Raw genomic sequence first — 72,089 nt, forward strand, 5'->3', positions numbered from 1 at the left:
TCATATACCAACAATATTCATGCTTGGATTGTTGAGCGCGAGCACCATTGTATCTTGCCTTACCCCAGCCATACATCCTTGAAGCGGAATGCTAGGAATGTATGGAAAATTCCGCGAGACAATGGTGTGTTACCCACTGCTTTGGGTGGCGCAAGGAATATGGTAGTCGAACAGCAACAACAACATCAGCAACAACAACAGCAACAACAACATCAGCAACAACAACAGCAACAACAACATCAGCAACAACAACAACAACAACAGCATCATCATAAACAACAACAACATCAAGGCATGAGTAGCCTTCAATTACCCCTATTGGCCGCCTGTAGGCGTCGTTTGAAGTGCGCCTACGTTAAAGCATGTGTGAATATGCTTGGCACTCTTAGGAACTAGGAATTGACATATACGATTAGGGACAAGGAAAGTAGGGAGCCGCCAACAAGTTTTTAAGGAACTTGTAAACCGTTCACGGATCATTTAAGGCAACCACGAATAAGGGACAACGAAGGCAACAACGATTTACCCGTGAAGGTTACACCCCATTCATAATCCATGAGATTACTAACTCCATATGGTTCGGAACCACGAAAGGAGGATCGGGGATGATGGTACGAAGTGAGTCATGGAGTCACATTCGCCCGTATTAGCCTCTACTCGATTCTTATAGTGAAAAGTGATTCCTACGATCTCAAAGGCATACAAACAACATATTCAATTTTCTCCAAACTAATATTATTCTAAATTGGTTTAATATTAATGCAACACATAATTCTAAAATATCGTGATCACTTAAACTAACAACAAGATTAAAAAGGAACCTAAGTCGGTTGTCCAAATTATCTTATTAGGCGTGATTTTCAATTACGTATTCCCTTTAACATGAAATATGGTGATCAAAAATAAATAATAGAATTTTGAAGCAATTTAACAATAATTCCAACAATATAAAATCGTTAGAAAAATAATAGAAATAAAAGGAACATAACTCTTACTTTGATTCTGTTTGCTTGCAACTTTCACGCCTTGGCTTAAGGACAGAACCACGAGTAAAGTATGGACTCCTTGGAGTACTTGAAGAAGGAATTTTGAAAGAAGAAGGGTAGGTAGTGTTTAGGCTAAAGCATAGAAGAGAGAAAAAACTAGAGAATTAATTGATGCCCCGTACATCAGAAATGAGGGGGTATTTATAGAAAAAATGTGCTGATGGAACACACGGAACCCTAAAATGATGAAAACCCTAAAAAAGTATCCCGCGACATGGAAAATTGTACCGTGACACGGGAAATCCCACCGTCAGACGGGAAACATTCCCGTGGCACGATGCACATTTTGTGTGACGCGGGAAATATTTAGTGAACGGGGGAGAAAACGCGTTAAGGGTTTACGCGGAAAGGACACGGAAATTCCCGTGTTACAGCAGGTTTCCCGTGTCACGGGGAATCCCACCGTTAGACGGGAAGGTTTCCCGTGACACGGTGGACTGTTGCCGTGACGCGGGAATTTTCAGTCCGCTTTTCCGTCTAAATTCATTTTTAACCTTAATTTCGTTCAGCATTTTAAGTGTCGATTGATAATTTCGGGCCTTATTCTAACTTATTGTTATTTGGGCTAAAATACGAAAATAAGTAAATAAAATAAATAAAAGGTTTGGGCCAAAAATAAATAATAAAACAATAAAATAAAAAAAAAGGTTTGGGCTAAAATTAAATAATAGGTTTGGGCTGAAATTAAAACTATGCTTTTACCAAACATCAAGACTAATCCATGGACTATTCAAAAATACGATTTTTTAAGCACTCTCGGGATTAAATACTAAACCCGACCAATAGTGGCGGTGAAAGGTTGTTCATCATCGGGTTTGGTTTTTGGGAGACATTTTTAGGTATCTACACCGCCCCAACAAGGCCCGGTCCCTCAGTGGCAGGGATCGCAACCTACTTGGCCCTATTGGCAAGGCCCTCCTCCCAAGGCATTTCCCGGGTAGACTACCCGACAGAAACCGGGTACGATTATCGTGCCCCGGGGGGGAGTGATTTTAAGGGTGACCCCAACTATCCATATGTCAACCCTACCCACCCTTCCCCTCTTCATCTTCCCGCCCCTTTCGACCCGTTACCTCAATGGCAACAAGACCTCTTTCGAGGTCACTATAGTTGGCCCCCGGGTTTCACCGGTGGTTGGGACCCACACGGCATCCCTCCGGAGGGGTTCTCTTATGACCCCGAGGATGATGGGGAAGATGAAAAAGCCGGCCCTAGTGGCCACTAGCCCCCCTTGTTCTTTATTTCTCCTCTTTGCCCCCTCCCAATGTTTTAATTTGGCGCACCGCGGACAGTGCATTGTTTTAGTGTGGGGGGTGTAAGAAGAAAAGGGATGTTTTTTTTGGTAGTGTGGGGGAAGGCTTAGCATCATGCTAGTGTGGGGGGACTTCTTTGTAGGTGGTAGAGCTTGCATGGTTCGGTTGGCTTTATCATGTTTTGATGTTGATTGATCTTCTTGATTGTGATGATGATGTCTCTAGGTGATTTTGATGAGCTTTTGCTAATGAATTTTCAAGTGTTTGTGTAGGTGATGGCGCTCATAAGAAGGAAAATCCAAACTCCCGATAATCCAAATTTCCCTTAATCCAAATTTTTTTTAGATAGTTTTATGTTATTTCTATTTCTTCCTTTTGTTTAAAGTTTTAGTTTCCTTATTTGATTTTTAACTTTTTTATTTATTTTTGTTTTATCTTAGTCATTTCTTTTGTTTTGGCTCGCTTTTCAAGCTTGGAAATGGAGATGAAGGAAGTTAAGGGGCAACTCGAGCTCCCTCGGTGAGATTGTATAATTTATCTTGTCTTCATTTCAAGCGGCATTTGGTGAGACCTTTCCTCTCTTTTATTTTATTTTTCTTTGGGTGTTTAGCTTAGGTTTAGCTTAGGAAGAGGTTGAATGGTTCGAGGATGTTTGCTTTTAGTTCTATGGAACCTGGGATCGTTGATGTTGTTATCGAACGATCACTTATATGACAATTGGGATTTAATTGGATTATATGCCTCGTGTGTGAACCTTTTTTATTTCTTCCTCTTTCTTTTGTTTTGTTTTCCCCTTTTTGTGTTACAAGCATAACTATGACAATTTGAAATGATTTTTGATTTGTAATTTGCTCACTCTTTTGGATTGGTTTGCCTCTCTTGACGATGTGTCTTTAAATGCTTATGTTCCTAGTTGATGAGGGTTTAAACGGTTTGAGAATACTTAGGGTTGAATTAGGCACATTGTAAGCTAAGGTAGCCCGGTTTAGAAATTTTGAGGACGTTTGAACCCCTAGTTCACGAGAAAGTGGTAAGATGGTGTTTCTCTCTATGGTGAATAGGATTCCCTTGGTTGGTATTTGCTTATTTCTTATCCCGTGTGAGCGTCATTTGTTCTAGCCTTCATCATTCTTGTGAGTGGCATTTAGGATCCTTAACTATGCATATCTTAATCTTTGTGTTGGCGTCTAGCTCCCAAGATCGTGACTATATAACTCTAGAGGAGGAAGAGGGCATTTCTTCTCATTTTTCTTTGTTTTCTTTGTGTTTTGTTACAAATTTGGTTTTCATTTTTGCATTCACCCACTTGCTAACCAATTTGAGCCTTATTTCCCCTTTCTTGGCTTAGCCATATTACAAACCTATCGGCCTATGTTCTACCAACCCTTGTAGTTAGTGAAGCATTGGCTTGTGAGGTTCGAGTCTGATAATGTTGAAATTGAGCAAGAAAGTTGTGTAATTTGGTTCAAGTAAGGTTTTGAAAGATTATTCATGAAAAGAGTATGCAAAAAGGTTTGGCAAGAAATTTGAAACTCATGAAAACCAAGCAAAAAAAAAGTGATGGAAATGAAAAGGAATGAAGTAATGTTGTGTGGTTTGTTTTGAAAGGTTGTAATTTTGAGACTAGGTTCAATTCTTAGGATGTTCTTGAGAGATGACCACTCTTATGCTTCACTTAGGAATTGCCACCAAAATTTTCAAATTGTTTCCCAACCTTAACCCCTAGCCATGACATTATTACAACCCTAGTTAAGACCCTTGGATTTTAAAGGGGCGTGGTCAAAGAACGGTGGAGGGAGATAGATTTCAACCCTATTGAGAGAGTATGCATAGTTGAGATGTCGGGATGACCTTATGATTCCACATAAAAATTTCTTTTTTCGGTTCCCTCGAGAAATCATGAGGAGCTAGCTAAAGGATGAATTGAAGCTAGTGGAGAGAACGCGGACCGTCTTGGTTGGGGCTAGGGCGGAGAATGAAATCATTAGTTCTCTATGCTTAGCTTAGGTTTGTCTTTTTCAACCTTGAGCATCTTGGAACGTGTTTTCCCTCTTTGAATTGAGAAAGATAAGTATTCTTTGGTGCATTTATTTGCGTGTGAGTCCAAATGGAGCATTTCATTACCTTGAGGCTTGATTGGTTTTGCTAAAACCTTGTCATGTTATGTTTGTTGCGTTTGTCTCTTTGTTCCAGTTTTACTTGCTTGAGGTCAAGCAAGAGACAAGTGTGGGGGATTATGATGAGTGGCATTTATGCCACTCTTTTATTCTTTTTCTCTAAGGATTCTCCTCTAATTTGCACTTGTTTGGCCCTTTTCTAAGCATTTTTACTTAGTTTTGTTTCCTAATTTCCTTTCTCCTTTATCTTCCTTTTTCTTAGTCTTCTTGCCTTCTCTTTATTTTGATTTCCATGCTTGTGTTTTGTAGGTATCATGTGCCGAAAGAAAGAGTATTTCAAGGAGCCAAGCAAACAGTTTTGCGCGGGCTACTATGCGGCTATTGCGCGGGCGTGCATGCTTGGCTGTGCGGGCGCGCAGCCCTGTTAGAACCCGCGCAGCCAAGCTGATGAAACAGAGCCAAACCAGAGAGTTTGTGCGATCTATTGTGCGGCCTCTAAGCGGGCGCGCAGGTTTACTGTGCGGGCGCGCTTTATATCCCCGTACCCTCAAAGTTGCGGCCGCGCAATATGCTGAGAGGGTGCACACTACTACTGCGCGGGCGCGCATATTTCGTATGCGGGCGTGCACCGCTGGGTTTTTAATTTCTTTGCGCCTTGTTGCCAAGTTTCTTTCTTTTGGGGGAGCCACATATATATAGACGGGACTCTTTGTAATGAAAAACACTTAGTTCTAATTCCATAGAATATTAGCCTAATCTAGAGAGAGAAAGTAGATTGTTATTCAAGCATCCCTTATTGTAATCAACTTTGCTCAAGTTTAATCTTCAATCAATCAAGCAAGAATCCAAGCTTTCATCTAAAATTCATCCTTTCTTTAGTAATCTCTTATCCTTTCCTTTAGTTTTATTTATTTGTTTTATTGTTGCTTATTCTTGTTAATCTTATTAGTTCATCTAGTTGTTATTGATTTCATTGATTTTAATCATGTTTTGCTTTGAGTTTCTTGAGTTAATTTCTAGTTTTGATATTATGTTTAATCTCCCTTCTCTAGGCTAAACTTTTAACTAGGGGAAGGGGGTGGAAAATATGAGCTGAAATTGGATGAATGATGATGGTTAGATTGAACTTATGCCATAAATTGATGAAAGACATAATTTTAATAGCTTGAGATTATTGTTGCACTCTATTTGATGTTTTCTAGTTTAAATGCATGAAAGTGATTTGAACTAGATTAAGATCATCTCTATTTTAATGATTGCATGAGAATAAGTTATTAAAGTGGAGTTTTTATGGATTGTGTTTCTTTATTCTCTTGATTTGATTGTAACTAATAGGATGCATGAGAATGATCTTTATTAGTGTAGACCTCTTTCATTGATTTACCTAGACTGTTGCATGAGAATGAATTGTTTGGGTAAAATCTTGTGTTCTTTGGCATGTGATTCATGATAATCATTATTATTCCCCTCTTTCTAATCATATTTGACACCCCCGTATCCCTAGCGTCATTTTCCCTTGATTTTAATCATCTTTTTTCCTTGCTTATTTGTAATTTTAGTGTTCTTACTCAACAAAACCAATAAAAACAATCCCCTTTTTACTCTTGCATCAGTGATTATTGATGTTAAATTAGTGTGCTTCCCTAGTGGTTCGACCTTTTACTTGCCACTAACTAGTTTGGTGTAAGTTTAGGTATTATAAATGATTAATTAGATTAGGGTAGTAGCTTAACGACCTATTAAACCCTCGATCAGGGTAATAACTAAAATTTCTAATATCAACTATGTTTATTATGATGCTTCCTATTTTCCTAATATCGTGTTAGTGTCATGTTAGGGCTAAAGATTTGATCTTTAATGTTTAGTGACATGCTAGGGTTTGTTATTAATCTTGTTAGTATCATGCCTATGATCTTGCTATTAATATTATTATGCTTTAACATTATTATTTTTATGATTGTTATAATTGTTATTATGATGATGATTATTATGTTGCTTGATGATTATTATTGTTATTGCTTGATCACGCCTTTTATGCATGTTTAAAGGGGAATTTGTTCTTGTAATCATGCTTAATAAGATAATTAATAATCTTGTTTAGGGATAATATGATTATAATTCAAGTGATCGCCAATAATAGATTTGTTTGTGCATTAATATTCAACCAACATAGATGAAACAGGTTTAGGGTAAATCTATTGATTGCATGTTAGTAAGAAAGCGCACATGAATACGAGAAGAATAAAGTAGAGGCCTATTATTAGGACAAGTTCAATCTCTTTTAGGTTGGATTTGTACCTTCAACCCCGAATTTCCAGTCATGGTTCCAGACCTATTGGAGTTAACGATCTCCTGGATCGTTAAGGGGTGTAACCTTCACCCTGTGAACGGTTTACATGTTCCTAAAACTTGTTGGCGACTCTTTTACTCTAGCTTCCTTCTCTTTGGACGCCACCATGCTTAAGTGTATGATCACAGTGGGGCTCAAGTGTGGGATTGCTTGAAATATTCCCTACAATTGGAAAAATTCAAAATCACACTAAGGAATAAGGATCACAAATCTGAGTCGCTAAGAACCTTAATCAGAGAAGAATTAAACAACAAAAAAAAATCGATTAACAACAATCAACAAATCGATTTACAACTAGTAAACAATTAAATACACAATTTAACCTAGCCAATCGAAAAAAAAAAAAGAAAAAAAAACTTGAATCACAGAGATCGTAGACAAATTATAGCATATTTAATGACAAGATCGAATCGCATGAAATATCTAATCTACTAAAATCAAGTAACATCACACAAATGCAAATCAAAAATAATCCTATGAAAATAAAATTCAAATAAACCCCAAAAAAAATCAAATCCAAAAATCAGTTCGATATTTCAAAAGAAAAGTATAAATACCAAATTAAACTAAAATTATAAATGAAAACTCACATGTTAGGCTCACCTTTGAAACTATTGATGGATTTGATGGAGATCAAAGTAATTTCCTCAATAGTTTGTTGATTTTATTTTGGGGGGGGGAGAGAAAGGGTGAGATGGAAATTGTGAGATGGAGGAGAGAGAAAAATAGTATACAGTAAAAAGTGGAGTGAATGGATTTTCATAAATCAAGTAACAAATCCATGGTCAATAATAAATATCACGCGGTTAGATGGGCTACATTGAAAGGTTTTCCCCATGTCTTTTTGCTCTCGGATTCTGCTAATTTGGTTCAAAGCCTTGATAATCCACAGTCAGCGGATGTTAGCATTTGGTGGACTATTCGGGACATCCAGCTGCTGGCTTCTACGTTAAGAACATGTGTTGTTTGGAAAGTAGGAAGAGACCAAGTCGGAATGGCCCATGATCTAGCTAATACTTGTCGAATTAGTTTTTATAGTTTTGCTATTTAGGTGTTTTGTGTTTTGCTGTTGTAAAAAAAAAAAAAAAAAAAAAAAAAATTAAAAAATAAAATAAAAATATCACGCGGATATAATCTCATCCTTCAGATTAGAATTTAATGGTCTACAGTTTTTAGTTTTCAGCCTTAGCTTACATCTTAATACTTTTGACAAGGAGGAAGAACAAAAGATTTATGTCAAGCCTCCACAAAGTCCTAAGGATGCGTATGAGAAAGACCCCAAGGATGCATATATGTAAAATTTCTTGTATGTTGGACTTTTGCACTAGAACCTTTGTCTCATAATGGATGGGTGTTCCAAATTTAACTACTCCTGTCATGTTTTGCTCCTTGGTTAAAATTGCAAATCCCAAAATGGAGCTACTAATTACATATTTAGAGTACAAGAATGAGAAGCAAAATTATCTTTGACCTTCTTGCACACATCCATCTGCCCTTCACTCTAAGAATGTCTTCTACGAATCCTGTAATCTGTCTTTTGCCCTTTTCCATCACTGTAATGACTTCTGCAGGTCACAAAAACTTGATGATACATGTATCCCCACAGCTTGGTGTAGCACTAGCCTGTGTGCTCGACTACTCGTACAGTCCACTACCATATGTTGGCGATACCAAATTGATTCCACATGCTTTGTCTTTGTATGAATTTAGGGTAGTATGATAATAATGTAGGAATTAGATCAGCAAACTCTTCTAATAGTCCAAAATTATACTAAAGACCTATCTCTATTAGATTATAAATTGATTTTACATGCTTGATGTTTGTATGAATTTGGGGCAGTATGCCAGTATATCAATCATATAGGAATCATATGTTACAATAAGCTCAATCGAGCTACCATATATGATTTAGAAATAGAATAGAGTGAGCGAAAAAATGAAAATGAGTTATTATTCCAAAATCTGCTTTACGGTGTGTTTGGATTGAAGGAAATGGAGGGAAAGGAAGGGAAGAGAAATGGAGAGATGGAGTATCTTTCATTTGGATAGCAAATGAGGAAGGGAGGGAATTGAAGGGGAGAGAAATGGAATGATTAAATTGTAGGAAATTGATCCCTCCAACAATGGAGAGATTTGGAAGGAAAACTCACCATTCTTCCCTCCCCTTCCTTTCCCTCCCCTCCTCTTCTCCTCCCTCCCCTTCTTTTCCATCCCCTTTCTTTATCCAAACAAACTGTTAGACTTCTTACAAGACTGTGATAATAGGCTTACAGAAATACCTAACTCATTCTTAACATAATTCAGTTACAGATAACATAACAGAATCAAGATTTCATTACATCATAGCAGTAAGCTCTTCTGGCAGTAGGCAGTACATACTTGACAAGAAAAAATCATACAAAAAATCTTTCTCTATTAGATATCGAATTGATTCCACATGCTTGGTCTTTGTGTGAATTTGAGATATTCTATCAATTATATAATTATTTATTTTTTTCCCAAATAAAATAAATAAAGCACAAAATCCATTGACAATTTTGTTAACCATGTATATCTTTGTGTTGCTATTGATTCTGCTTAATATAGTGTCTAATCTAACTCTACACTTGGTACCTCTAGGTAAATAGAATATCATTACTGAATGACTTGCGGATTTCAATAAAAGTATGAACTTCACCTTCGTCGTTCCTTATTTGTGCTGAGCTTTACCTGTCGATTTAAAACCCAATTAAACTTTTTATTTACTATTGCACACAATAACGAGATAGATTAAACTTGGAAAATAATACTCTTTACAAACTTTTTTACAAGTTTAAATTCAATCATCGCCTGATCTCTTCTAAATTCTAAGCTGTTGTGAATCTAGAGTACAGATAGATTTATAAACTTTTTTGTAAATAAATTTGTTAATTCATATTTTTCTTTATTTAAAAAAAAAAAAAAAAAAAAAAAAAAAAAAAAAAAAAAAAAAAACCCTCCTTGTTCATATTGTGATTTATAAAAGAAAAGATAGATTTGAGCAAGAACTGCGAACAAAATAATGAAGTTTATTTAGTGAGTATACAAGTATAACCTCATAGACCAGCAATTTAACCTTTTATTTTTTTGGACTCATATGACTATATGAGTTGATTTTATGAAAAGCATGTGATTTGCAGTTGTATTATCCTGCTAGAAGTTATCACATCAACAAATGGGAAAAACTTGAATATAGTTATACTTAAGCCCACAATCTTTGGGCAACATTATGTATACATGACTAGCGCACAAGCCCAGAAGCTTTTGATTCTCTCTTGAATCGAATGGTCAGGGGAAAAGGAATCAGTTAATACCACCATCAAAAACTTGAGTCGATCTCCAAAAGCACAATGTATTCAATATGTCAACTTGAGTTCAAGCCTTGATGTGATTGGTAGAAAAGCCAAATCTATAACCTGTATTAACGGAATGTCTACTCGCCCACTGAAGAAGATAAGAAGCGAGTATAGTTTGTACCTGTTCTGCAACAATACCAGTTACAACACTGCTTTAAAAATTGGAAGTAATTTGATAGCATGCACAAAAATTGCCTTTCCAATTTTCCATGATGTTGCACATCAGAAGGGTTGTACTTCATGAAGTTGCCATTCATATGCAATGTGAAATTTATGAGGGGTGCATAAACTTTTTGGTTGGACATAAGAAGTAACAACTTATAGAGGGGGCAAGGAGAATTTTTTTGCATGCAAAAATGACAACTTATTTAGTTTATGAGAGGTAGAACTTTGTCAAGAAGAAAACCAATACCTTCATTGTCAACCAAACAGCTAAACTTTCAGTACTCCTTTAGAAATATAACATCCTGCACATATATTATCAAGAAACAACCAGTTAGATGGTGTTTGTTGATTAAGATTCACCATGAGAGTATGGGGCTTGCTTATAGATCTCACCTTGTCAAAGATCTATAGGGATTCTTAGACCATCATGAGCTAGTTGAACCTGAATTCCCTCGCTGAATAAGAGTGATGAAATCAAATTAATATAGTCCTAAGAATTTGTCAAAAACAAATTCAACAATATGTACCAGTAAACAAAAACAGATTCCAAAACAGAATGCATATTAATTTAGGAAAAAGGAATATAAGACATCCACAATAGATCTCAGTGCAAAAAAATATGAATGGTTTTGCTCATACAATGGCCTTATAAAAGAATGAAATTCCTAAAAATGGAAGTTGCAACCATTTTATCTAAATAGTATCCCAGTTGAGAACTTGAACAGTAGAGAATAGCAGTCCACTACCTTTCTGACCATTCAGCAAGATAGGCATTATCAGTATGGTGATCAAATTAATGGGTCATTCCAATCAACAGAGCACGCTTTGGACAGATTCTCTTCACTGCATCAAGAGTCTAAAATCAAGGCAACTTTAGTCAAATCACATAGCACAAAACCAAGATCACATAACATAGTGTTGGATTCCACTGGTAGATTACCTGAGGGAAGAAAAAGTGAGTATTATGAGACCCCTTCTGCAAATCAAAGTTGGAAAACAGTTGAGTCAGATACATGTATACACTTCTAAAGTTTACCTTTATGATACAGTGATAAAGGTGTATATAATGACTTCCTCTATTTGTTTTTAGCTAACATATTTGTTTAATCATGCTTGCCAATACACAAATTCAACAATTATAATTTAATTATTGTTCATCAAATATCATAGAAACTTGACATTTTGAAATTATAAATCGAGGAGAATCTAACAAGACCCCACATAACTATATTTCTTATCATATACTCCCTCCATTCCCAAATGATCTACCCTTTTCTCATATTTCACAGGAATTAAGAAAGGGAAAGAGGAAGTAATAGAAGTACATGGGAAAGCTAAATCCACACAGGAAAGCAAAAAAGTAGAGAGAGGAAAAAAAGTTAAATTCACATGGGAAAGCTAACTTTTGCACAAATAATTTTGCAAAATAAAGGGTAATTTAGAAAGATCACCTAATGAAGACGAAAAAAATGAGGGTAAAAGAGTAATTTCATGATACCCATAAATGGTAAAAAAAGAAATGGGTTCATCAATTAGAATAAGGGTAGATCATTTGGGGACAAAGGGAGTATAAAACATAAAAGGTCAAAGGAGAATGTGAGAATAGTGCCAAAGTCACAACGTGTCAGACTGTCAGCTAAAATAAACAGAAGAATTTTATTATCATAATCAGTGGTCTGGCATGAGACTTCAGAACATGTTTCCCACAATCTTGTATCATGCTGTAAAACCATGAGAAAACTACAGATTATGTGTTTACCAGCAGAGTCCTAGACCATCTGGAGAGTACTTTTGTCATCTCAGTTTCCACTTACATATTTTGAACTATTTATTCATCTTTAAACTAGGTAAGGCCCTCTAAGCTGACCAAACCCAGGCTTGAGTTAGTACATGACTGGATTGGAGCTCATGTGATCTGGAAGAATCATGGTAGGACCTGTGTCTTCTCTTGATACACATCAAACAAGCACCAGCACCAGAAAGTTCCAGCCATGAAAAACCTTGTTTCTCTCATTTACTTGCACTTGGGTATCAATTATGTTATAATATGATTCAAAACTAGAGCCTGATAATGATCAGATTTGCTATTTGGACCATATAAACACTGTAAACATTTCAACCCCCCACCCCCCTCTTCCCCGGGTCAGTGTTCTCCGGTTCATATTATATGCAACTTTGGAATTATTTATACCCGCAAATAATACACCAAAAGTTGCATATAATACGAACCGGAGGTAAAAAACAAAAAGAAGATGCTAGATCACAGCTAATTTAATTCCTTCGACTAGTGGTACGTTGGCAGGTGGTATAAACTGGTTGTAATGATAGTTTGTATATGTAAATTTAATAGAAAAGCAATGTCAATGACCATGGTAAAGGTTGTCCACCCCAAATATCACTCTCATAAATTTCCATTGTGACTTTAGAGGTGGTACAGATTGACAATGAATATTTACAAAGAAAAACAAACATTTGCGTTTAAACTACTTTAAAGACAAAGTTCCATTATTATTGGACACAAAAAAGTTATTTACAAAATTACGTTCAAATTCATTGTGTTATATACTACCTTAGCACCTACCAAACGGGTCATATAATGCCTTATGAAGGGGAGAAAAGACTGGCATTGAGAACAAAAGTCCTGTCAAACTCAGGTCCCACTCTGCACAAGTAATACACTTATTCGTGACACTATTTCCCCATTTCTTCAGGTTCATAACACTAACCAGCATGTTCTGAGGAAAAAAAAAAACAAAAATTTCTGTAACACCCCCCCCCCAACACACATACACACACACACACACACACAAAAAAAAAAAAAAAAAAAAAAAAAAAAGGGGGCTGCTTTCTTTGCTCATCTTCAGATTTCAAAGTTGACACTATTTGAAAAAAGAAAAAAAAAATAATCTACAAATGATTATGTTATTTTCAGAAAATAATTGTATGGAATTGTAATTTCATAATTTTTACAATAACATAAGTTTTTGGTCATGGCATGACCTAAAAGGCTGAAAGACTGCAAAAAGTACAATAAGAATAGAATCATCAAAAAATTTCAATGCTGTCCAGATCAATTGATTGATCAGATATAAGAGCGTGAATAGAGTAAAGAAAAAAGGTTAAAATCATAGAGAAATGCCATTTCATTCACAAATAGTGGCTTGAAATAGCTTAGGTCGAGTTATGCTCTTCTAATTATTCTTACAGTTGATAATAAAGCAGAAATAATGGATAGGACAGCAAAGCAAAAGCAAGAAGTGATCTTATGCTCAAGAAAATCAGAGATCACTATACATGTTCAAAATATATCATGAACTACTAAGACGCAAAAAGCTCCACCAAACTATTCCTTTGTCAAAACATATAAAAGGAGAAACTTATATCTTTTTCATCACACCAAAAAATGTACAAACTGCAACAGAATGCTAAGAGGTAGAAAGGTCTCCAGAATCGAGATACATGATAAAAGAGTAGCAAACTCATGAAAGATCTCAATGGTGCCCTTACCTTGCATCTCCTTCCACTTTCACACCTAACTAGCCATTAATATACTTGTCCAGATTACTTCAGATTTTCTATACTTCATAAACAAAGTAGCTTTGTTCCCTTTGCGTTAATTTTATCTTTTAACTACTATCTTCATATAGGAAAGTTTTCATCCATAGCCTTACCCTTATTTTAGATTTTTCAAGAATTTCAACTTGAATCCAGTTCTGCTTAGATTTCAATCTAGCCATGTTTTGGTAGTCTAATTATACTAAAATTTCAGGCTGACATGTGTTGCACTGTTTGTGACGTTGTTAGTGGGTGGTCCTTGAATATATGAGGCTTCTTTGTCGGGTTTCAGTAGTGCTCCAAAATTTTATCCAGCCCTTTCCTGCGGCCATTTTGCAGTCCCACCTAATTTCCATTCCACACACTTATGAATACATTTGAATTGCCCAAAACCATTTTGCTATTTCAATAAATAGTTTCAAGTTGTTCCAAGTCGTTTGCTATTTTTTGCCCAGTTGGGTCACCTCTGTGGTGGTCCCGGGGGCACGGGGGGGGGGGGGGGGGGGGGGGGGGGGGGGGGGGGGGTGGGTTTGAGTTACTCATTTATCTTACCTCTTTAGTAAGTAAATGATAATTTACAAGAAGTAACTTGTTTCAAATTTCACACTTGAGTATGGCAAGAAAGAAAAAGTCTGGGAACGCAATGAGAAATTTTTCATTTTTAAAGGAAAAAGAGTAACTCTTTTTTGGGACATCCATTTAAGGAATCTTGGCAAGTGCGATATATAATTAGGGAGGGATGAAGTAACACAATTCATATACATGCATTTCAGTATTGCATGATCCGCTATTGCTCAATAAAAATATGGCAATATTCAAAAAGAAAATCATTTAATATATGCTCGTTCAACTTTGGTAATCAGACTCTTGCCCACAGCTATCTATAAAGCATCTCCATCACAGCTAGTAATGAAATTCCAAACAAATTTGATTCATGCTAACCTTGTAAAGGGTATCCAAGATAAGAAGGTCCAACTGACCACCACCACTTTTTGAAATAACTGCCAAATGAACAAGTTTCAATTTTAAAATCCAAACAATCCATACTGGTCAAGCAAATCCACACAAATTGTGATGCATGACAAAAACAGGTATTCAAAGAGAACCATAGAAACCTCATGCTTGGGAATAAAGTACACCTTTCATTTCTGATTAATTGCAAAACCCATTTTCATTTGTTTTTTTCATTAATAACAACACTTCCTTCTTTAGTACGGAGTACCACATAAGGAGCCACTAATATGTTGTTATTACTTCCTCCCTCTAGCCCTTCTTACAGATTAGTTTCTCTCATTAACCCCACTTGAATTAACTGTTTATAGTTTCAATATCCCACTAGAAATTATATAACCCCACTAACTATACATTATACTTCATATTATAACGTCCCTTCTTTGGTTCCTGTTCACACAGTACAATTTTATTTAAATTATGAGTCTAGACTACAGTTGCGATGTATCTGAAATTAAGTCGTTAATTTCAATGCGTGCACATAGTGCTACAGAGAATATCAAGAAGAGCCAATTTATTGGTACATATATTTTGTCCTCTTACTACTAATCATAAAGACACGTACACAATCAATATGCCATACAGTATTGATTAAGACATTTCTTTAGGGAATAACACAAGTGACTCCAGAGTACAAGATGCAGAAATTAACAAGGAATAGAGAGGTTTTACATATAAATGGACCAAAGTAACTAAGGATTACCTCTTGTTTTCAGAATCAAACCTCTTGTTTTCAGAATTAAATAAATTTAGTAATACATATACTGTGCCTCAGAAATCATGTCATGCTCTACGCTTTTAAAATAAAAGTTAACCATAGTTTAATCACAATTTCCATTAAATCAACTTACAGATTAATGCAAGTAGTGGCTTTAGCAAAACCAAACAGACACTAAATTATTCATGGTCCAATTCAGCACAATCCATCCTTTACAAGTTGGCATTCAGGTTTGTCAAAACTCAAAAGTAAGTGGGCTGTTTCAGCTTTCAAACACTCTTCATATTAGCTTATTCAAAAACCAATGTATAAATTCACTTTCATAGGGTCTGCAGTGTTATCTCACGACAGCTGTTAAAAGTGGGCAAGAAAGAGATGACAAAAGTTCAATGAATCTAAGTGTTAACTGTCATTACAAACATATTTCCTCAGTTCAGATAAAGAAATGAAAGATTATATATGTCGTTGTGAAGTGTTATTTAAGGACTAATTCAACAAATAGCTTACGCTAATGGTTGAAGCCCAGGATTGGTTTACATACTCTATCACGCCCCCTCACATGAGAGCCCATTGGGATTGAAGTGTGGATGCAACATTGGCCCCTTTATACCCAACGCTTAACATTCCACTTTGAAAAGAGGGGGTGGATGAGATTTGAACTCGTGACCTTTGTGTTACATTGGCTTAGATACCATGTTAAACGACCAATACAAGTATACAACCAAAAACTTAAGCTAATGGTTGAAACAAGGATTGGTTTATATACTCTATCAGGTGTATTGATGCATTTATATCAAAGGGCAAAAGAGTACTCACGAGCCTCTGTGCTTGGGATGAAACGTGAGACATCCGATATGTAAGCTACTTCGCACTTCTGACCAAAACGAAATCCTAATGAAACATAATCTTCACCATGCATCACCTATATCAATTGAAATAATCAGTAGAAAGTAGTAGTACTAGTAGTTAAATGCATAAAGGAGAAGAGATTGATTGAAGCAAGTTACAGGTAAAGGGGCAAATTGCAGGCCCGATGCAAAAAAAGGTTTCTCATGATCGCTCTCAATTATATTCCAGTCAAGCTGAGAAACTCGTCTTATCTCCTGGCCTTCTTTGAGTTTTTTCTGAACCAGGTAAGGGAATTTTACAGCCACACTGTCACAGGAAACAACCAAAAAGGTGATTATCAGCTGAGCAGCAAGGTATTAGAATTTGATTCAATCTGACTAAGCATTGCATCTGTCAAATGTCAAGATAACAAGAAAAAATCTCAGTTTGGTATGATGAGTATACAAGACAGTACAATTACAGTATAATAATAAAATAAATAATAAAATAAACAATAAAAAATCTAAAGGATCTAACTTTACATACATAAGTTAAGCAATCACCATTATAACTTGATACCCCAAGTAGTAACAACATTGACATAGTGGATGGCATTAAAAACAGGATTGAACACATCCAAAATTAACTGAACAATAAAAAAATTATAATGAGGGTTAAGGTTCAGATTTAGAAGAATTCTTGGCATGAGAAAGAAGTGCTGCTTTCCATATTCATGTGTACTTGTCAAGTTGTCTTCGTCCCTTAATAATTTGTGTGACTCTAATTATGAAAAAAGAAAGGAGTACATAGTTACAGGAAGTCACCCAAAGGTCAACCAAAGCAAGCAGAGAAAAAAAAAAAAACTCCAATCTAGCTTCCCAGACCTAACCTTCTTTCACATGCAAGACAATTGAGTTTGCATATATACTTCCAAGGCACCCTTAAAGTGTATTGAGTATCCAGTGCAACTTTATATCAGTAACTCGATTAACAAAAACCAGAAAGTCGAAGCTGATAGGTAGCAGTTCCGTTCTAATGAAGAGAATGATGGCATTCTTAAAAAAAAAAGAAAGGGAATAATGATGGCAAAATAACATCCCGCCTCATGTATTATAGAAAAATTCCACAATCAAAAATCAGAAATGTAGAGCAGAAGCACCTTTTGAGAGTAGTCTTACTATCTAGGCCACAAATCTAGATAGAAAGCCCTAATGCAACCAAGAGATTAAATTGGAGTAGGGGAGAATACCAAAATAGAAAAGGCATAGACAGCTACAGCTTTGGAAGTGAATAGATTCATTAGAATATTCATCGTGGCACTTAAGAAAGCTCCATACCTATTCATAGAATCCTGGGTGAGGTAAATTGGAGTCGGGCTAATATCATTTGTGGGACTAAATGGCTGCACAGCTCGTATGTCATCCAGACCAAGAATTGCATCGGCATGCTCATGCGTCAGAATTATCTGCAGTTGATCCAATACTGACTTCTTAGATTTCAGCAAATTGGATAATGACATTAAATTATAATTCCTGGCAGTTATAAGGTTGAATGTAACTCCAAATATTTCTAGAGTAATTTGTTAGTGAATAGTGCTGGAAACAAACTACTGAATCAGTGTATAAGCTCAAATTTTTATAGCTCTATTTGATGCAATTTATTAAACATGCAATCAACCTTTGCAGGTTTCCATCAGATGTAATTTCTGTTCCTCTTTTTTTCTACAGCATAAAAAAATCCATCAAAATCTTAGCCACGTCTTAACCAGAAAGCTCCCATTCATTCCCAAAAAACCAAACAAATTAAATAACAATGGAAGAATAAAACAAAAAAAGACAAGATATAGAGACACCCAAGGTAACAAGAAAAAGACTTCTTTTGAAAGTTTAAGAATTCTGAACAAGGTTCATATATTTAATAGTAAGCATATCAATGATTTCAAGATTCAAGAGTAAAAACTCACAGAATCAACCCGTGGAATTTTGTGGAAGGTGAACCACCGAAGAACTGCCTCTCGGAATGTTTTGCCAATATCAATCAGGATATAACTATGCTCACCATCGTTCTGACAATAGTCAATAAGGAGAGATGTATTGCCCCTGGAAATTGGATATAAGTAAAATTAAATATCATGCCTTAAATATACCTTAGCGATTACTTAAATATTCAAAAATGAATCCAAGGGTGTAATACCAAGAAGATAACGTTATACTCGTGATAATTTATTGCCAATTTCTTACAATAACGAGAAGTCCAGCCATGCAGCAAAGATAAAGAATAAGCTTTCATTTCTTACACTTACAGTTTATGGAGAGAAAAAGACATGACAAAATGTTAATGGCAACTTCAGTGATATGGATAAAAATCAGAAAAGGAATGATAAATGAGGTCCAGAAGAGCAAGGAGGTGAAGAATGCCACTTATCTTTAATTCTTATAGCTAGTAGCAGTGGAGAAATCATTAAGTCTGAAGGATTTAAATCTTTGCAGCTGTTTAAAGTAAACGAACAAGGCATGAGCTAGTACACTTCCCTCTACCCTATTCCTACGTATAAGTCTTTTATTTTACATATCTTTGTCAAAGGAAAGAACAAGAACATTGCGAATCCAGCAAATTCCATCGAATTAAAATGCACATCAGAAATCATGCATTTCCATACTCATAATCTTATGACAATTTCCACAGCTAAAACATCTATTTTAATCGATTGAGTTAACAAAGATAGACAACAGACTAATGCCTGCTGATCCCATTACTTTCCTCTACTTTTTAACCTGCAGGAAAAGAACACCCGTAACTAATTCTTTACTCACCTAACTACAAAAACTTCCAAAGTCACTCTATCCATCTCTCTTCCAAGTTCCAACTGACAAATAATTACCATCAATGAGAGATAAAAATAGTAAGTAGTCCCTAAGACATCACATTATAACGACAAGTGATCCACTAATGCTACGCTTCCCTAGCACTAAGTTTCTATTACCATGGTCTCAACCCACCACCATGAATTATAATAAGCTCTAAATCCTCTAATTGCCCAATTATATAACTTCTTGAGAAAATATATCCTCAACAACCACATGATTATTGAAAAAGAAAAAGCTATAGCTCTTAGTTCCAAAGAAGACTAAACTGATACTCTTGCACTAGGGGCCATCATTGTCATGTATCTAGTCAATCACTCAATCCATCTTACCAGTAAACTATCACCTGTTAATATGTCATTAGTTGCCACATTATTACATATAATAGGAAGGTATAAATTTCTCTAGATTCAGAAGTTGATGGAAACATACAACACAAATATCACTTAAACCTAAGTTATAAATTCAACTCAGCTTGTACTAAAGCAATAATTTCAATGTAAATGTTGGCTATTAGTAAAACAAGATATATTATGACCTTCACTATTCCTAGGCTCCTAGCATCAATGCCCCGAGAAAATTATGTTATCATTACAAAAAAACTTATATTCTGAAATGCCTGGATAATCCGTTTGGTAAGTGATCATATATCTTAGTTACGGTAATGTTATGGTTAGGAAACTCCATCCCCAAATAAAGGTTTTTCTAATATTTCTATTACCACCACCTTTAAAACAATAATCAATTGTAATGAAAATTTAGGAAAGAGTTATTTCAGGAAGAACTCCTTCACAAAAACATATACAAGTACTTTGTAAATAAAATCACTACCACCATTTATTAACTCCTATCAATGGACCGTAAAAGTTTTGAACAAGTAATATAGTACAAAATATGTGATTAAATCTCTATCCAAGACGATTCCACATTCAACTGTTGAATATCAAATTATCAACGTCCCTAACTAATCATGCACATTATGTAAATACTATAACACTCCATAATTCCATATCACAGTGAGATCAAACTCCAGTATACATAAATTAACAGTGATCTAACAATGGCGTAAAATCCCAACTTCAATTAAATCACTACCACAATTAAAATAGTATAATTCAAACAAAATACAACAAACTAACGCAGATCTATCAACTAAAAAACGCAAAAGGAAAGACTAAGAATCAAGCAAAATTGAAAGAGCAATACAAAATTGAGCAAGAAAAACGAGAAATGTACCGATAATTAGGGTTTTGATCGGGAGGAATGAGCAAAGACTGAGAACAAACGGTGCAAGGAGGATCAGAAGGTTGGATCAAGCACATTGCATTTGGTACAGCACTTGAACAACCTGTTCCCATGAATATCACCGCTGAAGAAGACGATGATTGATCGGCGGTTACTACGCCATTCTCCATTGTTGTAGGAAGAGAGAGAAAATGCGTGAGAAAACAGAGTTGTTGTTGTTGTTGTTGGTTTGCTGATGTAATGGAAGACTGGAAAAAATAGGAGAGGAGGGGTGGTGGATGTTTCTGGTGTATGCGTAAGCGTAACCAACGGTTTTCGACTTTGGTACTCCCTATATGCTTACCGCACTTTGATGCTACGGCCTACTGCATGATGTTACTTCCTTCGTTTTTTAATTATTGCTCTATTTTTCATGCGCGAAATTTTAGCAAAAATTGGATAAAATAATAAAATATAAAATAGTGAGGTATGTAGAAGAATAAAAAATTGAAAAATGTAAAGGTAATTGAAAGAATAATATTAATCAAATATCATTTACTCTTTCCGTGTTTTTTAAGTGTTACAGTTTGACCGGCACATAATTTAAAATAATGTAATTGATTTAAATAAAATAAGAGGTAATTGGGGTAGTTGGAGTATTAAAAAATTGTAAAAGAAAGATAGTGGGGTTAATTGTTTATTAAAAAGTAATAAATGTAAGAGGAAAGATATAATAAAAAAAAGTAATATGGGTTTGGGTGGGGACCATGAGAGGAAAGAAATATAATATTTTAGGAAAATTTGTCCAGAACTATCCGGATGATAGGGTGTTTTTTGAACAACTACCCATTTTTTTATTGTTACAACTACCCGCAAGATGGAAAACGTTTTGGTGCACTACCCAATAACGTTTTCCGTCCAATTTACACGTTATTGGGGCCCACCAATTAACGTTTCCCACCCAAATTAATTCCCCCCAACTACCTTTTCTCTCTCCTCTTAAATCTCCCTCATTATCACTCACTCTCTTCTTTTACTCTCTTCAATTGAAGTTCAACCATTCTGACCTAAGCAGCGAATAATCTCCTATCATCTTTGCCCCTTTTTCTGAAATTCTCAGCCCTACCATCTTTGTCATTGCCTTCTCTCTCTCTCTCTTCCAACTCATCTTTTTACTTTTTTGGGTATGCTGAAGTAACTGGGTGAATCTACAGAAATGGACAAAGGGGAAAGCTCAGTAAATACTCAATTGACTGCAGCAAAGGGAAGATCTTCAAGGTACATTGGTGGTTTTACCATAAATTTCTGTCCTTTTTAATTAAAAAAGGAAAAAATGTGAAAACCCTAAATATTTTAATACTCGAATTTGGAACCCTAATTTTTTAATTGACAAAATTGGTTGTACAATTAAACAAATGTAACGCTTTATCACATTTAATTAATTAACAACAAACTAATTGTTGTAATTTAGGATGTTGTTGAGCTCTGATAAATGTGCATTTGTGGGTTGGTTGCTTTGCCCTTTTTTTTCTGTGCATGTTGGTTTGGTTTGGTTTGGTTTGGTTTGACTGAATATGTGTTGAGCTTAGATAATTGTGCATGTTGCTATTGATATTGAAAAATTGCTATTTTCACTATTGTAGGGAGCTTCCACCCTATGTTGATATGAATATCTAGGTTGGGGGAAATTTCAATACAGCAAGGGTAAGACTGAGTATGTAGGGGGAGGGATGTTTATGAGGTTGAGTTGTTGGTTGAAGGAACTGAATGTTGGGAATTTGAGGAAGTGGGTGATATATGCATATGATATAGTGTGTAGTAGGGTACCCCAACATTTTAGTGTGTGGTACAAATTACATGGGAGAAACTTGACAAATGAAAGGAGGGAGGTGGAGACATTTGATGACATTATTAACTTGGTCAACAGTAGGGATCTGAATGATAGAGTTATAGTTTGGGCCTTAATTAAGAAATCAAACCCTGTCCAGCCTTTACAACATGGCCTAGGTCCAAGGACAAAGAACCCAAGCTTTGTACCTTCTATAACACCTAAACCAGAACACAAAATTGAACCCAGTCCACCCTCAACTTCTACTTTGTTACCATGTAATAACAAAAAGGAAAAACTGAAGCCCATTAAAAAAGAGGTTCACCCTGTTAGGTGGAGCATGAGGTTATCTCCTAACAAAGAGAAATTAGATCATGAAAATGATGATGATGATGGGTTAGCAGTTCTGATTACCCAAGCTAAGTTTGATAGGCATGTTTCCCAGATACAAAAAGGCCCAGTGTTATCCTCACAAAGCTCATACCCTTGTTTGCCTCAATCTCCACAAAAAACAATCCCAGAACCAAATCCTTTCCCTACTTCTTCTTCTGTACCTTATCATAACCCTAGCAGCTCTTCACCTCTGCCAAAACCCACCCCAAGAAAGAAAACACTTGCAAATAAGGGGAAGTCAGAGAAGAGTGTAGCTTCAAAGGTTAACAAAAGTAGGAAAGAGGGTACTGGTAAGATTGATAGAAAGAGAAGTTCAAAGAAAGTGATTGAACTTGGAGTTGATGGTGAAGATTGGAGTGGGGAGGGTGAGTGGTCTGATGAATCTGAGTTCTCAAATTTGGAAGTTGATTTTGGGGTTGGAGGAGAGGATAAGTTAGAAGAGGAATCTAATCAGAACAGTGTTGAACCAGTGATAAGGGAGGAAGCTGTGAATGAAGGTGATGTAGAGGAGGTACAGTATGACTCTGAAGAGTTAAGGAGTCTCCAAGGGTCTGATGAAGAGGTGGATCCTAATCCAACCTTTAACCCAGAGGTTGATTTCAGAAGAAGCATTAACTTTGTGAAAGGGTTGAAGTTCCCAAATGTTAAAGTAGTTAGAAAAGCTATTAGGACTCATAGCATTGAAAACCATTATGACTATTATTTTTCGCATAATGGGAAGTCTAAAGTGAGTGTGTACTGTAAGAACAAGTGTAAGTGTCCATGGGAGAAGAAGCATGGGAAGATAGTGTGCACTTGTCAGTCTGAGAACAAGTGTCACTTCAAAATTTTATTGAGGCAGATAAGAATGGAGGATACATTGCAGGTGAGGAACTTAAAATTACACCACACATGTGGGTTTCATCATGAGAGTTCTAAGGTCACTTCAGAGTATTTAGCAGATAGGTATTTAGATGAGTGGAAAGTTGATCCCACTTGGAAGCTTAAGGTGTTCATAGATAGAGTGTACAGGGATTTGGGGGTGCATATTGGTTACTATAAGGCTTGGTTAGCCAGGGAAAGGGCCAAGTTAATTATGTATGGAGATTCTGCTGAGGAGTATGCAAGAGTGTTTGATTATGGATTTGTTGTGCTGAAATGCAACCCAGGATCTTCAGCAGTTGTTGTCATTGAAGGGGTTGAAAGGCCTCCACCTATATTTCAAAAGATGTATATCTGTTTTGAAGCTTGTAAAGTAGGATTCAAAAGGGGGTGCAGGCCCATTATTGTAGTAGATGGGTGTCATTTGAAGGGTTCTTTCCCTGGCATGATACTTGTTGCTGTGAGTAAAGATGGCAACAACAATATCTACCCTATTGCTTGGGCTGTGGTGGAGGTAAAGAACAGAGATACATGGATTTGATTTTTAGAGTTGCTAATTAAGGATATTGAGAAGCCAAAGGGGAAAGGGTTGACCTTGATGTCAGACAGGAAAAAGGTACAAATGTCTTCCTCATTCTTTCATTTGTCTTCTGTAAAAAAAGTATCACTTTTTTACTAAATTATATTTGTAATGCAGGGACTTTTGGATGTCTTTGCTGTTGTGACTCCAAATGCTGAAATCAGGTTTTGTGTAAGGCACATTTGGGCTAATTTCAAGCTCAAATTTGGTGGTGAGGCTTTCAAAGAGCATTTTTGGAAGTCAGCAAGGTCACCAACAAGGGTATGTGTGTTTCTGAACTTTTAAAGAGCATTTTCAGTATTTATGACTTTTGTATTCTCATCTAAAGTACAACATTATTTGCATTCATGTTTAGGCTGATTTTGAGCTGAACATGGAAAAGATAAATGAATTGTCTCCAGATGCATTCAAATACTTGGATGCAATTCCTCCTAATCATTGAGTGAAATATGCATTCTCTACATATAGTAAGTCAGACATGCTGTTGAACAACATATGTGAGAGCTTTAATGCTGTGTTGAGAGATGCAAGGGACAAGCCAATAATAACATGCCTTGAATGGATTAGGAGGTATGTTATGAAGAGAAAAACTGAGAAATGGGAAGCCGTGCAAAGTGTTGAAGGCAGATTTATGCCTTATGTTGCCAAGGTCTTCAAATTTGTCTCACAATTGGCTAGTAACTGTGAAGTGATTCCTTCAAGGCTGGACATTTGGGAGGTGGACTACTACAGTGATAGATATGTAGTCAATTTGGGACAGAGAACATGTACTTGCTTCAGTTGGGAGCTCACTAGGATACCATGTGCTCATGCTTGGACTTGTATCATTAAGAAGAGACTTAGGCCAGAAGACTTTGTTGATTCTGTCTATAGCAAGGACAAATACTTAGAGGCATACACACCAACTACTAATCCAATGCCTGGCATGAAACAATGGGAAAAGAGGCCTGACATGATGCAGCCAAAATCACCTGTCATGAGAAAAATGCCTGGTAGACCTTCCCACAAGAAAAGAAAGCAAGAACTTGGTGAAAGGGAAGAGGCTTTAGAACAGCAAAAACAAAAGAAAAAGCCAAAGTGCTCAAACTGTGGAGTGACAGGGCATTACAAGAACAAGTGTAAGAACCCAGCACCACCATCAATGAACCCTTGGAATGTTCTACAAAGGCAGAAGAACTGGGATAGAGCTGTCAAGAAGGTATGTGGACATTGGATTTTATTTTTGAATCTATAGGTCATATTTTGTCTATTGTGTACTAACTTTTAAAACTCTACATGTTATTGTTTTTTTATTGACAGGGGAAGATTGACCGAGCAACTGGGACACCCACATCACAGTCTGCTCCTTCTCGGCATAGCTCACAAGCTGTAGGACCACCACAACCAAGTTAATCAACCCAGCCTTCACAGCCCCAGCCTTCACAGCCCAGCCTCAATCAAGTGTCAAGCTGCCTAGGTCCAAGGCATCACCATTAAAGCTACCAATCAAGTCTAAATTGAAGAATCAAGAAACTCAGCCTGAATGGAAGCCCTAAGTTATTAGTTTATGATCTGTATTTTGTGCTAAGAACAATCATTTCCTGTTTTGTTATTGAACTTGCAATTGTAGTTTTTCTAATGACATTGATTTTCTAATGCAATTGTAATCAGTGTTCATGAACATATCCACTTTAGCCTTGTAATTATTTTGGTACATGAAATGCAAGGTTCTTTAAAAAATAGTTTGTTGTGCTAAAATTTTAAGCCTTACATCTATAGTATAAAAAGAAGTACTTAAATTACTTAAATTTTATACCATTCAATATCTTTGTCATCAAAATAAAACAACCTAGAATAAGAAAGGTGATCATTTGCACTTTGTTTACAAATCAAAATTTGTGGCTAATGCCACTAATAAAGTGCAAATGTAACCCCAATCAAGTTTACTAGCCTAATACACCAATTTGGTCCCTAAATACACTAACATCAGTCCAATAAGAACAACTATCAGCACTTGCATCAGCCTAGAAATGCCATCACAGTCACCTCCCTTTGCTTTCTTCATTGCAGCAGAAAGTGTCTTGCATTTCTTGTTAAGTATTTCCTTTTCAATCTCCACCCTAGCCTTTTGGTCTTCAAGCAAGCAAACCTATTGTTTCAGAACGCCTATCTCATTCTGCATCAGTTTTTTGTCCAACAGAAGCTGATTAGTAACAACCCTCTGCCATTCTAGTATTTCTTCATCAAACCATTTGAAAAACTTGCATCCTCTTCTAACAGAAGCAGCATCATAGAATTTGCAAGCCACAAATCTTCTCCCAGGGTTTTTTGTAGTCCACGAAGTCTCCAGCTTCGGTGGGATGCCATAATTGCACTTGTTTGGATGAAATTGCATAGTTGAATGGTATGAAGAATTGGAATTGGACATCCTACAAATATAATTGTCAATTTAATTATTACAATGCTTCAAAATTCTTTCTCCAAGCCAACATTACTGATTCCCATAACTTAATATACCCCCAAACCCTAGAAAATAAAAAAACGCCCAAATAATTTGGTACACATAAACCCTAAACTGAAACAGGATTTTAAACCATAATTCTTGCAATTCCAATCAATTAAAACTTGTAAACATATGCGACAATCAATGAATTAGAAGGATAGTATGAGAGATTACCTGAAATTGTCTTCAATTGCTTGATTTCTTCAATCGGATTTTTTCACTGTTAATGGAGGGAAAAGATGAGGGAGATTTAAGAGGAGAGAGAAAAGGTAGTTGGGGGGAAGTAATTTGGGTGGGAAACGGTAATTGGTGGGCCCCAATAACGTGTAAATTGGACAGAAAACGTTATTGGGTAGTGCAACCAAAACGTTTTCCATCTTGCGGGTAGTTGTAAACAATAAAAAAAATGGGTAGTTGTTCACAAAAACCCTATCTTCCGGGTAGTTCTGGACAAATTTTCCAATATTTTATTGTAGCTTTTTGCCAAAAGTGAAAGTGTAACACTTATTAAAACACGACCGGATTTGGTAAGTGTAACACTTATTAAAACACGGAGGGAGTATGTTGGTCCACTAGCTGAATCCACTAGTTGAGAGAAAATAATTAAAATTGATCTTGGCTGCACTGTACTAGATGGCTGCAACAAGGCCCAAAAGCCCAACACGAACGCGGACCAGAACAAAACGGCCCACCCGACACACCCTTACATCAATCTTTCGGTAAAAAAAATAAATTAAATAAACTGTCATTTGTTTGTTGTAAACCGCATTAATTCAAACTTCTCCTCCCAAAATTCATTTACTTCCCAACATCAATTTATTTTCTCTCTCCATTCTCTAGTTTTCTCTCTCCTTTCTCCAGTTTTCTCTCTCTAAAAATTTGCAAACTCCATGGAAAGCAAGGTTCAACCCAAATCTCCGAAAAAAGGGTAAGTTGTTATGAAGATTAGCATAATTTATGTTGAATTTCATAATAGTCTGAAATTTTTTATGTTGAATTGTTTAGCGATTTATATCAATTGTCCAAAATTTTTTAAATATTTACTTAATTTTGATTTTAATTTATGAAAAATTTAATTCATCTAAGTTAAATATCAGTGAAATTCTGTGAATATTGTACGTTTACAATTTTTAGAATTTACATTTTTAAGTTAATTTTGGTTATTTTTGGCGAAAATTGAAAAGAATTAGTTGGTTTTTTTTTATTCTGTAGAAAACCAAAAGAAGATACTAGTAGTTCAGATGATGAAGATCATGCGTAAGAATTGAAAATCATTGTTATAAATGAATAATTCATTGTAATATTGTTGATTATATGAACTTCAAATTTTCACTAAAAACCCTAAATTAATTGAACAACACTCTTTCTCAATTGTTCGGAAAGAAAAACAAGAAAGGTGTTAAAAGTCCGATGGTAGATGAAAAGATCTTGAAGGATTTGGAAAAAGAAGTTGAAACTGAGGATCAAAGAAGTACAAATGACAAGTATGTTCGTTTTGTTACAGAAAAAATATTCATATTTATTGTACTTATGTTCATTTTTATTATTCTTATATTCACTTTATACAATAGAAATATGATTATTGTACATTATAATTTATGATAGAGACAATGATCAACGTTCAAATCCTTTTGAATAAACAAAAGAAATTTCTGAACAACAAAGTTTCGGAACTTGTAACACGAACACTATAGAACTTTCGGACCCCTTCAGTGACGAAGGGTATGCCAATTTCCACAATTTTGTTAAAATTCATTTTGGTTCACTTCATGTTCGTTTTTACATAGTTTTTTTTTTTTTTTTTAATATATATAATTTTTAGTAATTTTGTATTCCAATTTATATATAGAGAATTTTCTAAAAAAAAGAACAAGGTGTTGGTCAGCCTACTGAAGAAGATAATGTTGAACAACCTTTTGTAGAAGATAGCAAACAAGTGTAAGCATTTTATTGATATTCATTTTTTAATAGATGTTGTTCAGTCTTCAACAAAGAATGTTCAATTTGCACTTCCTATTCAGTTATGTATTTCCTTACTTAAACTTTGTGCAATTTTAAAAATTATAAATTTATTTGTGTTTCTTTTGTTGTGCATATTTTAATATTTAATGTGCGCTATTTTGGACTTGCAAAGCAATAGTATATATACTGACTAGTTTTTAATTGGACACGGGAATGAAAATATACAATCTGAATGTGATACAAAAATATTTGAACATGTCTCTAAACCATCTGAACATAGAGCAAAAGCATCAGAACTGAAGCGTACTATTTCTGAACAAGATGATAATCAAGGTTTTGAAGAACTAGAATATTCTTCTGCAAAACCTATAGAAAAACAAACAAAGTAAATACAATATTATTAGACAATGTTTATATTAATATAAACTTTATTCATTTTATTTGTTTTGATATTTATTCTTACATCCGCAAAATTATGCCTCAAAATCGACTTGTAGAACTTGCTATTGCTTCTGGACATGAATCTCTTTCGATTGTTGCTGCTAAGTAAGAAAATCTTCAATTCTGGTCTATATTACACTAGTACAAAATTAACCTAAAGGAACACTTGTTGGTAACACTTTTTACTTTGTTAATTTGCTTAATATATAGGTAACACTCATGTAACACTTTTATTTTATGTAACACTTAATGTTGAAAAAAGGTAGCATTTTAAAGTATCACTTTTAAAATATGTATCATTTGTATCTTTATAAGGTAACATTTGTGAAGTGTTATTTCCCCGGTTATATCTATTACTTTTTTTTTTCTTGTAGAAATTAAATATTTATTTTTTTTATTTATTAATTTACTCATAGAGTAATAACCATTTTGCATAAAAAAAATAGTCAAAAGACTCGTAACCATTCCAAAACATTTAGAAGGGCTTTCTAGAAAAACAAGAAAAAAAAGGAAACATTTAGAAGGGCAAAAAAATAAATAAATTGGAAAACACATTCTCGTCATAACCCAATTTTGTGAAATTGAAATTACTCTCACTACATTACTACCCTCTCGCCGTGACAGAGCCTAAAACTTGAAAAAACCAAAATGGGAAGAAGCAAACTTTTAAAAAACTTAAACCCTCCAACACCGACGAAACCAACACGACGAAAGCGGTGGGCCTAAGTCTGTGGGTTCGGCAGTTACGGTAGCGGAGGGCGTTATGGTGGGCTCGTCGGCCATTGTTGTGTGGGAGTTTGTGAGATACCTAGAGAAAGGTTTCTCCAAACCGCCTTGCCAAATGCCAATCATCTTTTAACGCTGCTAAGTTACTTTAGGCGCTCTATTAGTTAATTTCTATCAGCCATCCTCTTCGTTACCAAATCCATGTTGTTTGTGAGTCTTCAACCAGGTTTGATTAGAATTAATTTGTTTGATTTAATTGAACCAGTACAAATTATAGTTCTTGCTTTGAATTTACAATTTTGATTGATTATTCTGATTCGATATTTTTTTTTTTTTTTTTTTTTTTTTATGGTTTAAGGTATTCCTGTACTTCTAAATTTCATTGATTTTTGGTGAGTTATACCCAAATTAAGTTTGTTGTCTTGTTAAATTAGGCATTGACTGTTCTGTAATTTTTCTTTTTTATTTATTGATTTTATTATCATATCTATTGAGTGTAGTTCATTTTTAAAGGTTTTGTTTAGTACTCCGTATTAATCTGGGTTTGTTAGGTAAAAATCTATGTTTTATTTCTAAAGTGAATGATATAATTTGAAGTATTGGGATTGTAAATTTTTAATTTTAATAAGTATAATTTATAACTAGCTGTCGATTCAATTAGCCTTTGTATTTTGCAGAGAGTATTATAGTTTTGGATTAGCTTATTTTGCTTCTGTGATTGATCTCTCAATTTAATGGAATAATTTATTTCATTGAATTGGGTATTGTTCTAATTAAGTTCATTAATTTATAGGTAATTAAGTTCATTGATTTATAGATTATATTATATAATTGTGGATCTTATATTATGCTTTCAGACTATTATATATTGATGTCTTCTAACTGGTATTTGTTCTTGTAGTTGATTTGCTACCATGGTTCTCTTTATTGTCTGTAGGACTAGAGTAAGATGTCAACCTTGTGAGTACAAAATTAGTAAGTGTACTTTGACAAAAGCTTGATATTTCCTCTAAGGGATTACTGATCACTAGAAGTTTTGCTTTTTCTTTTACTTTTACTTCAGTTCTTTTGTTGTTTTTGGTGAATAGCTAATATTTCGCCAGTATATGTTTCTACTTGAACATGGAATTCATACCTTAGATAATGAGATTATCATCATCTTTTGGATTGTGAGATTGTGCACATCAAGTGGGTTCATTGCAATTGGCTTTAAACTTGTTTTAATTCATCTGATATGCCACTGTCTGGGAATGTATAAAGTAAATTTTTTGCAGTGTAACTTGCATTGTTATGAGCAGTTAAAATCTAAAACCATATTCCATGATGATGACCATGAACTATAAATTAATCAAATATTTTGCTCCTATACTCTGCAGATTCAGTAGAAAATCAGGGTGAAGAAAATGCTAGCTGCAAACACAGAAGAAACTATTGGTGTTGAGTCTAGTTCAGCTGTTCAATCCCAGTTCGTGGACACGAAAATGATCTCTGATTTCAGTATAGCTGTTGCAACTCACAAAATAGATTTTCCATTGTGACAAGTGCCACACCTGCAACTATGGCTGCAGTTAGCACAAAAACTGCCACTTCTTTGTCAATCCCTACAACAAATGTGCCCAATTCTAAGCGTTTGAAGCAAGAGAAAGTGAAGGTAACACAGAACAATTCTCTGTTAGGTGGTGGGATTGTTGGGTTGTTGATATGGGTGTATTTAAACAGGGGCATTAGTGGAGCTAACAGAATAGTTGATTTACTCCTTTTTTAAAAAAAAATAAAATAAAAATAAAAATAACTCACCCCATGACTTTTCTAATGTTACATCTATGTGTATAAATCACTCGTTATAGTCATTTGATATCATATAATAGTAACCCCTATCTCATTAACTCAAGGCCTGACTACCGAGAGACGCTATATATTTTCAAATTGGTCTCATATTTTCTTTTTTAGCTTTTGTTCCACCTTCATTTGATAGCAGGTGTACGTCTTAGGAGGGTGACGCATAATGCATCAATGTGCTCTTAGTAATTGATTTTCTCTTTTTAACATTAGTTTGAGTCACCTTATATAACTAAGAGTTACCAATCCTATCATATACTAGTATCATGTGCATTGTGAAGACATGCAGTCACTGCATTTTACGAATTGAGTTACAAAATTTCAAGATTGATTTTATTTAATAATAAAGAAAATTGGGCCTTTATAGTGTAGGTTCTACGTAGTTTCTTTGGTGCTACACAGATGGGTTAATATATGATAGTACTTGATAGAGTGCTTAGTGCTATGATGTGTTATCTAGTGTAGTTATTTGCTTGTTGCTGCAGAATACTATAGATAAAATACGTTCAGCCCTTTTTTGTTTTCTTTCTGTTTGGGCGTTCACTAGGAATTGAAGCAGTTGGAGAGGTGGTAGTTGTAGGTCATGGACTAACTGGCAAAAAGGTGGGTCATCTTTTTTGCTTATGTTGATAGTCTAATGGGTTTATATGCAGAGGATCAGGAAGGCCCTGCAGACAGAGTTTTCCCTGTTCCGCCCTTCTGTTGATCTTATCACTGCAACATCAATCATGATCAAGGGATTGACAACTTAATATTTAGTCCGTAGCAGTTTCAAGGTACACTGCATTCTTCTCTATGTGGTTATTGACTATAGGCCAGTTAAATTGTAAATTTATCCTCTCTGAATGAACATCAGACTAGGACTTGGTTATCATACTTTTCCCTTATTTCTGGTGTATAATTATTAATGAAGTTATGCTCCCCTATGACAAAGACTTAGTTGTATATGTCTAAGCATGTTATTCAAGATTTAATTTGATGACAATCATTAGCACATCACCCATGTCAATTTTTTATTGTCAAATTCAATAATGCTATAAATTCTCTTTTTACTTGTTTTATAAGTCACAAGTGTATCTTGCATATGAAAACATATACATCAAGAATCACTCATGAAGTCCACACCTCTAGTGAACATGTGTAGCAAGTATCATCTCAGTGTGTTTCTATCGAAGGCATAAAAAGTATCACAAGTATATACATAAGAAGTGATTTATTTTTTATTTTTTATGTTATTTTATTTTATTTTTTTAATTTTTTGCATTATTCAGATCCAAATTTTAGAATGATAAGGGTTGTTATAAATTGTAATATTGTCTATTCTTCCAACTTATACTTCAATATTAAGATGTTTCCTTAATACAAGGTAAGTAAATTGTTGCCCACTTCTTCATAACAAGTATATATCCTTAGGTTTTGATGCTTGCTGCTGCTGTTGCTGTTACCTGTTGCTGTTGTTCTGATTCCGAGCTACTGCTGTTCTGCTTTCGAGCTGCTGCTGCTCTGCTTCTAATCTGCTGCTGCTCTATTTCCGAGCTGCTATTGTTTTGCACATTGTGAATTTTATATGTTGAAATTGTAATGTTACAAGCATTTATATATTAATAAAATTATCCATTTTTATATATATAGTGCTTTGTTCATCAATATTGCTTTATTTTTGGCATAAAGGGCACCACTTCAAGGGAAAACCCGGTGCCCTCTATTGACGTTAAGGGCACCAGTTTGGCCCTTAAACGGTTAAACCAGTACCCATAGCTTCTATCATGGGAAAACCCCAAAAAAGGCATCGATTCAAAATCGAAGTGTGAATAACAAAATTTTACTAGTATTAATTAACAAGGTGTTACATGAGTTTGCAAAAAATGATACATAATATCGAATATAGTGATACCAAATGTCAGAAGATGCTTGTAAAATGTTACCTAATAATCAATAAGGTGTTACATTAGTTTGCAAAAGTGATACATAATATTGGATAAAGTGTTACTGTATGATTGAAAAGTGTTACTACAGTAAAGTAGGTACTACATAAGAAATAAAAAGTAACACTTTTAAAATGATACTAATTATATCAAAAAGTGTTACATAAAAGAGTTTAGAGTTTATAGTAACACTTTTACAAGTGTTACTGTACGTTACCCAAAGTGTTATATAAGACCTTAGGTAACATGGGCGGATGTATCACCTACTAAAGTGTTACCTATTGTCTATAATAAAACTTTTACCACTTTATGTAACATTTTTTGGGTGTTACTTAAGGTTAGTTATGTACTAGTGTTAATTAATTGGTTATTTATGTTCAATATGTTTAATGATATTATTCATTATTTTTTGTAGAACTCAAAAGAGAAGGAAACATGTTACTTTCAAAAAGAAATCAAGAGAAAGTGAAAACAAGGAAAAGGAAGGAAGAATTGCAGATGAAGGTGTTTAGAAATCTCGTAATAATAAAAAGAAAGAAAAGGGGTTGAAAGAGAAGGAGTTAAAAAAGAAGAGTTGAAGGGAGGAAAAGATGAAGGACAAAGTTCAAAAAAATCAAAGCAAATCCAAAGAAACAGGAGTTGAAGGAGAAGGAATTAAAAAAGAAAGAGTTAAAGGAATTGAAACAGGAGTTGAAGATCTTAAAGGAGGAAAAAGTTAGAGGAAAATAAACAAATTGAAAAAAAAAAGAAAAAAGAAAAAGAAAAAGAAAGAGAGAACCAGAAACAGATGATGATGAACTTGAAGTAGTGAATTTAGATGATGATGATGAGAATGTAATGGATGATGAAAATGACAGATTAAGTGTTAGGGTTGGTGTAGACACCTAAAAATGTCTCCCCAAAACCAAACCCGATGATGAACAACCTTTCACCGCCACTATTGGTCGGGTTCAGTATTTAATCCCGAGAGTGCTTAAAAAATCGTATTTTATTAAATTCATATTTTTGAACAATCCATGGATTAGTCTTGATGTTTGGTAAAAGCATAGTTTTAATTTCAGCCCAAATCTTTTTTATTTTATTGTTTTATTATTTATTTTTGGCCCAAACCTTTTATTTATTTTTATTTAATTATTTTCTTATTTTAGCCCGAATAATAAAAGTCAGAAAAGACCCGAAATTATCAATCGACACTTAAAAAAGCCGAAGGAAATTAGGGTTAAAAATGTATTTAGACGGAAAATGGACTGGAAATTCCCGCGCCACGGCAGACTGCCACCGTGTCACGGGAATCCTTCCCGTCTGACGGTGGGATTTCCCGTGTCACGAGAGGTTTTCCGTGACACGGGACATTCCGTGTCTTTTCCGCGTAAACCCTTGACGCGTTTTCTATCCCGTTTTCTGAAAATTTCCCGCGTCACGCCAAAAGTGTACCGTGTCACGGCAATGTGTACCGTCTGACGGTGGGGCTTCCCGTGTCATGGTACAGTTTGACCGTGTCACGGGATACTTGTTTAGGGTTTTTATCATTTTAGGGTTCCGTGTGCTCCCTCAGCACATTTTCCCTATAAATACCCCCTCATTTCTGATGAACGGGGGCACGGGGTAATTCTCTTATTTTATTTTCTCTCTTCTATGCTTTAGCCTAAACACTAGCCTACCCTTTTCACTTCAAAATTCCTTCTTCAAGCACTCAAAGGAGTCCATATTTTACTCGAGGTTCTGTCCTTAAACCAAGGCGTGAAAGGTAGAACTGTTTGAGGGTTTAGCCCCAAAATCAATTTTATTTTATTTAATTTAATTTAGTTATTGTTTATTTATTTCCTTGAAGTTACTAACTCGTTTATTATTTTGTAGTTGCAAACAAACAGAATCAAAGTAAGGATCATGCTCCTTTTGTTTTTATTATTTTTCTAACGATTTTATGTTGTTGGAATTGTGATTAAATTGGTTCTAATATTAATATTGTTCTATTATATTATTATTGATCACAATATTGCATGTTTAAAGGGAATATGTAATTGAAAATCACGCCTAATAAGATAATTTGGACAACCGGTTTAGGTTCCTTTTAATCTTGTTGTTTAATTCAAGTGATCACCAATATTTTAGGATTATATGTTGCATTAATATTCAACCAATTTAGTTAAATAATAGTTTGGAGCGAATTATTGTTTGTATGCCTTTGAGATCAAAGGAGTGCTTTTCAATATAAGAATCGAGTAGAGGCCAATACGGGCGAATGTGACTCCATGACTCACTTCGTACCATCATCCCCGATCCTTCTTTCGTGGTTCTGAACCATATGGAGTTAGTAATCTCATGGATTATGAATGGGGCGTAACCTCACGGGTCAATCGTTGTTGCCTATCGTTGTCCCTTAATCGTGGTTGCCTTTTATGATCCGTGAACGGTTTACAAGTTCCTTAAAAACTTGTTGGCGGCTCCCTACTTTATTTGTCCCTAATCGTATTATGTCAATTCCCACTTCCTATGAGTGCCAAACATATTCACACATGCTTTTTACGTAGGCGCACTTCGAACGACGCTTACAATTTGGCGACTTCACTGGGGAGGATTCTTAATTATTTATCGATTTGAGTGATCGGTATTTAATTAAGATGAGTGGATGAGACTTGAAAGATTCTTGAAAAAATATTCCTGTGATTAATTTGGCATTTTTGCATCTGCATAGACGTTTTAACGTCGCGTTCAGGTCTGTCCCGTAGGAAAAATTGGATAACTTGGTTGCGCGCGAAGGAGAACAGGGCACCAGTCAGATTTTCTGACTGCCGTGCCACGGCAGAATCTGCCGTGTCACGGTACAGTGCACCGTCTGACGGTGCACAATACCGTGACACGGGAATTTTTGCTGTGTCACGGCAGTCCTAAAATCTGTCCGGTGGCTTATTTTCTTTCCTCATAGTCGACTTCCTTTTATTTTTCTGAATAAACGTATGTGTTCTACATGCGTCTTAGCCCCGGGGGATTTAAGCTCTATCGACCTAAAAACGCTCATGGCAATAAGGGTTCATCCGAGTTATTAAATCCACCCAAACCAAGGAGTCGAGTTCGATTTCATCACGAACTCGCGGAGCCGCCCGTTGGCATACACCCTCAAGGGCGGCTGCCTTGCTAACGCGTCCAAACTCTTAACCATGGTACCCTTTTGACACCCAAAGCTTGACCAATAGTTGAACATAGATCTTGACTATAGGTTGCGAACTTTTTTTACATCATCGTGCCTAAATGCTATGTGGCTGCTTGGTGCTAACCTTCATGTGTTTGCTCTTTTGTTTAACCCATGACCGAGTGTTTTAATTCTCACATAGTAATTAGTACGGACCTAAAATCGGTTAAAATCTGGAAAAATCACAAAACTGACCTGGAACTGCGCACCGTGTCACGGCATGTTCTGCCGCGCCACGGTGAACAGTGCCGTGACACGGGACTATCTACCGTCTGACGGTAGACTGCATCGTGTCACGACAGTCTGCACCGTGACACGGTGCCCAGGAAAGTGTTCTGTCAGTCTTTTTTTTCGATTTTTGTGCGAATGCTGTGTCCAGTTTTGTGTCGTGTCTAGCTATACGGTCAAAACACGCGTCTATAACCTCACTTTGTTCACACCCTTTTTTCTTTAAGTCGTGCACCTCTTTTTGACCGTATTTTAGGGAAGTCTCGTTTTTGGGTCGTTTTTTTTTTCGGAGTAAGTCGGATGGTATCCTCCCATATGTTTTTTTTTCATAAAAAAATTAAATTTCAAAACCATAGATTTTTTTTATAAAAAAAAAATTCTTTTTTTTCTTTTTTTTATCCGGATGGGTTAAGGTTAAGTTTGGTCATTAAAGGTGTGTTTGTTTCGGTGTCGCATCACTTGGTAAAGAAGCAGGGGTAGATTGTTACGGTTCGAGTCCATACCTCAACAACCTCTTATACCAAAGAGGCGTACAAGGAAACCACCTCAATCATCTCCACAAAATCCATCTCCAGTCTACTTTCAACCAATGGCCACTAAGGAAGACATCGAGAACCTCAATAGGACAATTGAAAGATTGTCTGACACGATGCAGACACTCACCACTAGAGTCAGTACTGTAGAACAGGACAATCAAAACAATGTCACTGCTGCTGCAATGGACAAGATTAAGGAACAAATGAGCAAGATCTCTGAAGAGTTCACTTATGTGGAACAGCCTGTCACCTCTTCGTCCATAAGAGAGAAGCTTCCTGAGAAGTTTTCCACTGCTGACATTCCCAAATTCAAGCCTACTGATAATCCGCTTTTCCATTTGAAGACTTTTTCTGCAACTATGGCTCTTAAGGGAGTAGATGTGACACTCTTCCCTACGGTGTTCCCTCTTTCCTTAGATCATGCCTGTCAACAGTGGTTCTATTCTTTGGAATCCAAACATGTCACGACTTGGGAGGATGTTGCTGAAAGCTTCATGAATCGTTACACGTGTAACATCCAGGCCAAGACTTCTGAACGTGAACTCTCCATTCTCAAACAGAAAGAGAATGAAGGCTTCACCACTTACTTAAGCAGGTGGAGGGAAACAACTGCGCTCCTGGTGGATCCCCCCAAGGAGAAAGAAATGGTTCGCTTGTTCATTGCCAATTTGACTCATAAGTACAAGCAACACTTGAAGTTTCTGCCTCTGAGTACCTTTGACGCTGTATACGATATTGGAATCAATATTGAAGATGAACTGATGAAGTCTGTTGGTAGCAACAATAACAACAACACTTGGAAAAACAAGAAGAACGACACTCCTTCTTCTTCGTCTTCTAAGCCCAATAATGCTACCAACAATATCAATATCAATGATGTTCTGGCCCTTAATGCTCATCCTCAAAGATTCCAAAGGAAAAGGAGGGTTTACACGCCTTTGGGAATGACTTATGATGCTGCTTATGACCGTTTGCATGGTCAAGGACTGATTATGCCAATCGGACCATTTCCAGAACCTCGGCCAGAGAATAGGACCGCTAGCTATGACCCCAATGCTTATTGCAAGTTTCATCAAGGCAAGGGTCATAATACTGAGAAGTGTTGGAGGCTGAAAGATGCAATCCAAGATCTGATCGATGCTAATCAACTTTCTGTCCCTCCAGGGGGCAAGAAGCCTAACATTCAAATAGGTCCTCTTTCTTATGCTTTGGCTATCATGGGAGATGAAGTCTCCTTTGATCCGTCGATACTCATTCAACCTGTGAATGAACCTCTACCGGATGTTGTATTTATCTCAAGTACTGAAGAAGTGAATGGAATTTGGGATAGTGATGATGAAGACGTCTATCTCAAGGATATAGCCTGTTCATCTATTGGAACCAGTGAAGATGTTTGGGGGGACTTTGAGGTCAAGGTTCTCACCAGAAGTGGACGGTTGCAACAACCTAATCCACCTCCACCCCCACCACAATCACATCCGATAGTTGATCCCATCGACCCTGTGAACAGCGATGTGGTCAAACAACTGCAAAAGACCAAGGTGGAGATGAATGTATGGAAGCTTTTGGCCACTTCCCACGAGCATCGAAAGGCTGTGATGAATGCTCTGGTGAAAATAGGAGTCGATGATGACATGACTCCTCAAGGATTGGTCAACTTTCTTACTACTGAGCTGCCAAGTACTAGCAATCTGATTTCCTTTTCTGATAAGGATCTACCCCCGGAAGGGGACCAACATAATAAGGCCTTACACCTCACTGTAGTGTGTTGGCAGATGAATGTTCCCATGAGCCTGGTTGATAATGGCTCTGCAATCAATGTGTGCCCACTCCGTACTGCAAATAAGTTGGGTATAAAGAATGAAGAATTGACTCCCTCCACTCAAGGGATTCGAGCTTATGATAATACTCGCCGTCAAGCCGTGGGTACTATCATACTGAATATAACTACTGGGGCCATTGAACGTCGCACCAAATTTCAGGTGGTGGACATTAAGGCCTCTTTCTATCTGTTGTTAGGACGCCCTTGGCTTCATGAGCTAAAGGCGATTCCGTCATCGCTTCACCAAAAAGTGAAAGCCATAGTTGGAGGGGTTCCGATTACTATCGATGCTTCTCCTATGCGCATTCAAGTTATTGATACTCCTATCGTCCATGTTGAACATGACGAAGAAGATGAAGATCTTTGGGGGTTTTCACTAGATGATGTTCTCGTGATCGAAGAGGAGGAAAAGTGCTATCTCAACTTCGATCCCTATTCAAACACCAGTATCAATGCCATTCTGGAAGAAGCAAGGTCTTTCCTTGGAATAACCCTTGGACTCAAAAAGAAAATGGCTGAATCTTGGGGCCATCCTGGTGCGCTCAAGAAGGATACTTTTGGCTTGGGATTCAAGCCAACAAAAGAAGATCTGAAACGAGTTGCATTGAAGATGAAGGCTCGCAGTAACGCTCGAATCACGAAGACGGAAATGGCCATGGATCCGTATCCGTTCACCCTCAATGGCAAGTACATCAAAGAAGGGGAAGACTTCCCATGCTATGAATTCCCTGAGCCATTCGTCCATGATGGGATCCGTGAACCAGTATTCGAGGTGTTCCTCGATTGTGACTTCGTTGACGAAGACAAAGAGCTCTTCACAACCGAGAAGCCAGCTAGCCTGAACTCTGATGATCTAGGAATCAACCTTCTTTTTGGAATGGAGAAAAATGAGCCCAAGACGGTCCGCAATGATAACTCCGAGCTCGTTCAAGTTGTCATAGCGAACAAGGATTTTGACCCCTCCGAGTTAATCGTCCAAGGTGACAACATTTCAAGAGGATGGCGCAAGACATTGAGGATCACTACGCCGAGTGGAGAGAAGTTGGAAATAACCGCTGGCGAGGGTCCTATGTTTGATGAGTCTTAGTCGTCTGGGTCCGAGTCCGAGTCTGAGTCTAAGTCTGTAGACGAGTCCTTAGAGTCTAAGGCCGACCCTCTTTTTGCTATAGAGTTCAACCCTAAGTCTCTTGTTGAGTCCTCTCTTTCTAGTCCTAATAATTCTGGTGAGGTCGCAACCGACCTTGCCGCTCTTGATGTATTAGCCAGTGAATTCAATAAAATGAGTACCTTTGCTTACGATGCGTGCCATTCCCCTAGCCCTGATCAATATTGCTTTGCTAATGATAAAAATGACAAAGAAATAATAAAACCAATGGAAGAACACGAAAATAAAACAGCAGTTATTGAAGATACAGAAACAGTTAACATTTCCAATGATACGACTGTTAAAGAAGTAAAAATTGGATTAACACTAAGTCAAGATGAACGCAAAGAGCTAATTAACTTGCTTAGTGAATTTGTTGATGTATTTGCTTGGTCATACCAAGATATGCCAGGAATTGACAGGGATATAGCTCAGCATACAATACCACTCATTCCAGGTATGAAGCCTGTCAAACAAAAGCTGCGCCGAATGAAACCAGATGTGGCTCTCAAAGTCAAGGAAGAAATCAGGAAGCAATTGGCCGCAGGTTTCATCAGAGTATCCAAGTATCCGGAATGGATAGCAAACGTGGTTCCAGTTCCAAAGAAGGATGGAAGGGTCAGAATGTGTGTTGATTACAGGGATCTCAATAAAGCAAGCCCAAAAGATGGGTTCCCTCTACCTCACATTGACATTCTGGTCTATAATACATCAAACCATGCACTCCTGTCATTCATGGATGGTTACGCCGGATATAATCAGGTATTGATGGCCGAAGAAGACATGGAGAAAACCACATTCATCACGCAATGGGGTACATATTGCTATACGGTAATGCCATTCGGGTTGAAAAACGCGGGTACCACCTACCAAAGAGCAGCTACAACATTGTTACATGACATGATGCACAAAGAGGTGGAGGTCTATGTCGATGATATGATCGTTAAGTCTAAAGATCGCCCAGGCCATATTATTGCCCTTCGCAAGTTCTTTGAAAGACTCCGCAAGTACAACATGAGATTAAATCCAGCAAAATGTGCATTCGGAGTCACGTCGGGCAAATTACTTGGATACGTGATCAGTTCTCGAGGGATTGAAATAGATCCTTCGAAAGTAAAAGCGATCATGGCCATGCCACCACCCAAAAATAAGAAGGAGATTCGAGGCTTCATTGGAAGGTTGCAGTATATAAGTAGGTTCATATCAAAGCTCACAGCGATATGTGAACCTATATTCAAGAAGCTTAAGAAGAATGTCCTAGTCACATGGGATGATGATTGCCAAAAGGCTTTCGACAAAATCAAAGAGTATTTGGAAAACTCACCCGTGCTAGCGCCAACAATACCTGACTTTCCTCTTCGACTCTACCTTACGGTCACAAGAGAAACGATGGGGGCAATGCTAGCACAAGAAATCGAAAGCAAAGAGAATGCAATCTATTACTTGAGCAAGAAACTTCAAGGATATGAGACGCGATACACACCACTTGAGAAGTTGTGTCTCGCACTTGTATGGGCCGCACAGAAACTAAGACATTACATGCTCACTCATACAATGCATGTCGTGTCCAAGATGGACCCTCTCAAATACTTGTTCGAGAAAGAAATGCTCAACGGAAGATTATCAAGGTGGATAGTCAATCTGGCTCAATTTGACTTGAGATTTGTGCCACAAAAAGCCATCAAAGGTTCTGCAGTTTCTGACTTCTTAGTAGACTTTCCGCTAGAAGAAGCTGAAAAAGAAGAAGATGAGTATTTCCCTGACGAAGATTTACTCATGACCGAAGATGATAGCTGGACGCTCTATTTCGATGGAGCTTCAAAGCAAAAGGGATGTGGTGTAGGAGTCTTGCTCGTATCACCCAATGAAGAGCACATCCCAATTTCCATGAAGCTCGACTTTGATGTCACCAACAATGCCGTAGAATATGAAGCATGCATTTTGGGGTTAGAAACAGCTGTCGCCTTGGGAATTAAGAAACTCAGAATCTACGGTGATTCTTCACTAATCATTAACCAAATCTTCAAGAAATGGAAAGTGAGAAGTGAAAGTCTTGCTATGTATTAAGCTCATTTAGAAACTCTCACGGAGCAACTAGATGAAGTGGAGTATACGTATTTGCCAAGAGAAGAAAACCAATTCGCCGATGCACTAGCTAAATTAGCATCAATGGTGCGAATTCCAACTGATACAATCAGAATGCCACTGACCATAGAAAGAAGATATGAGCCGGCTTATGTTCATGCACTTGACGATGAACAAGAACCACAAGAAGAAGATGAAGAGCCATGGTATACGGACATCCTTAATTATGTGACAAGAGGAGAATACCCTCCTAATACTGATAAAAGGGAACGCCGTGCTTTGAGGCTCCCGGCCTCACAGTATGTGCTCATCAGGGGAGAACTCCACAAGAGAACTGCAATGGGAAGAAATCTCTTATGCATAGCCAAGAAAGAAGCACATAAAACCATGGAAAACCTTCATGTTGGTATATGTGGAACACACATGAATGCAAAGATGTTAGTCCAAAAGATTCAACGACAAGGTTACTATTGGACTATTATGGAGAGAGATTGTCACGAATACGTCAAGAAATGTATGAAGTGTCAAGTCTATGCAAACTTACAGCATGTTCCACCTTCGCTTCTCTACATGTATACTTCTCCATGGCCTTTCTCCACTTGGGGCATTGACATCATTGGAAAAATAACACCACCAGGACAAGGGGGGCATGAATTCATTCTCGTAGCAATCGACTACTTCACCAAATGGGTCGAAGCTGCCTCATATGCCAAGCTGACGGCAAAACACGTAGCTCAATTCATTGAGAAAAATATCATATGCCGCTATGGGGTACCATATGAGATGATTAGTGATAATGGAACACATTTCCAAGCTGAATGCGCGGAATTATTACAGAAATATCATATCAAGCATCACCGATCATCACCTTACAGACCACAAACAACCGGAGCAGTCGAATCGACCAACAAAAATGTGAAAACTATCATCGAAAAGATGACAGAAAATTACAAGGATTGGCCAAGTAAGCTACATTTCGCCCTTTGGGGTTATCGAACCTCTGTTCGTACATCAACAGGGGCTACCCCTTTCCCTTTGGTCAATGAAGTTGAAGCTGTACAACCAATCGAGCTCGAAATCCCTTCTCTTCGAATCGCATTGGAAAGTCAACTATTAGATGAAGTCGACTAGATTAGAGCAAGATACGACGAACTGGTCTTGCTTGATGAAAAACGCTTGGCAGCTTTGCATCATGTCCAAACCTACCAATAGCATATGGCACGACATTTTAATAAAAAACAAGACCAGAAATATCAAAGAGGGTGACCCAGTGCTTAAGGCACTTCGTAAAAATGTGCTAGATCCAAGAGGAAAATTCAGACCGAATTGGTCAGGCCCGTACATTGTTAAAGCCATCCTTTCTGGCGGAGCGGCACAATTGGTAGACATGGACGGTAACAACTTCCATAATTTAACCAACTTGGATCAACTCAAGAAATTCTATGCCTAGTCACATGGGTTCATGACCCAATAGAGCTACGTTTGGCCTGATTCCTTTTTAAGATACGTAGGCAACCCCTCAAGGGGACCCGACCACTTTAAAATAAAAAAATCCTCCCTCTGTTGATCAAATATGCGCGTCAGTTCAGCATTGCGTCACGGCCAAAAAAAAAAAAAAAAAGAAGAAGAAAATTGCCGCGACACGGGACATCCCACCGTGTCACGGTACTCTTCACCGTGACACGGTGGGCCTGAACGAAAAAAAAGGGGGAAGGGAAATTCCCGTGACACGGGATTTTATCCCGTCTAACGGGAGAAGTTCCCGTGCCACGTCACCTTTTGTCGGCAAAAAAAAAGGGGGAAAATTGTCGTGACGTTGGAATTTCTACCGTGTCACAAGACCCTTTCACCGTGACACGGTGGAATTTCAGTTTTCCGTTTTATTTTTAGATTAGTGGCGCATTCATTGCGGATTCCTTGTTCGAGTTTTTATTTTCGTTCTTCCATTGCGTCCGACTCCTTGACTCGGATAAAATAATAAATAAAAGTCATTGTAATTTTTATTATTATTAAAATAAATGCGATTACAAGTATTATATGCCTTATTTAAAAAAAGAAATTAAATCATAAAAAGCAAAGCACTATTGATCTAATCTCTCTTCTCTTTAGGAACATCCTTCTCTTGGTCAATTAGGTCGGCCTTCACCATTAATGTGTCTTTCGTAGCCCGAACCGTCACACCCCTAGTCGAAATTTCACCCCTTTCACCTTTCTTGAATATTTTCGGTTGTTTCTCCCTATAGACCATCTTTTCTTTACCCTTCCCTTTCACATAATTCTTCTATCTTGGCATTATAAGAGTCTTAAACTCAATCCCTTGTGTTCTCGGACCTAGACGATCTTTAGGAGGAGCTTTCTTATTTCCAAGACGACTCTTCACATCAGACTTGCGTCATCCGAATCGTTCCCTCCTACTTCTAGGGTTCAACCATGCCTTGTATGCAATAGATAAAGGAGGAGGAGCTTGGTCACTTGCAGAAACGGTCCACAAAGGTCTTCCAATCCAATAAGCCTCGTACTTGTGAACGTTACTTTCATGCAACGATACTTCACGAGGACTATCTTTATAGCGTGGAATTACTTGTTCAAGTCCATACTGCCGCATCAGTCGAGAGGGACAATAAAAGGTCAGTTTGGAGATACTAGGAATACGGCAGTATGGAGTTTCATTCGTGCCAACCATCCTAGTAAGCCTCCACCAAGGCACCACCCAACGAATGGAAAATTCCCTCTTTGCAAAGCAATTTTTCCAATCTTCATACGACATGTTCGCAGAGTAATTCTTTTTCCTGCGGACTAGGTCGTTAGGGCCATATTTTTCAACATCGTCGGGGGCTTCGAATAGTTCCAAATGCTCCATCAACCAAATCTGCAAAAAAAAAAAAAAAAAAAAAAAGAAAAAATCAGTCGAAAAAAAAAACGTGTAAAATATTCCCGTGACACGGGATTTCATCCCGTCTGACGGGAGAAGTTCCCATGTCACGGCAGCAAAAAAAATAAAATAAAAAAATAATAAAAAAATTATCAAGCAGATTCCCGTGACACGGCAGGTTTTGCCGGTCATGGCAGACACCCACCATGACACGGCAACGAAGAGAGACGGGGTCGTCGAACAAGTGTCCGGACCTGGAGAACGTGTGACACTGGGTTTTCCGTGTCACGGCAGACACCCACCGTGACACGGTGCCTGTTTTGTGTGACGGGGGCTACTCAGAGCGTATTTTTACCTGCAGTAGTACCAAAGAGCCCTTCCTGATGGCTTTCCGGTCAGCTTTTGCCTCGTCAAGGCCACGAAATGTCTCTCCAAGGCACGTCGGCATAGGAGATCTTCCAGATTCGACATGTTCAAGCACAGACGCTAGACAAGCATGTCCTACCCTACCGTTTGCAAATAAGAGCTTGCTAAACATGCAAAAAAAATATGACCTTCTACGATATACATGATAAGACTCAGAGATAGGGCGATTAAAATATAAATTAGCAAGTTTTTCTAAGTCTACTTCATTACCACAAACAATTCTATTCAAATCTGGATCTGTTAGATTCAGATGGCGTTCAAAATGTTGGTAATAATATTCATTTAGGGTAGGCATGGCAATAAGATTTCTAGCAGGAAATCCAAAGATTGCGCCGAATTCCTCCAGCAAGGGACAAATTTCATCATAATCAAATTTGAAACAGTGTGTTTCTGGACTCCAATAATCTAATGCTGCCTTAAGAAAATCATGTTCAATGGCTACGTGTCGCAGGGCTAGCAAACCCCTGACATGAAATAATTCTAACTCTCTTTTTTCAGCATTGGTCAAAGAATAAGACCAGTCGCGCAATGTATTATCAAAATTCCGAGACATGATTATTGAAATATGAAATTCTAAATTATTTTGTGTTTCGTAATTATGCATATCATGAATAAACTGGTCTTATTTTTATAGCAAAAGCGCTCGAAACTGCCCAGAATTTATCTTTTCATACGCGTAAAACACACCGCTGAGTAATTTGCGTCCCGTGACACGGGAAGTTCCACCGTGTCACGGGAACTTTTGCCGTGACACGGCAAGTTCTGCCGTGACACGGTATACAGTGCCGTGTCACGACACTTCACGCGTTTTCCCGTATCTATCCGGATTTTTATAGTATTTTATCTTCAGCGTCTATTTTTCAGTTTTTCTGAGAGTTTTATTTCTAATAAAATTTTCACTTTTTTTTATCTATATTCTTTTTATTATTTTATTTATTTATTTATTCATCACTTTAAGATTTTATTTCTTTATCACTTTATTTATTTTTTGTCTTTTTTATTTCTTTTTATTTTGGGGAAGGTAATTTCATTTCTTTATCATTTTATTTTTTGTCTTGGGGAAGGTAATTTCATTTATTTTATTATCATTTTTATTTTATTTTCTTTTGGGGAAGGTAATTTTTATTTTGCTTGTATTTTTATTTCTTTTTCTTTTGGGGAAGGTCGGTACCCTCCATTACTCCACTTATGTTTTTTTTTCGTCGCGTCGTTAATAAATACACAATCACACACAAGGAGTTTCAAGCACACACTAACACATAATAATAAATACATAAACCGTGAATAATGTACAAAGAGTCGTAATAAATAAACATGTCAAGTATGTACAAATAAAAACCCTCGGTCAAAAGTCCCTAGAGCCAGAATCAGTATCGTCTCCATCTTGTGCATATGGGAACGGCGAACCGAAGAGTCCCTCCACCATCCGAGTACGGGGAGTAGTGTCCCTACTAGTCCCTGTAACCCCAGCGGTAGCCAAGCTCAAGGCAGGACCTGTCCAGCCGGAAAACGATGTAGACTGGCCCAAAGACACTGGAATCGTCGGTGAAGGCATCGTCCCATACAGCGAAACTGAGAACAAGCCTGACACCGGTGGAGGAATCCCGGACAATGGAGCTGAAAACGAACTAGGATCCAAGGGAGTTAAAATAGACCCAAACTCAGGCTGCGGAGGCTGAGAAAATGACTGTCGCGCCCCCTGACTCTGGCCCGGAAAGCGCTGGGAAGACTGAGGCTGCTGCCACTGAGCCTCCTGAGTAGTCTGAGGCTCTCGCTGAGAATGAGAACGCCGGCGAATCTCAGGAGATCGTCTACCACGACCAAGCTCCTCCTCGTCCGAGCCTCTAGGACTCGAGCGCGAGCGGGACCTCCGTCGCTCCTGAAAGATACAAAATCAAAAGGTGTCAACAATGCAAAATAAAACAAATGGTAGAAGTGAAAAATGAATGATACCTCAAGAACGTCGCTAGAGCTCCGACAACTCGCACCACGCCGAAGCTTGATGATGCAATACTTCAGGGCGTCAACCAGCTTCATGAGTCCCATCATCTCCGGGCGGTTAGGCTGAGGATAAACAAAGAAAAGTCAGTAACAAGCAGTATTAAAAAGGTGAATAATGCATCAAAGAAAACTCACCGGCTCAAAGACCTCGGGCAGAGACTCCTGCGCCTGTCTGTAACCCTTTGGCGCGTCAGCAATATGGTCCTCTGTGATACCAATCGGCCTCGGATAGCGAACAGACTGAGGAGGAATCTCGATTCTCCCCACAGGGCGAATAATCGTCTGAAAATATGATCGAATAATCAAGTTATTCGACTATTTAAAACAGAGATTAATAAAGAAGATCCTCAAAAGAAATCATACCTCAGGAAGACGGGGTGGAGGAGCCAGAGAGGGAAGCAAATCCCGCGCATAGTCACTCTCCATGTGTACAAGCTCCTGCCACGGAAAAGTATAGCGCTCTCCCCTGTTGATCAACTCTCTGATCAAGCGTGAGTCCATCATCGACTCTGGTGGAGATGAGGGCACCACAAAACGATCGCCGCTATGCTAACAAACGACTCGCTCCCCCAAATACCAGACAAAGCGTTCTGTACCAACAAAATGGTGCGGTGCGCAGAGAGACGCAAGGCCTCAGGTAGATCAATCATCCCGGCCCAAGGACGATATTGGACATCAATGGCAACCTGAAAACCATAAAAAGTCAGCGTGAAACAACAGAAACAACGTCAGAGGGAAAATAACAGCAACAAAACTGATTCTTACGCCGATAGAAGAGGTGCCTCGGCGTAGCAGCCCACGCAGTGTAGGGACATACTCCACCCGCGACTCTCCTCGATCACGTCAACTGGCCCCGACAGGGAAATCATGGACCGCTCCACGACGCCGGCGAGGAGCCAAGCCTGGGAAGTACTCGTAGAACCATAGCTGCGATGAAAAGTAATCTTTAGCACATGAGTCGAACAAGTTAAAGTGAAACAAAAAGGGAAAAGATCATCACCTCTAAGACTCTCCACAGACCATAGACGTGGATGGGAGACTCGTCATTCAGCTGTCGACAGCCATGACGTAGCGGTAAGAGGAGATCGGCGTATCCAAGGCTGGCCTAGCTATAGGATCCTATCTCATGGATCCTGACCAGAGCGGGGAGGTAGCAAAGGAGTACACGTGAACTCCTATCGGGAGAAAGGGTCATAGAAATCAGGATCAGGATGAAAATCCGCACTCGTTGCTCAGCCGTTGTATCCTCCATGTCGAAGCCACGAGCTAAAACTGAAGCCAGCTTCGATCGTCCGCTCCTAGGACCACCTCGAGACATTGGTCGGGACCTGATGTACTGAATGATCGGATCCAACAAATCAGCTGTGTCAGCCGATCCCCAAGACAGATCAAACATCTGAGCTACAGCCCGGTCGGTGAAGCGCAACCCGCTGATCATACTTAAGTCTAGGGGGGTCACCGTCATCTCCCCCCAAGCAAAATGAAAAGTGTTGGTAGTATCCCAGAAATACTCCAACAATGCGCGAATGACCGTCGCACCGCAACCCTGGGGGCTGCGAAACCCTACAACCGCCGTATAGAAATCTACTAAACCAGCCGATTCCCATAGGGCGCTCGTAGCAGGATCCCTCGTAATGATCTGGTGAAGTCGAGGGATCAAATCGCCGGCTCCAGAACCGTGGTGGCGAAGCGTGCCATCGACTATGCCGGAGAGTGAGCGATGAGAGACATGGTTTTCACGGCAGAAAACCAACGGGTCTGGAGTCCACGGAGGTGGAACCCACCTACCTCTACTCGCGGATGCCCGAGGCTCGGACTCTAAAGCATCGTCGTCCATACCCTTAGAAATGGTGGGAGTGTCCTCCCGAAAAGCCCGACGCCGGCTGAGGGTAGAAAGATCGCAATCTCGTCGCCTAGGCATGCTATTATAAAAATCTAAATACTTAGCATCATTTCCTAAGTTATTTAGTTATTTATTGAATTATACGCTAAATTTTTACCTCCAGGCTAAAAATTGGCAAAATTATGGTATTTAGTTTCTCCATGACAAACTAATACTACAGTTCTCCTAGCCGCAAGATACTATGTTCTCCATGACGATATAGTACATACGCAAAATATGTTTCGAAGTTGCACAAAAACAATGAATCAACACATCATGAAACACTTCCCACCGTTTTTTCACCATTTCAAGTACAAAAGAAATAACATGAACATCATTTCACAAAGTAGTACCCAAAAATGGTGATTTGCTCAATTCTCCATCAAATCATGTAATTTTTGTCTCAAATTTCTCACAAACACACATACATACATATACAAGTAAAATCATGGCAAGAATTTCAACATAAAACCTCAAAATCAAAAATCCCCAAATTGATTTTTTAAGGGTTTTTCATGAAATTACTTATGTGAAGCAAAATTCAAGACAAAAATCAAAGGAAACTTACATGAATGCTCGTAGAGGGTCGAAAGTGAGGAAGATAGCAAGAAATTACAGCAAAATTGGTGAAAATTCGAACTCCAAAAGCTCGAAAAAAGCTTCGGCCACCAACAGAACGCCGCGACACGGTCAGCAGAATCTGTGACACTGCGAGGCTGTCCCGTGTCACGGTAAGCTCAAAAGGCGACGGAGCTCCGGTGACCCCGACGACAGCTCTGGAGGAAGACAGCAAAAGCAGCAGCAAAAATTAGCAGCAGCAACCCGCAGCAAAAAGCAAGGAAATTAAAAAAAAAAAAGAGGAGAGAGAGAATGCAGGAAGGCCGCGACACGGTGATGAAAGCCGGCCGACGGGAAGACAAACCGAGCACCGGTGAGCACTTGACGAGACACGGCAACCCAAGGAAATTTTTTTAACTTTTTGGAGTGAGAATCAAATGAGAAATGGCGAAATGGTGAAGCAAAAACGTGAATTTAAAGCAAAAAAGTAGCTGTTGCAAACCCCGTTCACCGTGCCACGGTTATCGTTATTGTGTGACGGTACACTGCCGACGTGGCGCGCAGATTCACGTTGACCAATTCAACAACAAAAAAAAAAGGCAGAAAAAAATATTCCCGTGACACGGGATTTTGTCCCGTCTAACGGGAGGAGTTCTCGTGTCACGGCAAAGTGGTGACGTGGCACGACAGACTCTATGTATTGTCAGTGAATATTCCTGACATTTTTGACCAGTTTGAATGATTTTTTCGAGCTTATTGGGCGATTATTTTTCGCTAGAATTACGCGGAAAATTTTAACTGATATTTAAGGGGGCTAAAATTACCATTTTACCCCTAGCAAACATCAAAGTCTATTTTTCGGCATTTTAAGCACTTAATATGGTCGGATAATCGGCTTAAAATTGTGAAACATCTGCGGCCCACGTTCGGGGATAATCGAACCATCATAGACTTACAAATTTTAGCAATCGTCTGCTTTCCTCAAGCTTGGAAAGCGTTATCGGTGGATTTTTCTTCAAGTATAGAAAATCGCCAAGTCGGCTTTCCTCAGGCTTGGAAAGCGTTATCGGTGGATTTTTCTTCAAGTATAGAAAATTGCCAAGTCGACTTTCCTCAGGCTTGGAAAGCGTTATCGGTGGATTTTTCTTCAAGTATAGAAAACCGCCAAGTCGGCTTTCCTCAAGCATGTAAAGCGTTATCGGTGGATTTTTCTTCAAGTATAGAAAACCGCCAAGTAGTCAGCTTTCCTCAGGCATGGAAGGCATTATCGGTAGAATTCTTCAAGCATAGAATGACACCAAATTCATACGTCGACTTTCCTCTAGCATGGAAAGTGTCATCCGGTAGGTTTCTTCTGGCTTAGAAAGCTACCAAACTCATCTGTCGGTTTTCCTCAAGCATGGAAAGCATTTCAACATACGTCATCCGGTGGATTCCTTCAAGCCTAGGAAGCTGCCAAATTCATTTGTCACCGATACACTGGTGCCAGATACGTATTCTATCCCTTTATTCTTTTATCTGTGGAACTAACATTTTTCTGCAGGTATCGGCGTATATAGAGTGATTTAAGATCGCAGAACGTCTTAAATCATTCTCTGTCCCTATCGGCTACTTTAACTATCGTTTTTGAAACTGACGTTTCTACAAACTCAGTCAAAGTGGGGGCTTCTGTAGACACCTAAAAATGTCTCCCCAAAACCAAACTCGATGATGAACAACCTTTCACCGCCACTATTGGTCGGGTTCAGTATTTAATCCCGAGAGTGCTTAAAAAATCGTATTTTATTAAATTCATATTTTTGAACAATCCATAGATTAGTCTTGATGTTTGGTAAAAGCATAGTTTAAATTTCAGCCCAAACTTATTAATTAATTTTCAGCCCAAACTTATTAATTAATTTTCAGCCCAAACCTTTTTTATTTTATTGTTTTATTATTTATTTTTGGCCCAAACCTTTTATTTATTTTTATTTAATTATTTTCTTATTTTAGCCCGAATAATAAAAGTCAGAAGCGGCCCGAAATTATCAATCGGCACTTAAAAAACCCGAAGGAAATTAGGGTTAAAAATGTATTTAGACGGAAAATGGACTGGAAATTCTCGCGCCACGGAAGACTGCCACTGTGTCACGGGAATCCTTCCCGTCAGACGGTGGGATTTCCTGTGACACGGGAGGTTTGCCGTGACACGGGACATTCCGTGTCTTTTCCGTGTAAACCCTTGACGCGTTTTCTATCCCGTTTTCTGAAAATTTCCCGCGTCACGCCAAAAGTGTACCGTGTCACGGGAATGTGTACCGTCTGACGGTGGGAATTCCCGTGTCACGGTACAGTTTGACCGTGTCACGGGATACTTTTTTAGGTTTTTTATCATTTTAGGGTTCCGTGTGCTCCCTCAGCACATTTTCCCTATAAATACCCCCTCATTTCTGATGAACGGGGGCACGGGGTAATTCTCTTATTTTATTTTCTCTCGTCTATGCTTTATCCTAAACACTAGCCTACCCTTTTCCTTCAAAATTCCTTCTTCAAGCACTCAAAGGAGTCTATATTTTACTCGAGGTTCTGTCCTTAAACCAAGGCGTGAAAGGTAGAACTGTTTGAGGGTTTGGCCCCAAAATCAATTTTATTTTATTTAATTTAATTTAGTTATTGTTTATTTATTTCCTTGAAGTTACTAACTCGTTTATTATTTTGTAGTTGCAAACAAACAAAATCAAATTAAGGATCATGCTCCTTTTGTTTTTATTATTTTTCTAACGATTTTATGTTGTTGGAATTGTGATTAAATTGGTTCTAATATTAAATTGGTTCTATTATATTATTATTGATCACAATATTGCATGTTTAAAGGGAATATGTAATTGAAAATCACGCCTAATAAGATAATTTGGACAACCAGTTTAGGTTCCTTTTAATCTTGTTGTTTAATTCAAGTGATCACCAATATTTTAGGATTATATGTTGCATTAATATTCAACCATTTTAGTTAAATAATAGTTTGGAGCGAATTGAATTATTGTTTGTATGCCTTTGAGATCAAAGGAGTGCTTTTCAATATAAGAATCGAGTAGAGGCCAATACGGGCGAATGTGACTCCATGACTCACTTCGTACCATCATCCCCGATCCTTCTTTCGTGGTTCCGAACCATATGGAGTTAGTAATCTCATGGATTATGAATGGGGCGTAACCTTCACGGGTCAATCGTTGTTGCCTATCGTTGTCCCTTAATCGTGGTTGCCTTTTATGATCCGTGAACGGTTTACAAGTTCCTTAAAAACTTGTTGGCGGCTCCCTACTTTATTTGTCCCTAATCGTATTATGTCAATTCCCACTTCCTATGAGTGCCAAGCATATTCACACATGCTTTTTACGTAGGCGCACTTCGAACGACGCCTACAGTTGGGCATTTCAAATTCATCACTTTTGTGAAACATTTGAGTCAAGCTCAAAGAGAACTTGTTGTTCAAATAGGGTTTGGAGCTATACTAGATGTTAACCTCCCACAAAATGACCAAAAATTTTGTGCATGGTTGGTGAAGAACTTTGAAGAAAACAGTTGCACACTGTATTTGCCTTATAACAAATCTATTGAGATTTGTGAAGATGATGTAGAAGTGGTATATGGAATACCAAGAGGAGAAAAAGTTGTGAAAGAAGTTGAAGAAATAGTTGAATCTGATGAGGAGGAAGAGCAAGAAAGTCTTTTAACAAGGTTAAAATATGTTCAGTTTATTAATGTTCATTATACATTAAATTATGTTCATTATTACTTTAAGTATATTCATTATTCTTATAATTGGTAATAAATTTTTTTAAATTGAATATGAAGGTGGAGAAAAGCATACAACATCACTTCTGGAAGCCCAAAAACACACTTGATTTTGAGATAGTGCACCTAAAGAAAGGAAGAAGAGAAGGACAAGAAAAAGAGGAAGAAGAAGGCTGCAAAATCACCTGCTATTCAACAAAACTCGGGTGAAGCAAATGAATTTTTTCTCATTTATTTCATTGTGCTAGCCGCAAACTCTTTGATGAAATGCAGCAAAAGCATCACATGTCACTACAAGTTCCTATATTTAGTCAAAGATTGTAATGAAATCAAGGAGTACAATTGGTGCAAGTATGTACTTAAAAGCTTGATAGATACTACTTCTGATTGGAAAAGCAACAAGAAAGGGTTCTATAAGGTTCCATTGCCTTTCTTAATGGTATTTCTATAATTCATTTATTCATTTTGTTTGTTCATATATTTAATACAGTTATGATAATCTAATAATAGTTAAAGATTTATTACTTTAAGTTTATTTAAAATATTTTTATATAAAAGTTAAAGATTTATTACTTTAGTTTATTTAAAATATTTTTATATTATTTGGTTGATTATTCATATTTTTATATGATTTATTCTATATTTTCTTAGTTGACTTACTTTGATCAATTGCAAAGAAAGGTTATTGTTTAGGGTAACTTTACCCCGCCATGTGGTCCAATAAGTGAGTGACACGTGTTAGCCTAGGGTTAGTCCAAAATGGACCAACCCCTACTTGACACGTGTCATTCCAAAGAAATGGGTAAAAGGCGGCCTTCATGGCCCAAATTCCGAGAAAGCCGCAATGCGGCGCATCCCACCAATCATTAGGGCTCGATGACCTAATCTGGGGCACAATTCCCGAGGACCCTATAAATATGGAGTTTCCCTCCATTTGGAGGACATGTTTTACCATTTATTACACAATTACTCTTTGATAGAGACATATTGAGCTTGGAATCAGAGCAGATACCCACCTAAATTTTCGCACCTTTTTACTCCTTTTCAAGTTACTAACTTGATCGTCAGAGGCGGAGCTCTAACCAATCGGAGTCTCTGTTGTTTTGCAGGTACAGCTCACCCGGACCAGACTTTGTGACGTAACTCTCCCAAGGGACAAAAACACCCAAAACATTGGCGCCATCTGTGGAGAGAGTACCTCAAAGATGGTTCAAGAGTTTGTACCACTTCCTGATCCAAATAACCCACAATTGATTACCTAACCGGGTAATACAAGCATCCCCCAACCAGTTCATCAACCGGGTAGTTCAGGCATTCCTCAATTGGTACATCAACCGGAGGTCTTTACTGACCAAGATGATGATGATGACTATGATGATGTGGAGACGTATGTGGCCAAAGATGGCTCATTCATTTCCAAATACACCCGTTCCAGAGATCAGCTGGAACGTGATACAGACCAGGCGGGTCAAAGCAGGCCCACTGGGAGGCTAGAAGGGGAAACCCAAAAGGCCAGAGGATCATCCCCAGTCACCCGGGACGAGCTCATGAATTTCATGAACTCCTTCAAGAGTGAAATTAAGGAGATGATCAACAAAAACAAGGCTGGCCCCAGCAAGTGTCAGCCGGCTAAAAAGACTCCTCCATCTGGGAGTAAGAAGCCGGTCAAGGACAGACAGCCTACTCCTCATCCCAAGGAGAAGGAGAATGCAGCCACAAGACTTGACTGGACCAGGATTCCTTTACCAAAGGGTCCTCAGAGGCACACCCGGCACGATCACCCGGAAGCCACAAAGAAATCTGTTTTCGATGCTTTGAAAATCATTGAGCGGAGGTGACACCAGCAGCTGTCTGAGTCAGCCTCCACCTTGAGCTTTCCAGACAGCTTCAAAAAAACTTATGTAAGGAACTCACTGTCCTTACATGAGAGTCGGAAAGGCGGCAAGTCCGTCCACACCGATCCTCAGATGATGATAGGGTCTGTCCCGTATGCGCCCTAGGTGCAATATGAGCAATATGGCCTTCAATTTATGCAGCCACCTCCCTTCGAAGGTCAGGCGGCATTCAACAGCTTCCAACCTTTGGACTGGCAGCTCCGACTACTCAAACTTGGTGAACAACCTTCTACGTTCACCAAGAATATAACCGAGGCGACATAACCGGACAAGGTTAAGAATGTGTTGGTAGGTACTTATGGCGGTACCTCCAATCCAGAAGACCACCTAATGGCATACACCAACCTCATGAGTCTACAAGGGTGGGACGATGCCACTTGGTGTCGATGTTTCCCGGCTACATTGAAGGGCATTGCCCAACAATGGTTTGGCAACCTGCCAGCCTGTTCTATTTATTGCTTCAAGAAGCTAGCCTTCTTGTTTGCCACAAACTTCTCAATGAACATCCCTGCTAAGAAAACGAGCCTTGATTTAAGCACCGTTAAGCAGGGTGAGAGAGAAGGGCTACACTCATATGTCAGGCGGTTCAACCTGGCAGAATCCAGATCTAGGAGCAGTTTGACGAGGTAGCATTCACAGACTTCTTCAAGGGTCTGAGAGACGGGTCGAACTTTAAGTTTGACCTCGTCAGAAAAGGGGCATTTACGCTGCAGGCGGCCTTGAGGGAGGCGGAAAGTTATATTCAAGCAACCGACCTCTGCACGCCTGGTAGCCAGTCGGACCCCAAGAAGTCTGACAAGCAAAAAGTAAGCCGGTCTGCTCAATTGGCAAAAAAGAAAGAAGAGAGCAAGAAGAGAAAAGAAGTCTGGGCGGTTAGTGATTCTGACCAGTCGCCCTAGAAGAAAAAGAGAGAGTTTAAACCGTACGTCCCCAGGTACCAGTTTAACAAGGACTGCAACTCCATCCTCATGGAGATAAAAGACCGGCTGACTATTGAGAAGCCGAATCCAATAAAGAGTTTCGTCCAGTCATGGAATAATAACAAATTCTGCCAATACCATGAGGAATTTTGCCATGGCACCAATGACTACTCCAGCCTTCAACGGGCGTTGGACCGTCTGGCTGACAAAGGGATGCTAAAGTCCTATATTTCTAAGTCCAAAGGGACTAATAAGAATAACAAGGGGCAGTCGTCTGATAAGTGACTTTTATGTCACTTTTAGGGTGTTTATTGAGTCGTTTTCCGGCTTATTTTCCAGTAATTTAGCCCATTTTGTCCTTTATTTATATTATTTGCTTATTCTCGTCTTTTATCTTTATTTTGAGTATTTTAGAAGTTTTTAATAGTTTTTAGATTATTTTCTTAATTTATTTAATTTATCTTATATTCTATGTTTATATTTTAAGTTTTTAGTTCTTGTTTTCTAATAAATTCCTAGTTTCTCTCATTTTATTTATTTTATTTTCTTTTAGTTTCTAGTTTGTTTTATTTTATTTCATTTTATTTTATTATTTATTTAGTTTTAGCTTTTTATTTTACTTTATTTATCTTATCTTATTTTATTTTATTTATTTTATTTTATTTTATTTTATCTTTTAAAAATCCCCTCGTGTTGTTTTTGGTTGTAGGTGTTTTTGGGTCCGTGGTCGATCGGGTTCAAGGTCCGAGGTTCGAGGCACAAAATTGAACCAAGCTCCACCACTGCTTTCCCCCAACAACACCAATACCAACTGCCACAGCAGCCACCCAAACCCACCACCAATCCACACCCAGCCGCACCGCAACCAACATCACCAAACAACCACCAGCAACCACCTTCTCACACCCACACTTCAGCCTCCAAGCATCCCTCACATCAACCAACTCCCCTGGAAGTAACCTACCACCAAAATCACCACTCACCAGCCACAAGCTCCACCTACAACCTCCACCACAATCAACCACAACAGCCACACATCACCATCAGCCACTCAATTTCAGCCACCTTTACCACTCTCACCAGCCACCAACAACAACCAGCCCTCTGCTCCCTCACAACAACCCAGCCACACCTCCCATTTCGCTGCCAAAACCGCCATCAATATCCACCTGAACCACCAACACCACCACAACAACCAATTCCCCTGACCCGCAACTCCAATCGACAACAACAACCACCCGACTCACCCACGCATATCCAACAACCTTTCCTAGTAGTCTAGTTGGCACAAATTAATACACTTAGTCCTTTTGGGTTCGACCCTTTACTTGTGTAAGGAATAAATTTCAAGCGTTAACCCCTAGCTTGAACCCCACTGTGATCATACACTAAAGTACGGTGGCGTCCAAAAGGGAAGAAGATAGAGGAAAAGAGTCGCCAACAAGTTTTAGGAACTTGTAAACCGTTCACAGGGTGAAGCTTACACCCCTTAACGATCTAAGAGATCGTCAACTCCATAAGCTCTAGAACCAAATAAGGGTTCGGGGATGATGGTACAAATTCAACCTAAAAGAGATTGAACTTGCCCTAATAATAGGCCTTTACTTTGTTCTGATCGTATTTATGTGCACTTTCTGACTAACATGCAATCAATAGGATTACCCTAAACCTGTTTATCTATGTTGGTTGAATATTAATGAACAAATAAATCTATTATTGGCGATCACTTGAAATTGTAATCACATTAACCCTAAACAAGATTATTAATTATCTTATTAAGCATGATTACAAGTATCAAATTCCCTTTAAACATGCATAAAAAGGTGTGGTCAAGAAATAACAATAAATATCAAGCAACATAATAAATCATAATAATAATCATCATATTAATAATAATTAAAATAATCATCATCAAAATAATAATAATAATAATAATAATAATAATAATAATAATAATAATAATAATAATAATAATAATAATAATAATAATAATAATAATAATCATGTTCATGTTAATATTAAAGCATAATAATAGTTGCAAGATCCTAGGCATGATACTAACAAGATAAATAACAAACCCTAGCATGTCACCAAGCAATAAAAATCAAATCTTTAACCCTAACATGATACTAACATGAATAAATATTAGGAAGAACATAGTAAGCATCCCTACAATCATAATTAATATTAAAGTTACCCTAGACATGATACTAGGAAGATCAAAACGCCCTAACATAACATTAGGAATCATAATAACAACCTAAGCATGATTTTCTATATAATAACATCAATAAAAACCATTAAAGTACTTACTTTGATGCCTCGTACCTCTTTCTAATAACAAAATACACACGTTAGTAATTTCACGGAAAATAATACAAAAAATTAAATTAAATAATTGAAAGAGAGATTTGGGACCAAACCCTCAGAAATTAAACCTTTCACGTCTAGGGCGAAGGCAACTTCGAATATGGCTAGGTGTTTCTAGATCTTGTGAATGCGGAATTTTGTATATAAAAAGACTAGTTTAGAAAAAGAAAGAGAGAGAGAGAGATGAATGAATTAAGAGAGAATTAGGGAATTAATGATTGCGAATGAAAACTGATTGTAGGTGAATATAGATTAAAACTGGTCGTTGATGAGAATTCGTGAATGATTAAGGAGAATGAAAGATAATTGAAAACTGGTTGTAGGTGAACAATTGAAAAAGCTAGTTGTTGATGATAATTCGTGAATGAAAACGGAGTTTTACGACATTATTTATAGAGAAATCAGCCAAAAAGATAAAACATCAAAACAGAGCACTTGGCGCACGTGAAACAGAGCTGGTACCAGCCATTGGTCATTGGCGCCAGGCGCCAAGCCTAACTCCAGGCGCCAGGCCTGTTTTTTGACGCGTTTTCAAAAATCAGATAAGTTTTGCCGTTCAGGAGGATAAAATCGTATCTTTTCCTCGAAAATGCTTTTTGATTTTAATTAAAACTCTGAAAAAGTCAACAAAAGTCAATATATCAATGCTAATTGAATTAGGAATGAAAAGAACCTTCTAGAAGAATCTAGAAGACTAAAACCATTCCTAATTGCATTAGGAATGATAAATCATTTTAGGCCCTCCCTTATATCATTGGGCCGCACATAAGGCTTGAAACGGGCCCAGTTTAGTAAATTGGCCATAACTTCCTCAATATTCATCGAAATTGGGCTTATAATATATCGTTGGAAAGCTCTTTGCAAGCCCCATCCAACTACACTACTATTGGACCCATATCATGGACCAACCAAACTGGATTGGCTGTTCTCTTATAATAAGTTTTCAAAAACAGAGAGAAGAGAAAAGAAATTAAAACTATCCGCAACACTAGACTTTCCACACTTTCACTTCATTCGATTATGATTCAACGTGAAAGGCACTCATCACTGGTTTTGGTTTTGGGGAGACACAAATGGGTGTCTACAGAAGCCCCCACTTTGACTGAGTTTGGAGAAACGCAAGTTTCGAAAACGAAAGTCAAAGTAGCAATAAGGACGGAGAATGATTCAGAACGTTCTGCGATCCTAAATCACTCTTGTAACGCCAATACCTGCAAAACTAGCGTTAGTTAAACAGATAAAAGAGGTAAGAAACGCGTATCTTGCACCGTCGAGCACACGTCTCCAAAAGTAACTGATTTGCTGCCGCTTTACTGTTGTTTTGATGACCTCTTGCAAGCTAGAGAATGCCATCCTGCTTGAAAACCGCTACGCCTGTAACTGCTTCCAAATTAGAAGATTGCTTCGCCTGAAACGATCCTCCTCCGCATTGATAATATTCCACGTCCAAGGGGAATACTATCGAAGATTAATTCTCTTGAAACAATCCTCAGTTGTTTGTGACAACTCTCCACAATCTAGGGAACGCCACCTTGCTGTTTTGATGTTCACTCGTCTCAGAACAAAGAGCTTCCACTAGGTGAAAAAAGGCATTTGGCAGCGGTTCAAACCCGGTCTAAGGCACCGGTTTGAACCGCTGCCTATGTGAGGGGAGAAAAATCAAAAGGGGGCCAAAAAGGCACCGGTTCAAACCGGTGCCAAAAATCGAAATTGGCACCGGTTAACCGGTGCCAAAAAGGCCCACAAAAAAATATTTCAAAGTTTTTGGCACCGGTTAACCGGTGCCAAAAACCCCCCAATAATCAATTTTTTTTAAATAAAATAAACTAGAATTAAATGAGAATACCAAATATGAATTGAACATCACAATCAATATAATTCAATCTATTCAATATATATATATGATAAAAAAAAATTACAGCATAGATCAATAAAAAAATTACAGTATATGAATCAATAAAAAAGTTACAACATATAAATAAATAAATAAAATTACAATATAAATCACAAAAAAAAAATTACAACTTCACAATATACTTGTATCTTGATTCTTCAATTTTAGATCTAAATCCATATACCTGCAGCAATTAAAACAACCAAAATGAATCGATTAACATGATTTAGCTGTGAAAAAAATAAAAAAAAACCCAGAAAATCTGAAAAAAAAAGAAAAGAAAATCAGTTTAAAACCTAGAAAAAAAACCCAGAACATCAAAATCAAAAAATAAAAATATATAAAAAAAACTCAGAAAAAAAAACCGATTAAAATAAAAATTAAAATCGAAAATCAGAAGTAAAAAAACCCAGAGAATAAAAAAATTTCGAGAGAAAAAACCTAGAAATTAAAAAAAATCGAATTAAAATAAGTTTAAAAATCAATTAACCAAACTAGAAAATTGAAAATCACTTAAAAAAACAAATTAAAATCGATAAAAATAACAAATAAATTGATTAAAATAAAACAAAATTCGAAAATCAATTAAAACCCAGAAAATAAAAAATAAATCGAATTAAAATCAAGAAATAATACCCTAACCTTGCTTATGCATGTGTTCGTGGTGGATTAAACCAAAAAAAATTCGAAGAAACCCATAAAAAATTTCGAAGACACTCATAAAATCAATTAAACCCAAAATTAACTTAGAACAAACCCAAATCTACTTGTATTAACCCAAAATAATCAATTTCGAACAAATCCTTAAAAAAAACACCCAAAAAGGCATGCATTAACCCAAAATCGATTGTTGTAGCCGAAAATTAATCCAGATTCGAAAAACAAAATCAAAATCGAAAAAAAAAACAATTGAAATCGAAAAAAAAACCCAGAAATAGAAAAAAAAATCAAGATCGAAATCAAAAAAATTAACCCTGAATAACCCACAAATCGAAAACACCCAGAAATCAAAATAGTTGAAATTGAAAGAAAAATTGAAATTGAAAGAAAAATCAAAAGACCAGAAAAAAATTTGAAATCTTAAAAAAAAAAAAACCGAGAAATCGATAAAAAAAAATGCAATCAAAATTTATGGAAAGAAGGGTTTGAAAGAGAATGAGAAAGGGATTGAAAGAAGGGATTGAAAGAGAACGAGAAAGAGATTGAAAGAGGAGATGAGAATGAGAGCAGATGAAAGAGAAAGGGATAAGAGAGAAAGGATGAGCGGCAAACAAAGAGTGTTTTGTGAGTGAATTAGCTTTAGGGTTTGAGACTTAGAGTGGTATATAACCTTATATATAAATGGATTAAAAAAAAAGCCGGTTTTTTTTTTAAAAAAGGATTGGCACCGGTTCAAACTGGTGCCCTTTGTATTTTTGGCACCGGTTTGGTCTGAATCGGTGCCATTTCTCTTTGTCTAAAAACCTGCCCATTTTTAGGCCAATTTTTGGCACCAGTTTGGCCTGAACCGGTGCCGTTTGGGGGTTGCCTATTTGTATTTTCTACTAGTGTTCTTTTTTATATGTTCACGCGTCTCTGAACAAGAGATTCTTTTTAATATAATCTTCTGAATGATGTGTCCACACGTCTCTGAACGAAGAGCTTGATAATAGGATGCCCACGCGTCTCTGAGAAAAAGAGCTTGTAGGTAGGAGATCTTTGATGATATGTCCACGCGTCTCTGAACAAAAGAGCTTTTGAATGGTATGCCCACGCGTCTCTGGAGCAAAAGAGCTTGATGGAAATGTTCACGCGTCTCTGAACAAAAGAGCTTTGATGATATGTCCACGCGTCCCTGGAGCAAAGAGCTTGATGAAAATGTTCACGCGTCTCTGAACAAAGAGCTTGATAATAGGATGCCCACGCATCTCTGGAGCAAAGAGCTTTAATGATATGTCCACGCGTCTCTGAACAAAGACCTTGAAAAGGATTGTCCACGCGCCTCTGAACAAAAGAGCTTGATTGATATGCCCACGCGTCTCTGGACAATAGAGCTTGAATGAAATGTCCACGCGTCTCTGAACAATAGAGCTTGAATGAAATGTCCACGCGTCTCTGAACAAAAGAGCTTTGATGACATGCCCACGCCTCTCTGGAGCAAAAGAGCTTTTGAATGATATGCCCACGCGTCTCTGGAGCAAAAGAGCTTTGATGGAAATGTTCACGCGTCTCTGAACGAAGAGCTTGAATAATATGCCCACGCTTCTCTGGACAATAGAGCTTCGGTACTTGAACGTTTGTTGCGATAATATTCTGAAGAAAAATTTCCGAAGACCAAGGTTTGTCGATCTCTAAATCTCGCTTGAACTTTGTTTCCGCTAAAACCAGTATGTCGGTGTCCGTGATGAGCCATATCTTAGGCGCTTTAAGCTAAGTGTGATGATCTTTCATCAGGTCGATCACTTATTGCAATTGTAATCAAACTGACTACTTAATCATGTCAAATTGCTTATAGGGGCTAACTAGCGTACCAAGGAACCCGAAATTGTTGTATGAGGTCGAAATCACCTTTCTGAGAGGCTTCGATCTCTGTCGCTACTGAAATATCTCTGGCGCCAAGAATTGACTCTGTCGCCGAACGTTGTGATAGGGTCTTCCCTATTCTGCTGCACCTGTATTTATTTTGGACTATAGAACTTTGCTAATATCTTTAATTATCTTAGGGTTAACCTAAGGTTTAATGTTGCTTGACTCATCGACTTGACACGACTCAAGGCATAATCTCGACTTGATGTGATTGACTGACTCGAGGCTGACTCGACTCGAAGTGAAATGACACATGTGTTAGACTCAAATCAAAGTGATATGACACGACATGACTCAATGTGTACATGACTTGTGTGTGCATTGTAATGTGATCGTGCGACTCAAAAATGCAAAAAAGAAAAAAATTTCCGTCATTTTTGTGGAGTACCGACTTTCTCCCGAAAAAGAAAGACGTGAAAAAAGAATCGAAAGTTTGAAGGTGCATGTTGGATGAGCTTAGTCAAATGTCATTTGATACTATCTCTCAAGGTGCAAGGATTAATCCATCCTAGGCTATCTCAATGGTTTACTCTATGATGAAAGTATTTAGGTAACTTAGGCACGGAGGCTAAGCACTTCATACTTTGTGATGCAATGACAATTATGATTGATGAGTGATGTTGATATGACAAGGCATGCTTCATCGTTATGTTAAGATTTCATGACAAAGGGTTCCTAAGGGAAGTATATTTGGTCATGTATCCATGATGTGTGTGAAAGTGACACTAAAGTTAGGCCGCAAGAGCTAAGTGTGTGGAAAAATATATTGAAAAGAGTCAAATGGTGGTGAATCTTAGGCTAGGTAAGCTAATGATGTAAGGATCAAGCCCCCAATCTAGCTCTAAGTGAATAGGGATGAGCATTGGAGATCCCTTTATATGATCAAGGTGTAAGTGTGTGAATGTGAATATGAATGCATGTTTATTACGGCCGCACCTCGATGTGAGGTTGCCTACGTATCCGTTAGGAATCAGGCTGAACGTAGCTCTAGCCGAACCTCGCACAAGTGTGTATACCTCAAAAAGATCTTTTTAAGGGTTGTAACGTGGTTAGGCTAAAGGCTAAAGAAGAAGGGGATAAAGGCTCAAGACCGTAGATAAGCCCCCAAGGTGTGCAACCTTGCTTTTGAATCTTTGTATTTTATGCTTGAGTTCCTACTCTTTTTTAGCTCTTTTTGCTTTAGAATTTTTTTTATTTTAATAAGTGTGGGCAATCCCGATCATGCGGTCTATCACTCACTTGGCATTCATGTTTCTCAGGCACGGTACTGAGCACTCGATAAGAGACGCAATTTGAGACGTGTTCATATCAAAGATATTTTCATATCAAAGACATTGGAACACTTACCCTTTTGTACACTTTTATTATTCTTTGTTTCTGCTTATTTTTTCTATTTTAATCTTTTGAATTCACTCAAGCCTTTTGAGATTGCATAAGTTGCACATCATCCCATCCCGAAGTTCGGTAGATGTAGGTTGAAAAAAGAAGGGTCTATCGTTAGACGAGGGTCAAAGTGGTTTATGAAGAAAGGATTGCACATTTGAAAGGTGAAAGGAGATATGTCGTGGCTACAAGGGGTGCCTCAAATCATTGGTATACATTGTGCTTAGTTCGACATGGATTTTTTTTTAACGCAATATAATAAAACGATCATATGTAAGGGAATAAATGCTCATTTTATTAAAGGAAAAAAAGAAAATAATCTACAAAAATTAATCTAAGGAGAATAAAAAGGTGCCTATGCTAGACTTATTGGGGAAAGGAAAAAATAAAAAAGGAATAGAAAAAAAAGAGGTCACGAAATCTTGTCGTTGAAGCTCGCCTCTTGTCTTGTGTTGTTTCCTTTATCATCACTCGCTCTTCTTGTTAACTGGAGGTATGGGAAGCTTGTTGTTATCAATAAAATGTTGGATATCCTCCTTTAGCTTCCAACAGCTCTCAATAGCATGACCCCTACCTTGGTGGTACTTGCAGTGTTCCTCTGGATTCCAACTAGGCAATCTCTTTTCAGGTGCGGGATCTTGAATAGGTCCTATGGGAGTAATGAGTCCTTTGGCATGGAGTCGATCGAAGGCAGTTTCGTAGCTCATCCCAATGGGGGTGAAGTCTTTCCTTAGTTGCTTCTTAGATCCTTGTTTATCTATGGCTAAAACTTCACTGAGATCAAAGGTACTAACATTGTTACTAGAGTGGGCGTTTTCGGAAGAAGAAGGATTGTCGTTCTTCTTTCCTTTCCAGCCACCGTGGTTACTATTATTAGTAGCTTTTTGCTTTGCGAGGTCATCTTCGATTTCAATTCCGATGTCATAAACGACCTTGAAAGTATTCAAATTGTGTTGATATTTTAAATGCTTCGAATACTTCTCTTGGAGATTCTTGATAAAAATCCTCACAGACTCCTTTTCGATGGGGACCTCAATCATCTTAGCGGAAGTTTCCCTCCACTTATTAAAGAAAGAAGTAAAACCTTCATTCTCTTTTTGTCTTAGCATCTCAAGTTGTCTATGATCGGTTTCAACTTGAATATTACACTTGTATCTGTCAATGAAAGCATTTACTATCGATTCCTAGGTAGAGGTTTTCTCTTTGTCAAGGGAGAAATACCACTGTTGGCAAACGGTTTCAAGAGATAGTGAGAACAGAGAGGGGAAAACCTTCTTATCGATACCCTTAATACTCATTATGGTTTCGAAAGCTCTTAAATGGAAGTAAGGGTTATATGTTGCCTTGAATTTAGGGATGTCAGTGGCGTTGAACTTATGCGGAAGAAGTTCCTTGTCCAGCGAGACCCCTTGTGAACTCATGCCCTGAAATTTATAGTCTCTAGATAGCTTGCTTAGACTCTCTTGCATGAGGTTCATTTGTTGTTGCTTCACGGGATCATCGATCTTGAGTGTGAGTAGCTTCAGTGTCTCAGTCACGGTAACCAATTGGTTCCTAAGCTCATTGACTTCTTCTTGAGTTGCCATTATCTTCTTAGCCTTCCTCTTTTGACAAATTGGTTTATCAAAAGTGAGACTTGAATAAAGAGGTTGTCCTTGATTAATCGCCCTTCTCTCCTCGACCAAGTACTGTGGAAAAGGAATTTGGGGGTATTCATTGTTAATTATTTGACTCAAACTTTATTCAACATGCAATGGATGGAGGAAGTGAAGAAATATGGAAGAATGTGAAGAAGATTTAGGTGGAGGGATATGAAGAATTAAGAATAGAATTTACCCCCCAACTCAAATGACGGAAAGACCGACTCATGCATGGACCTAAGACATGGTCATGGCGATGTACTCAAAGTGTGTGCTAAGACTAGTGAGTGTAAGTGATATGTTAAGACTCGTGTCATGACCATGTGGCTAGACTATGTGACTAGACTCGATTAAAGACTAAGTTAAGACCTCACGTATATGCATTAAACTGGATAGACTGTGGTATTTTAGTCATAACTTTTGATTTGTGACTCTGATTTAGATGAAACCAAACGCCAAATTAAAGATAAAACTCGAGACTACGGATCCATACGTTGTACGACTCGTAGTTCTTTCTAGAACTCCAGCTATGACCAAAACAAGTTGACGCTTGTGCAGTATGCGGGAATAAAAATCCGGGTTGACTTAAAGGAACTATGACTCGATTTTTAGGTATATTTATTAGCTCAAATTAATTAATTAATTAAACAAAGTCCTTTAGTCATTAATCAGTTTATTTAGTATTAACAAAAGTCAAACAAACGGTTAAGAAAAATCACATAGAGTATGCACAACAAATAATGCACAATTAGTCAAGTAGACACAATATGAGGCAATGAGTTTGCAACCTAACCATGGCTCTAGTTCTCTAAAGTTTTGGATATGATTTAGTCAATAGAGGGTCCATGGTTAATTTTTTGGATGCACCGCGCGGAAGCCTAACCGTGAAGGGTTGGCGCGAGTGGATGGGACACCGCGAGCTTTAGGAAAAACTCGCTTCCATGGTTTGGTGAATTCAACAGCTCGAATGTACCCTTTGTTGCACGGAGCGTTCAATCAGGTAGATGGAGCATGAATTCCCAGAGGGTTATTTCCATATGTAGAACACATATGGGTTTCAGAAAAGTGAGAAAAAATTCAATCAGGAAGTAGGATCAAGCAAACAATACAAAAAACTGGTCGAAATTAGAACGCATATTTCTGGCTCGGTATTGGGGGAAATTGGCCCCAGCAATCAGAGACTGGCGCCAGCTTTTAACTGTAGCGCCTGGTGCCAATGTTGGCGTCTGGCGCTACGGCTAAAATGCTGGCGCCAATGCTCTGGTCATTGGCGCTACTTCCCACATGCCTCAGCAGCTTTCTGTGCTCGATAAAATTTTCCAGTTTCGCGCGGTGTTATTTCGGTCCTAGTTGTGAAAGATATTTCTCAAATTTCCTACGTGTAAAATCCTATGTTTTTAACTCATTACGGATGGTCTTTCTAATGAGATCTTTTTTATGCATATGACAATAATGTTAATCAAAATTACGCACATGAAATACTTAGAACGTTTCGAGTCTCATCCACTCATTCTAAATCATTGCCGAAACAAATTCAGGAATTAAAATAGAAATCCTCCCCAGTGGAGTCGCCAAAAACTGTAGGGAATAAATTTCAAGCGTTAACCCCTAGCTTAAACCCCACTGTGATCATACACTAAAGTACGGTGGTGAAGGTAGAGTCGCAAAAAACTGTAGGGAATAAATTTCAAGCGTTAACCCCTAGTCCAAAAGGGAAGAAGATAGAGCAAAAGAGTCGCCAACAAGTTTTAGGAACTTGTAAACCGTTCACAGGATGAAGGTTACACCCCTTAACGATCCAAGGGATCGTCAACTCCATAAGGTCTAGAACCAAATAAGGGTTCGGGGATGAGGGTAAAAATTCAACCTAAAAGAGATTGAACCTGCCCTAATAATAGGCCTCTACTTTGTTCTGATCGTATTTATGTGCGCTTTTTGACTAACATGCAATCAATAGGATTACCCTAAACCTGTTTATCTATGTTGGTTGAATATTAATGCACAAATAAATCTATTATTGGCGATCACTTGAAATTGTAATCACATTAACCCTAAACAAGATTATTAATTATCTTATTAAGCATGATTACAAGTATCAAATTCCCTTTAAACATGCATAAAAAGGTGTGATCAAGCAATAACAATAAAATATCAAGCAACATAATAAATCATAATAATAATCATCATATTAATAATAATTAAAATAATCATCATCAAAATAATAATAATAATAATAATAATAATAATAATAATAATAATAATAATAATAATAACAATTATAATCATAATCATGTTCATGTTAAAATTAAAGCATAATAATAGTAGCAAGATCCTAGGCATGATACTAACAAGATAAATAACAAACCCTAGCATGTCACTAAGCAATAAAAATCAAATCTTAAACCCTAACATGATACTAACATGAATAAATATTAGGAAGAACATAGGAAGCATCGCAACAATCATATTTGATATTAAAGTTACCCTAGACATGATACTATGAAGATCAAAACGCCCTAACATAACATTAGGAATCATAATAACAACCTAAGCATGATTTTCTATATAATAACATCAATAAAAACCATTAAAGTACTTACTTTGATGCCTCGTACCTCTTTCTAATAACAAAATACACACGTTAGTAACTTCAAGGAAAAAAATAAACAAAAATTAAATTAAATAATTGAAAGAGAGATTTAGGACCAAACCCTCAGAAATTAAACCTTTCACGTCTAGGGCGAAGGCAACTTCGAATATGGCTAGGTGTTTCTAGATCTTGTGAATGCGGAATTTTGTATATAAAAAGACTAGTTTAGAAAAAGAAAGAGAGAGAGATGAATGAATTAAGAGAGAATTAGGGAATTAATGATTGCGAATGAAAACTGATTGTAGGTGAATATAGATTAAAACTGGTCGTCGATGAGAATTCATGAATGATTAAGGAGAATGAAAGAGAATTGAAAACTGGTTGTAGGTGAATAATTGAAAAAGCTAGTTGTTGATGATAATTCGTGAATGAAAACGGAGTTTTACAACATTATTTATAGAGAAATCAGCCAAAAAGATAAAATATCAAAACAGAGCACTTGGCACACGTGAAACAGCTGGCGCCAGCCATTGGTCATTGGCGCCAGGCGCCAAGCCTAACTCCCGGCGCCAGGCCTGTTTTTGACGCGTTTTCGAAAATCAGATAAGTTTTGCCAGTCAGGAGGATAAAATCGTATCTTTTCCTCGAAAATGCTTTTTGATTTTAATTAAAACTCTGAAAAGTCAACAAAAGTCAATATATCAATGCTAATTGAATTAGGAATGAAAATAACCTTCGAGAAGAATCTAGAAGACTAAAACCATTCCTAATTGCATTAGGAATGATAAATCATATTAGGCCCTCCCCTAGATCATTGGGCCGCACATAAGGCTCAAAACGGGCCCAGTTTAGTAAATTGGCCATAACTTCCTCAATATTCATCGGAATTGGGCTTATAATATATCGTTGGAATGCTCCTTGCAAGCCCCATCCAACTACACTACTATTGGACCCATATAATGGACCACCAAAACAGGATTGACTGTTCTCTTAAAATAAGTTTTCAAAAACAGAGAGAAGAGAAAATAAATTAAAATTATCCGCAACACTAGACTTTCCACACTTTCACTTCATTCGATTACGATTCAACGTGAAAGGCACTCATCACTGGGTTTGGTTATGGGGAGACACAAATGGGTGTCTAAAAGTTGCCACTAACTAGTTTAGTGTAAGTTTAGGTATTATAAATTTCTAATTTGGTTAGGGTTAGTAGTCCCAACGACCTACTTTTAACTTCGATCAAATTTTGGCGCCGTTGCCGGGGACTAAGGCGTTCATTAGTTTGTGTTGATTAGATTAGCTAGGTTCTTGTATATAATTTGATTTTTGTTTGCTTTTCTTTGTTCCTTGTATAAAAATGGCATGCTTATCTTTTCCTCAATTTGATGGTGAACCCTTCTATGCTTACTTTGAAAGACTAGATGGTTTCCTTAGTTACCATGGGTGTTCTCTTAGTGATGCTTGTGGTATAGCTTATTGGGGAATGAATGAGTATACTAGGGGAATGGTTGAGGACATGAATAATGGTAGATTTTGTCATTTGTCTATGCATGATGCGTGGGATTTCTTCACATGGCTTGCTAAGGATTCTTTTGATAGAGAATCTCATGTTTCTTGTTTTGATTCTCAATGTCAAGATTCTTTTAATTTTTGCATGAATTCTCTTGATACTTCTTATGTGCCTTGTGATGATCCAAGTATGCAAATTGACACCTTTCCCCCTTATGCTCATTTTGATGAGGTTTGTGCTAATTTTGATGATGTGCAATTTAACTTTGATCATGAACCTCAACCCAATAACATTTATGCCCACATTCTCTCTCAAATGCAATATCTCACCCAACAACTCCAAGAGCTTCAAGAGGAACAAAAATTGAGAGAAGTGAGGCTTGCCCAAGTGATGAGTGCTATGTTTGATTTAGATGGACGTGAGGCACCTCACTTGGAGTGTGAGAGTGTTTTTGAGGAGGATATAGGGCAAGGGTGTGAAGGTGAGGGGAGATTTTCTTGTGATGAGAGGATTTTTGAGGATTTCGATCCTTTTCATTCCCCATTTGAGCTTGATTGCCATCCTTCCCCTTATTCACCCCCTTTGAGAGCTTCCCTTGGTGAGGATGTGAGTGAGCCATCTTCATTTTTTAATAAGGGAGTTCATGAGGATGATGATGATGAGTTTGAGAAATCAAGAGAGATTGAGAGTCCCTTGAGTGATGGTGGAAGAGCTGTGAATGAAGGAAATGTCGATTTTGAGGATTCTTACCCCCTTCCCCATCTTGATGAGTCTAGCTTGCATGTTTGTGACCCTTCTATCCATGAGTCTTTGGACTCTTTTGAGGCTATTTCTAGTATATTTGTTGAAGGAGTAACAAAGCATTATAGCCTTTTGAGAGAGTTCATTGGCAATGCTTCATGGGAAAGGGATGAGTTTGAGAGAAACCTTTATCCTTTTATGCATGGTTTTGAGACTCTAGGCTTTGAGTTTTTTGAGGGAGTGGTTGTGCATCATTGTGATAGAGCGGAAGATGAGGTTGTTTCTATTGGAGAGTTTTTGTTTGAGGGAGATGTGAGTTATGAGTGTTCTTTTGAGGATTCTATGATTGATTTTCATGCCCTCATTGGTGATGTGAGGCTTTGTGAGACCATTGTTTCTCCTCCCCTTCCTCATGTCCCTTTCTCAAGGAAATTTGACCACATCTCCTACTATCCCATGTTCCTCCTTTCTTTTGTCAAAGAGCCTATTGAGGACCTTCTCTTGTTTGATGAGACTCTTCC

General features: G+C 37.6%; 2 protein-coding genes and 1 long non-coding RNA gene across 6 annotated transcripts; 2 read left to right on the forward strand and 1 right to left on the reverse strand.

The window, feature by feature from the left end:
* Nucleotides 1-9,793: 9,793 nt before the first annotated feature.
* Nucleotides 9,794-20,845, reverse strand: LOC110701825 (putative hydrolase C777.06c). 3 transcript variants are annotated; one of them, XM_021879523.1, is made up of 11 exons: nt 20,518-20,845; nt 18,381-18,516; nt 17,755-17,882; nt 16,597-16,744; nt 16,406-16,511; nt 14,803-14,861; nt 11,246-11,281; nt 11,052-11,161; nt 10,699-10,760; nt 10,553-10,607; nt 9,794-10,261 (listed from the first exon to the last, which is right to left on the reverse strand). In XM_021879523.1, exons 1-8 carry the CDS (start codon nt 20,694-20,696, stop codon nt 11,099-11,101), a joined length of 855 nt encoding a protein of 284 aa, XP_021735215.1. In that variant the 5' UTR covers nt 20,697-20,845; the 3' UTR covers nt 9,794-10,261; nt 10,553-10,607; nt 10,699-10,760; nt 11,052-11,098. The 3 variants fall into 3 exon arrangements, with proteins under 3 accessions (XP_021735215.1, XP_021735157.1, XP_021735290.1); XM_021879465.1 differs by having other exon boundaries at nt 9,794-10,266; XM_021879598.1 differs by lacking the exon at nt 14,803-14,861 and having other exon boundaries at nt 9,794-10,266; nt 20,518-20,844.
* A 3,800-nt stretch (nt 20,846-24,645) lies between these two features.
* LOC110682426 lies at nt 24,646-25,559 on the forward strand. The gene is made up of 2 exons (XM_021859056.1): nt 24,646-25,365; nt 25,467-25,559. The coding sequence occupies exons 1-2, from the start codon at nt 24,646-24,648 to the stop codon at nt 25,557-25,559; spliced, it is 813 nt and encodes a 270-aa protein (XP_021714748.1).
* Nucleotides 25,560-29,356: 3,797 nt separating this feature from the next.
* On the forward strand, nt 29,357-33,227 carry LOC110702032. 2 transcript variants are annotated; one of them, XR_002507438.1, is made up of 4 exons: nt 29,357-30,004; nt 31,155-31,429; nt 32,271-32,393; nt 33,031-33,227. It is a non-coding gene; the product is annotated as an uncharacterized LOC110702032 (long non-coding RNA). The 2 variants fall into 2 exon arrangements; XR_002507441.1 differs by having other exon boundaries at nt 29,358-29,988.
* Nucleotides 33,228-72,089: the final 38,862 nt, after the last annotated feature.

The sequence above is a fragment of the Chenopodium quinoa genome, unplaced genomic scaffold (genome assembly GCF_001683475.1).
Source record: "Chenopodium quinoa cultivar QQ74 unplaced genomic scaffold, ASM168347v1, whole genome shotgun sequence".
NCBI classification, from domain to species: Eukaryota; Viridiplantae; Streptophyta; class Magnoliopsida; order Caryophyllales; family Amaranthaceae; genus Chenopodium; species Chenopodium quinoa.

Excerpts from the sequence above, each read along its gene's own strand:
- LOC110701825 (XM_021879523.1), bottom strand. The coding sequence starts at position 20,696 with ATGGAGAATGGCGTAGTAACCGCCGATCAATCATCGTCTTCTTCAGCG. Across the intron at positions 18,517-20,517 it reads GATCAAAACCCTAATTATCG|GGGCAATACATCTCTCCTTA; the intron begins GTACATTTCTCG and ends TCCAATTTCCAG. Across the intron at positions 14,862-16,405 it reads CATCCCAAGCACAGAGGCTC|TTATTTCAAAAAGTGGTGGT; the intron begins GTGAGTACTCTT and ends TTCATTTGGCAG.
- LOC110682426 (XM_021859056.1), top strand. The coding sequence starts at position 24,646 with ATGCTGTTGAACAACATATGTGAGAGCTTTAATGCTGTGTTGAGAGAT. Across the intron at positions 25,366-25,466 it reads GGGATAGAGCTGTCAAGAAG|GGGAAGATTGACCGAGCAAC; the intron begins GTATGTGGACAT and ends TTTTATTGACAG.